This window comes from Cuculus canorus, chromosome Z, assembly GCF_017976375.1.
Source record: "Cuculus canorus isolate bCucCan1 chromosome Z, bCucCan1.pri, whole genome shotgun sequence".
Taxonomy (NCBI): domain Eukaryota; kingdom Metazoa; phylum Chordata; class Aves; order Cuculiformes; family Cuculidae; genus Cuculus; species Cuculus canorus.
Window position 1 is genome coordinate 65,977,581 of NC_071441.1, and position 59,380 is coordinate 66,036,960.

Sequence of the window (59,380 nt, forward strand, 5' to 3'; positions counted from 1 at the left end):
CAGAGGTCCACATACCACAGTCTGCTTTTCCTTCAAGGCAACCACAGAAAGATTTATTTGTCTAAAGAAAGGGGAAGCAAGGATTTTAACTCATTACTGCTGCAACTGATCAGTCTACTGCTGACTTAAGTAGCTACCTACCAGGTGGTCTGAATCTCCCAAGCCAGGGAGCTCAGGGACTGTGGGATGCTGTTATTTAACTCTTCCTTTTCTCAGAAGTGATGGAGACCTCCCTCATCACAGGAGGTAACACCTTGAATAACTACAGCTGTTTCAGAAATGATCAGGCCCTAGCAGCTGTTAGAGATTTTAGTTATACAATCTCCCTAGTTTCCATACAGCTGAGCTGAAACAGCTTTACTTTGGTGGTTGCTCCAGACACTCCCAAGCCAAAGCTCACCCTCATTAGTTGGAATCTGTCTATACCCCCACTGTGTCCCTTACAGCACTCATCACAGCCTTTTGCTTACATTGAGATGTTTCAATTTCGATCACAGGCTCCAGAGAAACTGCGATTGTCCATAGGTTTTATTCTTCCACATCTCTGCCAGCTTGGAAAAAGTCACACAGAAAATAAAAAGAAAGCAAATGCTGATGTTGCAGATGTGCTTGGCAGTGCGAAGACTCTGTACCTCAGTCCAGCGGCTCTCCTCTCCCCCTCCATCTCACTTCTCCATCTTTTCTAGGCCATAATATTTTGCCCTCGTAAATGTCTACTCCATGCCTTATCCAGCAAAATTGACTTCACTTGTTTTTAGCAGCTTTGCCCTGAGCTATACAGTGGGACATTATTTATTATTCTGTAAAACATGTTGAAGATTTAAGAAGGTACACGGCTACACTTCTGCTCTGCTGCAGTGAACTTTGTTCCTCATCTCCATCAGGAGGTCAGAGATTTCTTGACTTGTGCACTATTTACAGGAAGGAAGGAGAGCAGAGGGGAGGGAAGGAAAGAGGAGGGGGTCTAGGGTGTAGACTCTACACAAAATGCGTGCAGAAGATGGCCTAGGGCAGCTTCTTATTTTCCAGTATTTCAGCTAGGTTCCTTGTTCAGTGTCTGCAGAAAGCATCTTGTGGTGTGTTAAACTGTGACAGCAAGTGGTGCTGGGGGACAACAAAACACATTTTTCTAATAATAAACACTGCTCATTCTGTTAAGTGACTATGGACCACACATAGCTTAGCCTGGATTTTCTCTGGGTCCAGCTGCCTGGAGCCCTATTTATCCTCCTTTGGAATTTCTACTCATTGTGCTGAGAGTTGAGACCTCTGTTTGGACTATGCTTTTACAAATACACAGAAACATTTGATACCATTTTATCACAAGTGAAAGATGGAAAAACTTACATCTCTTAGCAAAATCACTGAGCGAGGAAACCTAAAGATCTTTGTGATTATAGAGTTGGATACCACTCAATTAATTTTAGCCACCTAAAAGCCATGGCATCTCACCTAAGCTATTTGTCTGGTCTCCCTGTATAATCAGTGGAAGGAGATAAGCCTGTCTGGGAATGACTCATTCCATCTATTTTAGGGTGGGGTGAATCACCCCTTTGCAGCTGCCTTTCTCTATCTGTTGACTACAGAAGGAATCAAGCCAAATCCCTTAGACCAGAGATACCTAATCTGAAGAAGCTAGAGTTACAGCTAGAGTCACCCACTCTTGACAACGAGAAGCATAGTCAAAGAATCTTTTCTGCTGCCTAGATGTCATCCTATGTGCGGAAAGGATTACACAACAGTAAAAGCGATGCATCTTCATCGCATTTCCATGTGCTGCTAGGAAAGACACAGTGGTTTCTTTTATCTTATTGCATTTTTAACTTCTGTATCTTTCTTGGTTGCCAGAGACAGTTTTTAGCAGTTAAATAGGTTGACTGAATGCCGCAACGCCAGCTGATCCACTCCATGTCCTGCATTCTCCCAAAAGGACAGAGTGGACCCCCCAAGCCACACACAGGAGGAACTAAAAGCAGTTTCCTCAGCAACTTTGTCCTGAACCGCTGGATGACTGCACGAGCAGGAAGAACACAATATATGATAAAACATATAGCGTAACTATACATGCAATTAAGCTTCACAGTGCCTTTCCTATGACTTTGACCTGGAGCTGCCTCAGTTCTGCATTGCCTTTTGTGCACAACAGCTCACTTTGACCTTCCTTGCAGCAGCTGCACACCGATGCATTCCCAACATAAATACTAGTCTGAGCGAGATGTGAATCGGGCCCAGCTCCTCACACCATTGCTGCTACCTCCTGGTTCAGTAAGGGTAACCACAGGTTAAAATACCCTGTCTGGTTCAGCTTTCACCATGGCTGCCTGTCTGGCTGCACCTCCAAATGAGAAGGTCTGCGAAGGGGCATTGGATATATATTGGGGGACCAACAAAACTCTCCTGTGGCCACATGGCCTGGATTGGCCCTGTGGGAATGTCATATGAAAGTGCAGTAGGGCAGTGTGCAGCAAAAGCAAAAAAAAAATAAAGAAAAACTTTTTGGAGGGAGAGTGGTTGTTTTTTTAACAGGCTTGTAACATCACTCCATAATTGCTGTCTTTATGTCTGTGTGGGTGCTTGTATGGTTTTATTACTCTTATACTCCTGTCACTGTCTAAAATTGTTTAAGCAGTATGTAAATTACAACAAAAAAGTATCCACGTTAGCGTGTCCTAGAGGATGATTTTGTTACTCAGAAGTACCTGGTCTCAGGCCAAGGTCTTTTCCGCAGGATGCCAATGTGCTACGTGGCAAGAGTTTCTGTTTCAGAGTTTTCCACCCAGGCTTTTGAATCCTAGGCAATTGCCAAGCTGCCTGCCAGGCCGGTTAAGAGATCACTCAGGGTAGCAGTCCAGAGTCTGTTTAACTCACATTTTCCTACAGTAACATAAGGAGGATGTAGAATATCAGGTAGGGAGGAATATTTAAGCTTGTTTCAAAAAGGCAAAGCGAATTTCTCCTGTCCCACCTCCTACATCTGACTTCACCCTCAGCTCTTGTGCTGACAGCTCACTGTCACTTGGTGGCTGTTTTCATCTTCTATGCTCGTGCTGTAGTGTAAGCCTTGCTCATTCTCTGTCCAAGAATATTTGCTAATTGAGTATTTCTTTATCAGTCCAAGCTGATTTGTGGTCTCATGGCTTGCAGCTCCCTCTTTGGCCTCCTTTCCAGTATATCCAGAGTGGTGGCATCTTCCACACTGGTTCTGAGTGTGTGGAGTCCCTTTTCAGTTCCATTCTGTAGGCCACAGATACACAGTCACATCTCGACCAGCTGATGCAAATTCAAATTCTCTCCGGCCATTTGTTCTAATATTTCTTTTAAAAGAATGATGATATGAGGTCTGAGATACCTGGGCAAATTCTAGCTGGAAAATCTTGCTTAAAAGAACTTCCTTTAGTAATGACTACAGGAAATGTTATTCTTTCCTCTCTGTGCTACCAAAAATGAGAGCAATCTCACTGCTGTCATTGCATCCTTGGCTGAATTTCAGTAGGAGGATGCAGATATGACGAAAATCGTTCCACGACAGATTTATACAAAAGTGTCCTCAAATAACTAGTAGGAGGATCAGTCTAGGGAAATGCTGTTAGTAGCGATTCACATGTGGATGTTAGGTGTCAGCTCCCCAAAACTGCCTGCATGAGTCACCTTAGAGTACCCTGGTGTCTTGATACAATGAAAAATGGTATCTGCAAAAGAGTTGTCATGGAAACATAAAAATAGCTCTGCAAGGGATATTGAAGGGCCAACTAGTCTGTTCCCCTGTTACAAGATAAGATCAAATATATTTTAACCATTTCCGACAGATGTTCTCTAACCTATTCTTAGAAACCTCCCCAGTTTCCCAGGGCAACCTGCTCCATTACTTCAATTTTTCTGGAAAGATAATGGTTTCTAGACAGCTGATCATTCTTGTTGCACCCTTTTTCCTCTTGGTCTATATCTTTCTGAATAACATTTCCCCAAAACAGACACATGTTCTACAGGTGAAACTTTACCAGGACTGATTTGAAGTGAATTATTACTTTCTGCATCTTATTTATTACATCTCAAAGTGGTATTTACATTTTGCATCAGGGTAGCACTGCTGGCACATGGCAGGATGGTAATCTGCCAGAGCTCCCAGAAATCATGATCCCTCTCCAAAAGAGAATGAATGAATTGTGAATACATCATGTAGTGCTAATAGTGCATTACCAAGGGGATGTCCCTTTCCCACAGCTTTAAAAACCTCATGTAGCAGACTAATTTGGGTAGCCAGGGACACGGTGAAATTCAGATGGTCCTGTTTGGACTGAAATGGTTTTAGCTGGGACAAATGCCACACCCTTATGGACAAGTTCAGAGTTCGCTGCCAGAAGCCCTAGATGTGCATAGAGGAACAGGTCCACAGTGGTTTGTCCTGTGCAATCAGAGGTAAACCCTTCCCTCTAAGAAGCCAGCGTTTTGTGTCATGCGTTTACCACTGGGCAGTGCTATTGGCAAGTTTCGCATGCAAAGTAATCAACCAGGTTGTGCTAAGAAAGCTGAAGCACCCAGAGTTCTCAGGCTGTTTTGCTCTCTTTTGGGACTGTGTCTGCTAGCGGTGGCCCAGCTTCTCATGCTGTCTTAAGATTTTACTTCTGATTATTATTTGAAACAAAATAATTTGACAAAACTAATTGAAAACTTCTACTTAAACTGTTTTACCATTGAAAAATAGGAAGTTTTGCTCCATGCTTTTTCTTTGGGGGGGGGAGGTGTTTTTTAAAAATTTCTCTTCAATTCATGCACTGAAATTATTCAATTTGGTCATTGCATTTGAGTTTTCTTGGAAAAGGTGCAATTTGGTTTCTTTATACCACTGTAGTTTGTTGTACTTAGGCTTCTCGATTGAACTATATCTCCTCTGATTCCTGCAAAAGCTGTCTCCTCTTATAATGATGGATCATAATGGTATTCAGAGTTTGATAAGCCTCTGTTTAGGAAACACCTGAATTCCAGCTTTTGGATTTTAAGGTGAACATTTTTAAGTTTCAACTTCTCTGCTACTGAAAAGCTACCTTTTTAATCTAGGGAAAATTAGTTTATACTGTTCTGCTAAAAAAAAATGCTGGTGCCCTGAGCAGCTCCGGGTCTTACTATGGACTTGAGAAACGCATGTGGAATGCCGTGTGGCAATGGCATCTGACTCTTAGCAAGGAAACCCTCTAAAGTACACTGCTTGAGGACGTCCTCAGGCACTCGTTCCTGGAGGCACACTCCCTCTGCAGAGGATGGAGGCCTTTGGACCTACACCTGGTTGTGGGAATGAGTCCAGGAGAGAGCAAACCCCTCCATCCTCTACCAGGTGTTTCTACTGACCTGGACCCTATTTCTCAAGTGCAGTGGCACAACCGCCCTCCTCCTTCCCCCTGTCAGCTGTGCTATCCCTGCAGGTGCCTGCTGAGCTCACAGTTGCGCTGTAATTAATTGGCAGTACCATTCATCAGGCTCAAAGAGCTGCAGTGATGTCATATGGCAGAGGGGAAAGAGTGAAGAGGGACCAGAGGCAGGCTTGCTGCCAGCCTTTGTTAGGCACAAGTGAAGAGTTAAATCTCCCTGGCCTTTGCGTGGCAACGAGAGGTGTGTAACCAGTAATTTCAATCTACTTGCTGACAGATAAAAGAAAACTCTGCAAGGACATTGTTGTTTTAGTGCTTGAACAGGCATTTGACATCTGGTGAAGTGGTGTGTAAGTATGGGTAAGGTGGACACTTAACTAGATATCGTTCAAGGAAAAAACATGAAGGAAATGGCTGGGAAGGAGATGAAATCTGTAGTGAAAGCAGCTCACAGTGACCTGAGAGCATGTGTTCGCATCACAGCAAAGGGTATGGAAGGCCACTGCAAGCAGCCTCTGGCCAATTTGTTGTTTGCGTTAGGGCAGGAGAGGACTTCGTGCTGCAGGACTGTGCATCCAGGACACATCTACAAGGGCTGGGGCATGGGGCTCGCACAGGCTTTCCCTGCTGTTATTCATAAAGTCATGTTTCATACTCTCAAATACAACAGCAGGATCAGTGGGTACAATGAATCAGGGACAGCCTTTGCTGGGCCAAAGATGTGGCCATCCTGTTTCTGAGGGACAATAACTGAACATAAGCATTTCTGTGCTTATTTTTCTCAGGAGATCAACATTTCCTCCCTGAAGAAAATGGGAATCAAAAGAAACTTTGGAATTCTGAAGACACAGCAGCCAGTCTCTGAGTTACAATGGGCCACACAGACACTGCAGGTGTTTGAGGGACACATGCCGTGTCCTGTTTTGCAGCATCTCATCAAATATGCTGCAAAGGAGTAGCTACCTATTACCAGAAACTGTTGCATGTCTCCTTGGACAGCTGGATGTGTGTCCATTACATCCAGTCTGAGTCACAGGACTGAGCCAACAACCTGACAGGTGATCAGAGGAGAAAGGACAGTTCAAATATGTCCTGAGGAAAGAAAGTGGAAGACTTGGAGAGGTGAGAAACTTTACTGAGACTTACCTTTAAGATGGCAAAATGAGGGCACTCTTGCTGCTTATGTCAACACCTTCTTCCCTGTCTCTCCTGAGACTCTGTCCTGATCGGTCTTAGCATCACTTTTCCCATGCCAGCACATTCCCGTGATTTCCTTTCTAGTTTCTGCTATGCAGAAAAGTATCAGTGAAAATGTTTCCCCATTTCTAAAGACAGACAATTACGAGCATACACTTGATCTCTTTTCCATTTACTAGTAAGGACTGACATGTGCATAGTAAAGTTACTATTACCCAAATGAAAGGGGGACAATATGGTGTGCACTAGATTAGAAGCAACTTTTCCTAATCTAGCAATATGACTCAGTTATTTTAATACCTGCATACCTACACAATATAAAGGAACAATGCTCATCACCTTCTTCCTTACAGCTGGTACAGCCAAAACTTTTGAACTGTCTGCGTAAAGTTGTGTCCCCAAGCCCACTGTTCAGCCATCTGAATAAGCTGTCTGATTTTCAGACATTCTGAGGCTTTTACAATTCCCACGTGACTCTGCTAACAGAAAATCTTGGCCTCCGAGCCTTGCTGTTAAATTAAGCAGCGCCAGGTCTGGCTGTGATTATTAGAGCTGAGAAAACCCTCCATTTGTGTTTCACCACATGCCAGGCAGAGCTGGCTGGTGTCCCAAGCAGACCTATGCTAGGTTGCCTTTGCAAGCAGATTTGCACAGCTGTGCTCAAAACAACCTCCCAAAAACGTGGCCCCATGTATGAAAATGCTGTTAACTCCAGTACTGATGAAAAGCAGCTCTGAAATCAGTGTAGGTACCAGCAGTGGTAGTGGTGAAACAAGCAGCAGTGAAAAAGGCTGCTAGGATATGACCACTTGAGGAATTTGAGATGTTCTGAGAAATGGAATTGAATTTGCTGAGGCTTCAACTCATAAGATGAGAGAAAAAGTCTTGTTTCAACACATGTTTCTAGTTTGTGTACTAAACTGCTCTTGCTTCAATGTTTTTGAATATTCAAACGTTTTTAAATTGTGTTACATAATGAAAAACAAAGTACAAACACTCTCATTTTATCAAAATGAAATCTTTACAGGCTTGAGACAAGGTTTCTCTTCATAAAATAAATTCATAAGTTTTGTTCCAGCTTCAAATGAATCAACCAGGAAAATCCTTAAATCTTCCGCAGAACACAATTTTCTTCCTCCAGACATATGTCAGCAGCAGCTGCAGCTGGTGTGTCTGCCTGGATCAAAGGGATTGGGAAGGGGTGGTGAGACGGCATAGCATTCGTCCAGCATGTGATAGTGAGGGCAAGGGTTAGTGCCTGGAATCATGATGTCATCGTATGAATTATAGAAAATCGTTGGAGTCAGGGGAGACTTTTGTGTCCCTTCCCTGGTTTGGAGAATATTTGTTTTTCAAACTGACTGTGGAAAAATTTAAGTACAAGTTACAGTTAGTCAAACCTTTCGTTTCAATGGGATTTTTGTATTAGTCAGGAATAAAGGGTTTAAAAGTTAGATGGCTATTTCTGCGTATCTGCTCTACTTGTATACAGGTATGTGACTCTGTTAGTCACTGAATGTGATGCTCGCCACAACAATGAGTTTCGGGACAATACTGTTCTTCTTGGGCTCTGTTTTTTAAAGGAATGTTACACTGTCAAGGTTAATTCAGAGTCATGCAGAGTTTTCCACCTCTCAAGTGGCTTAGCTTGAACTTGGCCAGTGAGTTCATGTGAGTTTGAGCTTGCTTTGCCCTCCTCCCTCAGCTTTAGTTCTTTAATGATGTCTTTTTATTGATCCATTGCCTGTGAGTGCAGAGATAACCTCTGCTTTTCCTTGTAGCTCAAATAATCTGTGAGCACAATATAGCCTGTATGATTCAGCTTTCTGATTATCAGAGCTCCCTGAGTCTGGAAAAGAAGCTTTCCATGTCCATGATGATCCAGATAATGAATGGGAGAAGCAGTTCACAAATCACAAATTACAGACCTGGTGCATGAAAGGGAACCAAAATTGGTGTTGGTTTACCTTAACATGCTGGGCTATAGTCTATGGCAGCTCAGGAGTATATAAAGAGACATTTGGCAATGCCAAGAGCTGGGGTGGGGACCTCAAAAATAGTGTGGATAGAGAGAGGGGGCAGGCAGTCAGGTCAGCTCTCCCAGACTTGTCATAAACCCATTAGTGAGTCAGATCCCTCACCCCTACTGAAGTCGTTAAAGCTTTCATATCTCTCTGGCAATCAGACACATAATGCAAATGTGGGTGTCAACCGCCGGTGTGGCAAAACATACTTCTTGAATAGGCATTGTGAACCACATGGGGGGAATCACAGGCACTGATTTTTGTGGAGCAACTTAAAAAGTTTTTGCTTCAGGACCCATGTTGTGATTTGGTTTATGTGTGGAACTGCTCAATCCTTTGCAGCGTCTTTTATTAGGAAAATATAATTTTGAACAAACTGCAGCCATTTTTGATAGCAAAACTCTGTAGGTGAAATACTGCTTTGGGAGTGGTGTCTTTGAAAGGTGAAGGGAATGCTATCACTGTCTAGAGTTATCTAATGGGAGGGTGTGACTAAGCCAGGTAACTCACTTCAAAGGTGTAAGGTGGTAGGACAAGAGGCAACAGACACAACATGAAGCATTAGATAAATGGAAAACTTTTTTTATTGTGTGAGTGAACAAATAATGAAGCAGGGGCCAAAGATGTAGGTAATCTCCAAACGGAGATTTTCAACACATGGCCAGAAAAGTGCCCAAGCAACACGATCTCACCTGCTTGGAGCAGGGTGTTGCTCTGGACAACCTCCACTTTGGAATCCCTTTCAAAATGATCATTTTTAATGATTCTATGAATGTAAGCATCCAAAACACCCAAAGAAAGGCAGAATCCTGAGGAATAAGTCTCTAAACTGAAGTTACAGGTGACATCTAACATTTTCCGCTAAGAAGAATAACAGAAGTCCTTCCCCCCGACCCTTGCTCACTTCACTGCTCCCAAATGTGTCTTGCTGTCTCCCTCAGGTTTGTTTTGGCCCTTGTTGGTCCTTCTGTGGACACGTGCTGACGTCCAGCCTGGCAGAGCGCTATGAGGAGCGGTGCAGCCAAGCCAGGTCTGGCAGAGAAAGGGTGGTCACAGCATTTGAAGCAGGAGGGAACGTCTCTCTCTCCTTTCAGCCATGATGTCCTTTGTTTAGCTCAAGCCGATACACATAACTGCACCTGGTGAAGTGTGCACACTGTGGACTCTTCGGAAAGGAAAGAACACAGCACTTCCAATGACAGCAGCAAACATACAGTGATGCAACTTCATGTTTATTGGATGATTATCCCTAAGAAACTCACAGCAAATATTAGGAGCTCTTGTGCTCCTGATATAGGCACTAGAATGTGTTTTACTCACTTTTCCAGAGCTGAATCCGAAAAGCGTTGCAGGAATCTTGTCCATCCTAGACCTGTGATTGCCATCTAGTGGGCTCTTCTCTTCATGCAAGTCGGTAGTTCTGGAGCATCTTGCTGGAAATAGCTATACCCAGTGTCCTTTCCCGTGCTTGCTGGATGGTAGAACCTGTCTCATCTCCTCTCTGCAGTGTATCCCTCCTTGCTCTGCCCTGCCAGCTTTTGCAGGTGGAGCAGTTGCACTGAGTCCCATTGCACAGCCCAGGAGGATGCACACTCACCCCCTGTACCAGGATGCATGATGAAGGTATCCTCTCATTGTGTGCCCCAAGACACTGCATTTATTCCCTGCCACATGACACTTTGCAGAGAGAGCGGGTTTGGGAGGTCTATTGCTCACACAAGGAGAGCCAGGGTGTTTTCCGAGCAGTGCGTGTCAGATACACTCACCACCCAGTGCACAAGACTGCTTTGCAATCTCCCGCTTTCGTGCTTAGCAAAATGCCTGCATGGATGGTCATCTCCAGAGACAGAGGCCACATTTGTCTGGCAGCAGCAGGATGATGTGAGCTCTAACAGTCTCTGCTAAACTTGGCTACCTGAGAGGCTGCAGCTTTTCCATGTGTTGCCTTCCTACAGTAATTAGTTATGCATTCAGCCTGAACCAGAGCTCTGTGCTGCAGATAGAGATAAGAATCACACGTTAGGTATGGACTTGGGCTTCCCATCATGTGCTGGGGGAGGGAAAAGCCCACCTGTGCATGGATGGACACAGGGACTGGGTTCTTGTGTCACCGTGTAAACCCCTTCTGTGGTGTGCCTGCGGCGTGGCCCAAGTATGAAACTGCTTCATTTCAGTCTGAGCCGTATAATCAATTGTGTCCAATTCTCCTCCTGTGGCTTCAGTGCTGAGGTCTTCCCTTTAGGGGAGGTCTCAGGGGTAAGAAGCTGCTGAGGGAAGCTGTGGAGGGGCATAGGACCCAGAGGGTTGAGCAGCCCTCCCGATGCTCGAGAGTAGGGCATGAGCCACACTGAAACACCAGCCATGGTTCATCCCGAGGGCTCTGCCACCCATCTCCTCACTCTGAGACATCACTAGAGGGAGATGGAGCACTGTCTTGTGGCACTGCCCAGGGAATCTCCTTAAACCCCATTTTCCATGCATTTTCTTTCTGCGTGAGATTATTGCTGGAAATACGACATGGCAGAATACACCAGACTCAATGGACCCTTGGCATTTTCTGCTGGAATGCTGAGTGGCTGTCCTTGCCAACATGAGGGCACGGAGCCCTGTAAGTGCAGCGGGCACCACCATGAGTGCACCATGTCCGAAAGGCAGCCAAGAGGAGTGCCTGTGTTAGGATCTACACTGAATGTATAAGAAGACATGAGAAAGAAGACTCAGCCTGGGAGGGCCTGGACTACATTTAGGGAAAAGCAACAATAGGTCTCACCCAGCAGAGGTATAAGTGACATCTGAGGGGACACAAGGAGCTGAGAATGGCTGAATAGCAGAAAAACGGCAGTGTTTGTTTCTCTCTGCTCTTACTGAGCAATGTTAATACAAATGCAGCCAGGAATGATCACTTCTTAAACAGCCTAGACTTCGGGTTAGAGCAGCGGGTGGCTGGGAGCTGAGTGAAGTCAGAGGAAGGACAGCTGGTCCATCCAGTCCTGGCCAGTCACATCAGATCAAAAGGGACCATCAGGCAGCACTGGGACTCACCTTGCAGAACTTTATCTGAAAGTTAAGCATCTAGAAGAAGCTGTCTCATCTACCAGTCCAAACAATAGAGAAAGATACACACTGGCAGCTTTGCCTAAGGTGTTGAACTGCTACAACTCTTGTGTCATTTCACTGCCAGAGGTTCCCAGGAGAGAATCCATTGCATATGCCTGACGTTTTTGTCTGCAGCTTTGTAAATTTGCTGAGGTTGTGTTACAAATACATTTTTTACAGGATACTTCCAAGATAAATGTGGTAGTATTGGAAATTTTGCCCTGGATGTTTTCTATCTGATGATATAAAGGCATTTGGGAAAGGTCAACTTTGTGTCTTCTCTATTCCACTTCTCATGTCTCCTTTATTTTTGCATTATATTTACCTCCTCCTCCTGCCTTTTCTCAGGACAGATGTGCAGATACAACTGAAATTATGTCTCTCAGACATTTTCTTTGTCATGTGGATTGTATTACCGATTAAAAACTTAAGCACACTGGAGTGCTCACATTCTGAAATATGTACACCATACTATATGAGAAGATTATAGCAAACAGCATGAAATGTAGCTATCATGCTGTTCTCAGCAGTCATTTTTCTCTGGTACATTATACTTTTAAATTTATGTACTTGCTGGTGTAATGCTATCTTATGTATAAAATTGTTACAATTTTTATTTGAGATGTTCTTGTGTTTCCTTCAAACTTTGTCTTAGAGGAAATAAGAAATGCCAGTCCTAAGACTGGAAGCAGGAGATGCTTGGGAGCTGGGGGATTTACCATAGAATCATTAAGGTTGGAAAATACCTCCCATATCATCAGTTCAACCGTCAGACCAACACCACCATGCCTACTGAACCATGTCCCTAAGTGTCATGTCTACATGCTTTCTGAACACCTCTAGGGATGGAGACTCCACTGCTTCCCTGGGCAGCCTGTTCCAGTGCTCCACCATCCTTTTGGTGAAGAAATTTTTTCCAATATCCGATCTAAACGTCCCTTGGTGCAACTTGAGGCCGTTCCCTCTTGTCCTATCACTTGTTACTTTCACAGAAGACACCAGCTCCCACCTCTCTACAGCCTCCTGTAAAGTAGCTGTACAGAGCGATAAAGTCTCCCCTCAGCCTCCTCTTCTCTGGAGCTGGACAGCCTCAGTTCCCTCAGCTGCTCCTCATAACACTTGTTCTCCAGCCCCTTCACCAGCTTTGTTGCCCTTCTCTAGAGACACTCCAGCCCCTCAATGTCTTTCTTGTGGTGAGGGTTTCAAAACTTCGCACAGTTTTTGACATGTGACCTCATCAATGCTGAGTACAGAGCGTGATCACCTCCCCAGTCCTGCTGGCCAGACCATTTCTGGTACAAGCCAGGATGCTTTTGACCTTCTTGGGCACCTGGGCACACTGCTGGCTCATGTTCACCTGTGCCTCCGTCAGCAGCCCCAGCTCCTTTAACGCCAGGAGTCTTCCCAGCCACACTTTCCCAAGTCTGTAGGGTTGTGTGGTCTTGTTGTGACCCAAGTGCAGGACCCAATACTTGGCCTTATCGAACCTCATGTATCTGGCCTTGGCCCACTGATTCAGCTTGTCCAGATCCCTCTTTAGAGGCTTCCTTCCCTCAAGCGGATCGAAATTCCCACCGAGTTTGGTGTCATTTGCAAACTTACAGAGGGAGCACTCAATCCCCTCATGTGGGTCTTTGATAAAGGTATTAAACAAGAATGTCCCCAACACTGAGCCCTGTCCAACACTGCTTGTGACCTCCTGCCAACTGGATTTAACTCCATTCACCACAACTCTCTGGGCTCAGCCATCCAGGCATTTTTTTTACTCAGCACTGGTTAATGAACTGGTTTTTATCAGCAGAAAAATAAATTCTTCTTTTTCTATTTGATTTATTCAGTTGTCAAACAACAACAACAACTGCAATGCCATACTGCCATTGCTTATAAAATAATTTGAGACCTATGGACAGAAAGTATATTTATAAATGGATTTATGATTAGAAAGAAATAATTTGCACTATATCAGCTATGAATGTGCAAATAAAAGGTTCACAAAATGCATGCAGTCCTCCTCATGTTGCCATCACAGTCCTGGGTGAAAAAGTGCCTTTCTGCAGAGTAGCAGTAGTAGACAAAAAGGAGTACTGGTATCTGGGAAACAGCTGTCACTGACCCAAAGACAGCACCAACCAGCCATGCTCCAGACAAGCTGGCAGCGTGAGTGAGTGACCATCCTTTAGCTACAGGGCTTTTTAACCTGGTTAGAGAAGCCCTGTGCCCTTCTCTGTGAGTGTCACTTCTGCCCCTTCGGGTCCACCAAGCTTTTCACAACTTCTTCCTTCTGCAGGGCTTGGCTGCCTGCCCTGCCCAGCTGCGTGAGCTCTCAACACAGCTGAAGAGATAGCTGAATCGTATAGTCATGATTCTCCTCCTAATGGAAACATGGGCCCAAGTATCACTAATCATCCTAATTGCAGGCAGTAATGTGACAGACTCAAGCAAAAGTAGAAATAAATGCCTGTTTCCCAAGAGGAAACTCCGTGGAGATGAGAAGATATGAGACACATCTGGTCTCAAATACCCAGGATCGATACATATGGTATGGATAGCAGCAGCTAGTGTGTGCACTCCCATCATGTCCAAGGCATCAGCTTGCCACCAGCCTATTTATACCTGTCACAGCATAATTTCAACCTCTGGGAGTGATCTCTACACAGCATGCAAATGAAAACAGGGGGACTATGGCTGGAAGTCATATGCTTCTCTCCAAACCTGCCTACCTTCAGCAATATCTGGCTGAGCAGCTTCAAATACTTGCCAGAGGACATGGAGCATGGCTGGACAAATTGCAGTTACATGACAGAGCTGCAAGTGTGTTTTCTTGTGTTAGAACAAGCCCCGCGCTCTTCTCCAGATGCCTCCTCTGAAGCGTGACACTGTCAGATGCTGGGCAATGCTAGGGCTTGCTGGCTGAGATCCTTGGGAGCCTCCCTGCTGCATTTGCAACAATGAGTCACCCATATGGCTCCTTCTGATCCCCAGCTGCCCAGGTCATGCTGCCCAAAATCCAGGGGATGTCTGCTTCATCCCTGCTGACACTCTCAGTGCTCCCTATTGGGATGAACATTAGCCCTTTCCACAGGAGTCAGCTAAACGTGGCCTGCTTGGCCTTTCTTCTATTGTGTGTGGTGTCTGCTTTGCCCCTTTGCCCCACCACACAGTGTTTCAGGTGTTTTGATGAACCACAGCATCTTCTGCTCGTTTCTCCCACCAGAAATCTAAGTCATGCCTGACCCTGGCAGCCATCATGGCATACCCGACACTAACATTGGCATCCTGTCAATTGCAAGATTAACCCATGGTTTAATAACCTGAAAGGTAAGATAGCTACATGCATTGAGCGTAAACTGGGCCTACCATGAAAAGTGGTGTCTTCTGTTAGCAGTTAACTTGTACGGAGAACATCATGTGCCCCACTCTTGCATGGATTTGCTCCTATTATTTTCAACACATATGCCCATCTTGGTTCTATGTCTCCTAATTAGGGAGGCTTTATGATTCACCCTCACTGCATGTAGTAGACCTCTGTGAACAAGTTTTAAAATACCAAGATTCCAGGGCACAAAAGCTCTTTTATAGTCTTCATTCACAATTACGCTTGTGCTGCATTCTTGCCATTTTAAAATGACCTTTGTCTTGAACAGTGCACCTTGTGATGCACTTATTGAATACAGGAAAAGGTTTCTAAACTACCATAACTCATTATTGATAGTACAATAGTTGTAAGTTTTATCTATAGATCTCTGATCTACAGAGTTGTTATTTCATAGGGCCTTTGCCATAGCAAGGGAGAAAGACTGCATAGTATTATTCAATGTTGTGTAAGAAAAGCACGCTCTTTTACAATGTTTTCATGTCATAAGCCTGTTCCAAGTACCAACTGGGATATCCAGAAGAGACTGATGTCTCCAAATGCTCCATCAGCACTCTGTTTCAGTGTGGCAGCTACAACCTCCCTACTCCCCAGATGTGTTTCTTATGCCATCTGAAACACGCGTATTTATACAGAGCCTGGCATGACTCCAAGGAATCTGTTGTGATTTATTGAATGAATATCGCTCATTCAGAAATTGTACACATAGTTACCTATGTAAAGGACCCTTCTGCTACATGAACCTCCTTGAGACATCTCCTTCTCCAGTCCTTCCCAGCCTCTCCTTCTGTTTCCTTGTGTATTCTAATGCACATTGGCATTTCTGGCTGTGCGCCTCCACATTCCCACATGACTTTTTGGGAACAGTGGGTCACAACATCTGCTGAGCCATTCACCCCTTATTGTGTGTTTGTGCAGTGCTGGAAAAGCATATCTTCATTTACAAAGAAAAGCCTATTTATTTTTCTAGGCTCTTTATAGCACATGGGTAAGTGATGTTGAGGTCAGACAAATTCCTCTTGAATTTGCAAAGTGGCTGCTTTAATTTAAGCAAGAACAACCTTGTCTACCATCATAGTTCTTTTCATAACAGACTTGTAATCCTTGTATAAATTATACCTAATTTTATATACTATACTAATTATTTAACTGATACTCTAGGAGTAGGTTTCACTAATCCAGCCCATGTAAAGCTCTGACTAAACCAGTCCCATGTCCTTTCCTCTAAAAGCTCACTCTTTCCATGCAAACCCACTCACGGTGTTCCTCTGCTCCCCCAGAACACTTTAAAAACACAGAGCTCAGCTGTGTGAAATAGTTGTTCTGGTTTTATTTATGCCACAGAACTGAAGGCCAGCGCGGCAGGACCCAGGCTGGGCTCTGGTGTTGCCCTCCGCGATAGCCACAGTTTCAGCAATATGGGGCTCCCCAATGATTTTCCCAGACTGGGGACTGTGAGGAGGCAAGAAAACCTTCCTCTTCTTGAATGCAAGCAAAGAGAGCAGCAGGGTCCCCTTCATTCATTGCAAAGGTGGAAAAACATATGAGAGAAATAATTATTTTGTGTTTCAGGATTCCTTCCACTTTCGGATTACGTTGTGAGTCTCCATGGGTGACAGACGACATGCATCCAAGTAACAACTGCAGAGCATCACGGCGGCTGTGTCAGCCAAGCCTGGGCTGAGGAAGATGTGTAGTGGGAACCTGAGAGACAGAGGAGAGGGCTAGGATTTGTAGGAGAGGCTTTCAGTGAAGAAATTAATCTTGTCTTTTTTTCAAAACAAGAACTTAGCCTCTTCTCTGTTTGTAAGGGCAGCACCAGCAGGAGCAGTAGGACTACATTTTAGAAGGTAACAGCATTTAGGCTTGCAATTAGTAACAATAACCAAGGATTTTTACAGTTGTGCAAGCTCACTGCCCCGCTGTGCTCTTATATTCAGGTGTGTGCCTGTGTGGCTATGCCAATCTGCTCAGACATATCCCAGAGTTATTAGTGCATCCCTATCAGGAAGACACATCTGTTCTTGCTTATATTGAGCTCGTGTTTTCCAGGTTCTTTTCACAGCTGTGATGGGTTATTTTCTCAAAACAGAAGCTCAGAGATGAGCGTGGAGATAACAACTTCATCTAAAAAGCTGGGCTACATGCAAAAGACTAAAGTGTTTGTCCATACAGATATATAGAATACACATCGATTCTGCTCTCAGCTAGCCTAAACTATGTGAATTCCAGTCCCTGTCTCTATTTCACTGCCAGAGTACTGTGTGTTGCACTTCATCATTCTTGACCACAGCACTGAGATGTTCAGCGCACTCTTTCAAGGAGCTGCTATGTGGGCTTGTAGCTCCTTCTGAGCTTGTCTCTGTTGTTTACACAGCTGCTGAGAGCTACTGTATTGATGGCTGGTGGAAATGGGTCTTGGAGGGGCCTGAAGGCCAGTTTGATCTAGCAGGATAGGTGTAGCCACAGTGCTAGGAGGGGAAGAGGCATTTTTTCACTAGCCATTCTTCAAAACTATGCAAACTTCTGAAGACTTTTGTTTCATCAAACCCTTTGACACTGATTTTCTGCTGTGACTGTGTGTGAAAAGCGCAGTGGAGGTGCCTTTGTATCACAGTATCATAGTATCTTAAGGGTTGGAAGGGACCTTAAAGATCATCTAGTTCCAACCACCCTGCCATGGGCAGGGACATCCCACTAAATCAGGCTGCCCCACGCCCCATCCAACCTGGCCTTGAACACCTCCAGGGATGGGGCATCCACAACCTCCTTGGGCAACCTGTGCCAGTGCCTCACCACTCTCACAGTGAAGAAATTCTTCCTAATGTCCAGTCTAAATCTACCCCTCTCCAGTTTATACCTGTTCCCCCTAGTCCTATCACCACAAGCCTTTATGAATAGCCCCTCTCCAGCTTTCCTGTAGCCCCTTCAGGTACTGGAAGGTCACTATAAGATCCCCTCAGAGCCTTCTCTTCTTCAGCCTGAACAAGCCCAACTCTCTCAGCCTGTCCTTGCAGGGAAGGTGCTCCAGCCTTCTGATCATCTTTGTACCCTCCTCTGGACCCGTTTCAACAGTTCCATCTCCTTCTTATGTTGAGGATTCCAGAACTGTTCACAGTATTCCAGATGAGGTCTAACAAGAGAGGGATAGAGGGGCAAAATCACTTCCCTCACCCTGCTGGCCATGCTTCTTTTGATGCAGCCCAGGATACAGTGGCCTTCTGGGCTGCCAGCGTACGTTGTTGGCTTATGTCGAGCTTGTCATGGACCAAGTCCTTCTCTGCAGGGCTGCTCTCAAGCATGTCATCCATCATCATGTACTGAAACCAGGGATTGCCCCGACCCAGGTGCAGGACCTTACACTTGGCCTTGTTGAACTTCATGAGGTTCTCAGAGGCTCACTTCTCCAGTCTGTCCAGGTCCTTCTGGAGGACATCCCGTCCTTCCAGTGTGACAACTACACTACTGATCTTGGTGTCATCTGCAAACTTGCTGAGGGTGCACTCAATCTCGCTGTCAATATCATTGATAAAGATATTGAACAGCACTGGTCCCAGTACGGACCCCTGAGGGACACCACTTGTCACGGATCTCCATCTGGACTTTGAGCCATTGACCACTACTATTTCAATAGGACCACCCAACCAATTTTTTATCCACTGTACCTTCCACCCATCAAATCCCTATCTCTCCAATTTAGAGAGAAGGATATTGTGGGGGATCATGTCAAAGGCTTTACAGCAGATAGATCACATCCATTGGTTTACCCGTGTCCACTGCTGCGATTACCCCACCACAGAAAGCCACCAAGCTGGTCAGACAGGACTTGCCCTGGTGAAACCATGCTGGCTGCCATTAATCGCCTCCCTGTCCTCCATCATGACAAGGTGAAGAACAGTTCTTGTTAAGGATTAATCTTCCCCTCAGGAGTATGGATAAAGGACTACTGTAGCACAAAAAAAGGACAGACCCATAGCAGATATGAACTTGCAGACAGCTCCGCTTTCAGCCAAACACTGCTCCGAGTTCCTTCCTATGCTACTTCAAGCACTGCGGTGCCATCAATTTGAGTACTACTCCTTTTTGCTTGTTTGTTTGCATGAAGGCCTTTGACTTTGATATCAAACTGTACGTCTTGTTACACCAGAACATTGTACTACCATGTGAGAAAAAAGTAGCCAGTGGCTTAGACTCCACACTAGAGGAAAAAAATGGGACATGAAACTCAATAATATGTTTTCCCCTTAAGACTCCATTTCTATTGCTTTGTAGAATAATTTTTATATTTCTTTTCAGGATATAGAGAATAAGTTATCCTTGGATATACATGTTGTAACGCATGCATCCAACTGCAAGAACTGAAAAGGATTATGCTTTAACTAGCATGACAAATATCTCTCCATCAGCGACCATCCTAGATATTTTCAGAGATACAAGTTTTTGGAGAATGTGCTTGAGATTGCAGCATTTGGGCAGAACAACTGGAGGTGTCCTTGTCATGAGGAACAACGTTGGCTCAGGTTAACTTGCAGCTTTGGTTGGTCTCCGTGGGACTCCTTGAATCCAGGTTATGGTTTCCCTTGATGTCAGTTATACTGACATGGAGATGAACAGTGCCAAGGAACAGGAGAGTAAGGGGTATTGGCTCATATAGTAAAGAAAAAGACTTGGAAACATGCAGATAGTGCTATTAAGTGCTCTGACAGCTACAAGCAATCAAACAACTTGCCACCTACCTTTGTTTCTTTGCCTTGAATGTTATTTAAAAAAAGAGATTTCTTCTGTGGGATCTGACAACATTTCCCACAGGGCTGGGGAAAGAGGGAAGTAAATGGTGAGGAAAAGGCTGGTGTGAGTATCACCAGCCAACCTGCAGTGTCCAGAGAAAGAAACCAAAGAGACAAGGCTTGAAGCTTCCCTGGCACTACTCTTTCTCCCAGTCTTCAATCCTGGGTCAGAAGATCTCGAGTACCCAGTGGCAGGCCTCTGAGATCCCATGCTTGCTAGAAAGCCCTGGCTGTGTTCAAGCTGGGTGCAGCTGTTGGAACCAGTCTACTGCTGCTCTTCATGTTTCTGTGTTCAGACCAAAACAAGGTCAAGTTCAGCTGTTACCAGGCTTAGGAAAAAACAGTAGGTTTCTTTGCAGTTATGCAAGTGTCGTGTGGCACCTGGGCCTAAAGCTGAAAGGCACCTGTGCTGCTCCCAAGCAGCAATGTAATCTCTGCTTTATTCAGCTTGTAAGATTCAGGCTTGGTGGCCTTGCAGGTGAGAAATTAGTCTGATTTTTAACACTATCCTGTTGCACCCAGTACTCCTATATGGGGCTTCTTGTGCTCCTTCCTGGTCTGGTGCCTTCTTCCATGGGTCATACTCATTTGAATTTGTTCTTTAGGAAATGTTATCTGCCACAGCAGAACATCTTCAGCTGTAGCTGATGCCACACCACTGGACACTGGAGTATTTCTTTTTAATGTTTTTTAACTTTCTCTGAGCATTTTCCTTTCTTTTATCTGACCATGAACCTCAGAAATGACAAAACCACTGATGTATGTATCTACTTTCTGCACTTTCCCAGATCTCACAGAAGAAGCACCAGAGCTCCTCTGTTACGCATTTTTGACTGAAGTTCAGCAATATCCTAACTTTCTAGTTGCTATTTCTTTCTCCAAGAGCAGGTGCTGCCCTGATCTAGGTGGGGATAATTCAGGAGGGTGTTACTCAGCTGTATCTATGCCTTGTCTGCTGTAGTGGCCAGCGTTAGTGAGGGGAAGCCCCAAATGCATCTCTCTTTGCAGCAGAGTGTAATTCACGTGCCAAGAGGTCTGATAAGGGAAGGAGAGCACAGTCAGAGGGGTTTCACCATTGAGTTTAATGCAAGTGGGTAGAAAATGTATCCACCTCCAGCTCCTTGTGGGAAGCTTTGCACAACAAGTGCTATGGGCGTTTTAAATGTTTATCACCAATTTCAAACAGTTCCCACATGTTCTGTCGGCACAGGAAGAAATTCTCAAATAGTTCCATGGAAGTTTATAAGGTAATTGAAGTTAAAAACTTTTGTGAAGCACTTCTGATTTTAGAGAAAAATGTCAGCATAAAAAGTGCAAATTAAGCAACCTACTGTAGCTCTGAAAAACAGACAATGAACAAATCAAATTTTAGTTTCACCATGCTCTTCAGCTCAGTCTATTTCTGCCTTTTTAAACCTCTGCTTCTAATATCTTCCCACTTTTAAAGTGGGATGACAAAAGAAAAACATTTCAAAAAAGCAGAAAGCAATCTACTTTTTTTCCTCCTTTTCTTCACATTTTAAAGCTTGAAGTGAAAGCTAGGACTTGATGGGAAACAAATGTCACTTATGTTTTGATATGTTATGTAAAGAAACCAAACACTTTAGTGTGGGGAAGGAGAGGGGAAGAAGTAACATTTTCCATTAAGCACCCTTAATATGCCTCGACTGTAACACCAATGTCCAATTTTCCAAACACAGCTTTGAAGTAAAGGAGAACAGCAGCTGCCAGTCTTCTGTGACTCTTTCAGCACCCTCATTTGATTGCTCTGGGAGGTGTAATTTGTTTTCCTCACCTCATTTTCAAAATTCAGACAAGGGAAATTACTGGTGCTTCATCTGTGCAAGGTAATAGGCAAGGGCTGCAGTGGGATGTGGGACAGTTCCCAGTAGCTCTCCTCTGATCTACACAGGAATCTGCAAGCCCATGGCCATTTGTGAGAAATTAGGCTGGGCACTGGGGAGCAAAGGACTGATGCATCTCTTTTGCCCTGAGAGACCTTCTGAGTGCTGCTGCTCTGCCCTGCAGACATGTGCTTAGCAATAACATTAGCAATAACATTACACCACTGCTTGCAGAAAACCTGAAGATTATAACTGCCAAATGTTTTAACTGAGACTGAAAGACCCTCTTTACAGCAGAACTGTTGAAGTAGAAGTTCCTGTATCCCAGGTTTGGGTGTGTAAGTGTGCAAAGCTTGCCCAGCTCACCTTGGCTCTGGCTGTTGACACTGTTGAGAGTCCCCAAGGAAGTTCTCACACTTGAGAGAGAGTTGCAAAACCTCTTAAAGAATAGCATTTGCCTCCTAAGCTATGGACAAAGACCTCCAGCTCTGAGGAGGAATTGTGAAATGATGAATAGCACAAGTGTAACAGCCCAAGGGCTCCCTGTTCAGATTTCTGTCATGGCTTGCCCACGACTGGTGCTTAGCCCAGACGATCTTTCATACATTGGCTCTCACTGCACTGAGGAAAGTGGAGAGAAATTTTCCACTCTTCCTATCAAGGTTCAGCTGCAGCAATGTGACAGCCCTACTGCAAGACAGCTTCCAGCTGGCAGCAGGGCTTTCAACACAGTGTCATTCAACCTTTCTGGAAGCAAGGGTCAGGACAGCATTCTGGAGAAATGCAGCATCTCAACAGACAAAATAATAATGGGTGGTGCTACTTGGATAAGATGCATCCTGAGAAATGTACTTGAGCTGACATTTAAGAATCAGACTAAACCTAGAAAGTATTTTCCATCCCTAGTGGTTATAATTTTATGAGGGTCATTTCTACACTTCATAAGTGCCGGAAAAATGTGAGATCAGTACTGGTTTTACAAGATTTTTTTTAAAAATCCTCATCGATTGGGTATTGTTTTTGTAAAATGAAAGAGCAGCTGTGATTCAGCCTTACATATCCAGGAGATCAGGTTAAATTATTCCAGTCTAAGCCCACCTTGAAAAGCAGCGCTTTCTTCCTCATTTAATTTCTATTGCATATGGTTCATTTCCCCTAATCATCATCTTAGCAGAGAAAAAGCTGCTGTGATTGACAGCATGGGGAGCAACAGATGGTGCTGTTTCTGTTCAAGTGAGATCTAGAGAAATAATCCTGTTCAGTGGCATTACTCTGACTTTATGTCTTCAAAGTCACTTTTTTTTATGATGCGCTCTGTCAATACATTCTAAGTGAAGCACTCAGGTACATATCGATTTTAAGTTAAAAATAAATACCAAAAAACAGCATATAATTTCTAGGCTTGTGTTCTTTACCAGTCTTTCTCGTAAGTTTTAAAGCTGGCTTCTCACACAGTTGTCAGGATGTTGCAGTACAGAGCAACATATTCATGCTGCAAAATTCCCTTGTGGTTCCAAGGATTAGTGGTACTATTCACTATGCAACTACCATGTAACTCATATGGGAAGCTAAAATGCATAGCGAGTTTCACAAGAGCAAAATAAGTTAGTTGCTTGAGCATGTAGCTGGAGTAATTATAGATATTACTTTGAAATGGATTGCTTTAAGTGAGAATACTGTGCCTGGGTAATTTAGATAAAAAGTGCTCAGCAAGCTCCTACTTTGCATTTCCCAGAAAATGGATTTTCTACACTTCAATTTTTTCTGCACAGTCAAAACACAGCAGGGCTGGCAAGCAAAGCCACAGTAATATTGATACGCAGGAAATCTCCCATACGAAGGACTATTTCAAGCTATTCACCTGTGCTTTTTATCATCTAGACTAATTATCGCTCTGCGTTTTCTAAACTTGCTCTTTCCCTCTCAGAAGCACATCTGACTGACATGGTTGCTCACATATCTCCACCTCTTTTTTTGGCCAAATGCAGTTTCTGAAGGACTTTCACAAGCAGTTCTGAGATGTGGCTTAGTGCCAAGTTCCCAAATTCTCCCTGACCCATGGGGCCAGTGGCAGCTTCTTCAGCCCCCCCAAGCATCCTACCTGCTGTGCACAGAGTTAGGGCTCCTGATGTAGCCCCAGATCAGGAAATCAGCACCAACTCTTTACCAAGTTAAGGTAGATGAAAACACTGGTTTAAGGACTTTAATAAATTGTAACCAGAATTGGAATTTGGGTACTACCCCAGAGTGGCGGGGATTTGCTTAGCATTTTGAAGGCTTCAGTTGTTATTTTCACCAGGTACATTTTTCAGAAGTGATTCTTTAAAAGCACTGAGAAAAACACTGAGTAAATCACTTCTTGGTGCTAATTGTATTGATCAGTAATTAAAGTGAGTTCTTCCCTGCCCACCCAAATGGGTGAAGTCATTGGATGTACTCTGGTGTGCGATGTTATTTCCTGGGGAAAGGGTGTAGATGTCAGAGCAGAAATAAATTTTTCCTTTTCAAGGGGAAGCTTTATTTGGCTGCAGGAGCTGAAGCAATTGAAAGCAAAAGACCCAACGCTGTGAGCTCTGGCACAACTATCACTTCACTATGCTGCAGGTATCATTCCACCAAGGTCCTGTGCTCTTGTGGGGTTCTACTATCTCAAAAGCCATTTGCATTGCTTTGGTCACAGATGAGGGCTCTGCTGTCTTCAAGTGTGTGAGATAAAGTACTTTAATCATATAGCTATAAATGAGTTAATAAAATTTTGACACAAAACTCAGTGTTCAGGTCTGTGAGCTTGCATTAATCATGAGCATTTGGCTTGTGACAATAAAAGCAGGCAAGTAAGTTTTACCATGATTTTTCCAGCCCTATTTCACATCAAGGCTCAGACAAATGTGTAAACAGGTAATGATATGTAAACTTTTCAAGTTTCACAAAGCTTCAAACGGAATGGCCATGGCCTATATCAGAGAGCAATGGAGATAGTCATGCAAAACCTACGCCTGCCTGGATGCAGAATCATAGAATTATAGAATGGTTCGGATTGGAAGGGAACATGAAGGTCATTTAGCCCAACAACCCTGTAGTAAGCAAGGATATCTTCAACTGCACCAGGTTGCTCCAGCTCCTTCTAACCTGACCTTGAATGTTTTTTGGGACAGGGCATCCAACACCTCTCTGGGCAACCTGTGCCAGTGTTTCACCGTCCTCATTGTGAAAAAATTCTTCCTAATATGTAGTGTAAACTTCTTCTCATTTAGTTTAAAACCATTAATCCTGTCCTATTGCTACAGTCCCTGATAAAAGGTTTTTCCTCATCTTTCTTATAAGACCCCTTTAAGTATTGGAAGGCCACAATAAAGCCTCCTCAGAGTCTTTTCTTCTCCAAGGTGAACAACCCCAGCTCTCTCAGCCTGTCTTCAAATGGGAGGCATTCAGTCCTGTGATCATTTTTGTAGATGTAGATGCTGTTCTTCACTTTGATATATGAAGAAGAGATAAAAACCAAATCCGTGAGAGCCATGGCACAAATCGTGAGCAAGACATGCTACCTACAGCTTCCAACATGGATTGCTGGAGGAAGGTATTAAAGATAAGTATGGATGGATGTGGGGCTAGATGAATGACAAGAACTGCCCTTGCTACATTTACAGGGCACTGCATAAGGAGATCTGATGAACAAAATATTAGTTAGAGGTTTTATGTAAGCTTTCTTAATCTGGATGCCAGTTTTCTGCCCTTCAGGTTGAAATGAGGGTTATTCAGTAGGTAAATGTATTGCTCCCCTGATCTAATTCCTTTGAACATATACAGTCTGATGTTTGGAAGCCAGTCCAGAGTATCAGGTGCCTCATACAGAAGCGACATTCTCTTCTCATACTATCAAAATTGGGTTTGTCTCTAAATTCAATCCATTTGATCCCTCCTCCAGCATTATTACTAATTTCACTGCAATGAAAGAGCCATACAGTGCTGTAGCGTTTGCTCCAGTCCTCTTCTTTCAAATTAGCAAGGAAAGACACTCAGAAAAACATGGAAATGAAAAGGGGGACAGCTCATCCATACCCACCCCTGTAATGCAATGTGGAGATGGCACAAAGAGAGCAGCTGCCCAGCAGCTGCCTGTTGTGCTTGCCAGCAGCCCGCTCCAGTTTGCACAGGTGGCTGACTGCTCCCTGGCGACATCCTCCTGCAGATCCTATTGCCGTGTCTGACGCCAGCTTTAGTTCCAGTTTTTCCTCAATTAAAAGCGATACGTGGCACCAGGCATGATCTCTCTTCTTTGTCAGCAAGGTGCAGGCACGCTACGTGCTCCACGCATGGAGACAAGCTGAGCTGCCTCCTCTCTTTATTGATCGAGCTTACATATATATGAGTATTTTACATATATATGAGTATTTTACTAAGTCTGGCCTCAGCTAACATGTTTCTTTCCCTTTTCTTTTTCCCCTCCTTCTGCTGCCCCAGTCCACTGCAGTGTGTCCACACTGAGCAGTGCTGGGGAGTACTGATCCTGTGGCAGCTCCTGCTGCTCTGCTTACTGCTAGCGTAGCATCCTTGCTTTGATAGTGAAGTAAGATCAGACCACTAGAAACTGTGCTCCTCCCGAGGTTTCCTCTCCCCAGAAGCAAACATTTCCCCTCTGTGGTGCCCATTATATCAGGACTCCATGTCAGACCACAGGTTTCTGCAGGGTGTGAACATCAGTTTGGACGCAGAAATGAATCTGCAGCAAAACCTCAGATCAAGCCTGACAGAAAAGTGTTTTACAAATGGAATTTGGGCATGCAATGGGCAGTCTCTGGCTGATATTGCGTGTACTAAGGACTCAGTTAAAGTTTGCTACTAGGAAGGAGACAGATGGGGTCCTTTTCCTCTATGGTTGCTGTGCTGCATGGGGCTGGGACAGTTGTGCAAACCCAGTTGATGGAAGACTTGCAAGACCGGCGAAGTATTTGTGGCCAGCTAGACATAAAACTTTAACAGGTTGCTTCAGACACTCTCTGATCCAGCCACAGACACTGCTGTGGGAGGTAAATCTGCATTTCTGAGTTGCACAAGCACTTCTCTCTTGCTGAGCTGGGCAGACACCTTTAGCCTTTGTCTCTGCTTCTCACCCTTGCTCTGCCTGCATAACCTGACATGCTTCTGCTGGTGGGATTTGATTTTTCCTGTTTGTCAGGAAAGCATGTGCTCGCCCGTTACCTAGAACACAGGTAATCTGTGCAAGTAAGTTGTTTCAGGAGACGGGGGGGGGATGGAGCAAGGACCAGCAGCAGAAAATCCTGTCAGCTGCAGCACATGGTAACGATATCTTCTGACTTTCAGAAATTACTTGAAAGCGTTTAGATTTTTGTTTAAAAGGCACCCTGAGAAACACAATTTTTTTCTGAAGAAAAAAATTTAAATAATTATTTAAAAGCAGCACCTGTATCTAGTCTCCTGCATCAATTTTACCAGCAGACAGGTGAAAATAAGTCTCCAAGAAGAGCTGAAAGCTGCTGCCCTGGAGACAGAAGGTACAATGAAGATTCATCCGTACCCCAATCCCCCAAACTCCCTCCTGCCAGTAGAAAGGAGGGGGGCTGACCTTGGCTGGCTTCGTCCAAGCTCCTTGCTGCCCTGGAGGGGTTATGGTTAGCCAGATTCATTCCAGTCAGGCAGATTTCACTGGCTTTGCTGCTGCCACAGGAGATATATCACCTAAGGCTGCTTAGTGTGCAGAGTTCCTCTCTCACACCCCTGTGATGCTGCTGCCACCTTTCAGTTTGCACCCTGGAGGCTGCCTGCTTCACTCGTGCCTACAGCTGGCCACAGCAGCAAAATACACATGCTGATTGCATTTATAGCACTGCTTTTCCTACATATCATCCTTATAAGTCAGCCTAAAGGTGGAGGCTCAGGCTGGGCTTGCTGCCTTGAGTTTTGGGAGTGCCTCTGCCCAGAGATTTGCTAACAATCCTGTGGCTGAGTCATAGAAACACTCAGGTTTCTTTCCTACCAGAAGCTAAATTTGACATTACTGATGAAGTTAATAGAAATTACAGGTGCAGAGTGAAACTTGTTAAGCCAAAAGTGTCCCCTTGCAGAAGATCTTTTGGCCATAATTCAACGTCCCATCTGTTTTTCTTGTGAACTAATGAGGAACATTAAAATCACATCAGCAAATTTAATGTCTGCTTTAGCAGCTTCTGTGTCCTGAGGTTTCTGAGGCTTTTCCACAGATATGTTACAGAAATAAGGTCTCTCTATTTCCTTCCAAAGCCTGTGATGGCTAAATGAATCTGAGCTCTGTGAAAAAATTACACCTCCTATGAACCCATTCAGACTCCTGCACTTGTTATCTTTAAATTGCCAAAGGTGCCGAAATGATTGACTTCTCTGAAAAAAACAAAAATCAAAGCAATTTTTTTCTCCTAAACAGAAATACGAATGAGTCAACAAGAAACAAACTTAATTTATACACTTTAGGGGTAATTAGTTTAGGAAACAAGCCTTATCTCTGACAGTTTTCCCTTGGAAAGGCTTGTAGAAAGAAATCTTTTCTTTCCAGAAAGTGTATTAAAAATTAAAAGCAACATATCTTTCCATAACATGTTTCTAACAGAGTAAATATACATAGCAATGGTGTGGGTGGCCATAACACAGCAATTACAAGCTGATAGGGAAGCTGGTTTTGAAACAGAACATTCTGGCGTGAGATGATAGCAAAGATATCAGCTCACTGTCCATCCACTTATTAAATGAGTGCAATATATTTTATTATTTGGAGTCCATCTCACACAATAAAACTTTACAATGTGTACCTAAGCCTGTACGTTTAGTGGGGTCAATGTCACCCAAAACAGGCAAAGGGGCAGCTTTGACAGCCTTTCACCGCACTGCCTCTGAATATGTTGGGGGTGTGCGGCTTTGACTGTATTGTAGTGGATGCATTGCTTAGACAAGATCCTCAGCCACTCGTGAAACTTTTAGTCTTATGTTACAGAAAAATAAGCTTTTTGGCTATCCTGTTTGTTGACAAAATTCCTGCAGGATCCATACAGCGAAGAGCAAAGCAAGGGATCCTGATTCCTTGGTGGCAGGGTACAGAGCAATTAGTGGAGTAACTGGCACCGTGTGGATTATGTCACTGCAGACCTAAGCAACAGCTAACCTTTGTTAAAAGCAATGAGGCAGACTGAGAAAGAGGGATGGAAGCAGAGTTTATCAAATCATAGACTCATAATGATTCTAATGATTCCAGTTAAATTGTCCAGTTCAAGGGATTTCATAGCTTTCCCCACTTATGAAAGCTCAGCGAGAGTCAGAATTGCTCTGTGAAGGAATTATCCTTTATCCTACAACCCTAGAGTCATCTTGGATGGAAGCACCACCATATGTGGGTAGGCTCCCTCCAAAAAAAGGAGTTCTAAACTGTTTTGTGTTATCCTAGAGCATCAGCCTTATGAAGAAAGCGGCAAGACAACACTTCAGTGCTGCTAGCAGAGGGACTTTGAGGAAATCCTTCAGTTCTTGCAGGCTTAAATGTCAAAAACCTTTAGGTAGTATTGCTTTCCAACTTTTTTTTTTTTTTTTTCACAGTCTGCTGAACTGCAGTCTGTATTTTGTTTATGCTGTGACAGAACATTTTATTCATCTTGTCAGCATGCATGGTTGTGTTCATGGGAATTGACTCACATGATGCATCTTGCCACCAGGGCAGTGCAGGTGACACTGTCTTGCTGTGCCTAGCCTGCTCATGTAAGCAGGAGAAGGGACTTCCTCAGGGTTGAAGGACACTCTTCACATCACCCGGCTAACGCTATAATGATAACGTAGCTTGCAGAACCACCCTTGTTTACTCCTACCACCCTTGTCTCCTGAAGAGAGTATGGTGGTAGATTTGCCAGGTTACAACATCACTCCCTTGCTATGTGGTCATAAATAAGATATCCTGCTTGCTGAAAAAATTCCTGCAGGATCCATGCAATTGAAGAGCAAAACAAGGGATCCTGCTGTTCTTGGTGGATGAAGCTTAAGTCTTCAACTGCAGCAAGGAGCCCAGGAGCTGCCAAACTGCTCTTGCATCTTTGGTAAACTGGAAACTTCAAGTAACATGGACACTTTAAACAGCAGGAGAAATAGGAATGCCTGCTAGAGAACTGAGGTGTCCAGCCTGAAAATTTAGGTCTACCTTGCTTTTATTTTCATGTCACTCCTCTGAATCAGCCCAAGGGCCTTTATAAGCAGGTGAGCATTTGGTGATAAGTACGGTTGCCAACAAGTGGACAAACTCCCAGAAATCTTGCAAGAGCCATCCCTTCAGCCAGAAGGAGTCATCCGTGACAGTCTTGAGATTGAAGGCCTGAATGTTGTTGGTAACAAGTCCGTAAGTGTGTGGAGCATTGTAGGAACATTCATCCTTTACTGTGGAAGAACAAGGAATTCCTCAAGTGTATAAAGCCATATTATTTTGCATATGCTGTAAAAATACCATCATGGTGATATAATTTCCTTTTCAAACCATCTTTTTTTTTTTTTTTTTTCCCCACAAAAGTGAATATTTTTAAGCCAAATTAGGAAGACAAACATAGATTTTCCTTGTAGGAAGCTCATTCCTTTCTGTTTTAAATGGTGGTGGTTGGCTGGGCTTTTACCCAGCACGGGCTGCCAGCTCTGCAAGAGAGGTTACTCATCTCCAGCTCTTTCCCACTTATTATTATGGTATATATTTTAAAAAATATTTTTAGATCAAATAGGCAGGCAATGAATGAAAGTGAATGTTCCAAATGTCCCTCTCAGTTCTGCCCACCCCATCCATTTTGACGGGATGTCATCCAGAGGGACCTGGACAGGCTAGAGAAGTGGGCCTGTGCCAACTTCATGAGGTTCAACAAGGCCAACTACGACGTCCCACACCTGGGTTGAGGCAATTCTCAATTTCAGTACAGGGTGGGGGATGATGTGATTGAGAGCTGCCCTGCAGAGAAGGACCTGGAGAACATTGCACCTGCAGGCTTTATGTGCTAGGTTGGCTTGGGTTATTCTGATAAACGCAACACGTTCCTGTCTTTCTAGGTCTGGCTTCTTAGCTCCTTGCAAGCTGGCCAACTCTAGGTATGTATTATTAGTAGGAGATACAGGTGATTTAGCAAAATCAGTTTTCAATTGACACTCCTCTGACCACAGCGTTATTTATTTTATCTGTTTCATGACCTTCAGATCTCAACTGTGGCTACAGAGGCTTTTCAGTTTGTCCAGAACTTGGACACAGAGCGTTCACAAGGAAGCCCTTGGGCCTTTCTCCTAATGATCTCTGTAGAGCTCATCAGAAGGTTGTGACCCAAAACTGTAGCACTGCCTTTTTCCTAACAGCTGTGCTATTGATCAGTGATGTCTCAATACATACATAAAACAATGACTTAAATAATCTGATACGAACAGTCAAGAACTACCCCAGTAATGAATTCTTACCAGGTTAATAGATTACAGATCAACCACAGCTCATTTTCATCCAGCACCCAAGCAGGGTAGGGAGAACTCCTTGGAGAGTTTGACCATTTCTCTACACCATGTTTTTCATTTGCTGGCATGCTTTCCCGAAGACATAATGTCTTTGACACAACTCTGGAACCTGAGAAACTCTGTTAAATCTGGTCCCTTAAATATTATTTATGTTAGGTCAGGTCATGTAAATTATGGAATTCTGCTTACAGTCCCCAAAGAAATGTTTTACAGTTTATTCTTGACCTCTGCTGGATACAAGAGCATACTGAGAGTGCTTTGTCTTCATGTTTTTCATTGGCAGAATGAAAGAAAAGAGAAGAAGAATACCACTCAGGTATTGGTGGACCTGGAACTGTGTCCTGGCTTTCCACCCAAAACCAGCACACCTTATCTGAACTGCCCACATCTCCTGCATACGCAAAGCTTGAGCCAGGGATGCAGTCAGAGCAGGATTTTTCACAAGACGTTCTTTATTGCTTGTTGGGTGTCTAAAATAATGAGCAGTTGTTTCTGTGGTATTTTATCCGTTACACTTTTGGCCCTGGCCAGAACAGAGAAACTGCAGACAAGACTATATTTCAAGTAATAAATTAAAACATTTTGAAACTTGAGGAAAAAAAAGGTGAATTAAGATGAAGCCAAGGATTCAGCTTAGATCATGTTTAATCCAAACCAGGATATCCATCCCTCACAAAAATGTTGACCATGACTATTTTTTTGGCACAGTGTCTGTTCTCTCCCCACCCTGCTTTCTTGGAAGTCACTGAGCTCTGGCTCTTCAATTAGAGATGGATAATTGATGCTTTGCAGACTGGAAAAAGCTTATCACACTGCACTATTTGTTCCACCACCAAAGCCCTATCACCACTGTGAAATCTGTTTCTGCAAGTTTGAAATAGACTTGGATAAACCACCTGGCAATCCTGTCTGGGCCTCTCGACAGTCTGATCCTGGCATTTTGTCACGGACCCTTAAAAATGGCATTAAGGGAGTGAAGGGGTCTGTGTCTCCAGTGCATATTTTGGAACGAGGGTTTGTGCAGATGAGCTGGTGGATATTATCCTGTATTTTGGAGGATCACCCAGACTGCAGCACTCCTGACAGCCAGGAGCTCAGGCCCGAATTTCTGCCAATTCCTGATCCTTTTGTTTAGGGAATCTCTCGATTTAGGCATATGGAGTGTGGGAAAGATGGTTTTTAGGCTTTAAAAAGTAGAGGGATGAGGTAGCAGTGGCAGCCTAGGACCGCTGGAGCACATCACCACAGGATATCTCCTTTGGTAAACTGTGGGGGTCCAGCACCTCAGTCCTATCTCATATTATCTTAGAAAGAAAATGCCAGTTTCAAGCAAGGCAAGAGAATATCTTGATTTATGGACAAGTCAAAGTTAGGGAGGATCCATACCCTTCTGTTTCAGGTGAGGGCAGGAGTCATGCAATGGAGCTGGATCTGCCGCACTCTCATCCTACAACAGCTAGTGATATCTTCCTATAACTAGTGAGGAAAACACCGACAACACACAGCTCACTGCTGTGTACCTCTGGGAACCGGTGTAACTGCAAAATACACATGGCTTGGGTGTCATGTAACACACAGGCCAAAGCACTCACTGCTCCATCACCAACTGCAGAGCTATAGGTTACAGGAGAATAAAATGTTTAACCATGGAGATGTTGCACAGACTGTGAATGTAAGTCCTTTTTGTGTGCACGGCACTTGGAAAGTGCCATGAACCTGCCTTCTCCTTGGTGTCCCCTCTCTGGAGGTTTCCTTGAGTGGTGCGTTTGGGTGGTGCGTTTTGCCTGAATCCTTGTTATTGACAAGAACTTCTGCAGAAACCAGGAGCAGACGACAGGAGCCTTCAAAGAAAACACCTCAGTTGCTCCTGTGGGTTTGCAGTGGTCAGCACAGAGGTGGGAATGGCTTCAAAATGAACTGAGGTCTGAGGGCTCTATCTGTGACTGTTGCAGCCCCGAGTTAAAAGGCCACACAATGACAGGTGTCTTTCATGGGCTCTGGAGAGAGGAGGCTTTATCGCTGCATTGCTGTAGGCGCGGTAGAACTGCCAACCAGACTGAGGGAGTGGGTGGCCCAATATCAGCAGGGCTGGGAGTGCACCCAGGAAGTCATGAGCCCAGAGAGCTATAGTGGACCAAGAACTTGGTGATGGTTGAGGCATCATGGTGGTATGGTGCTGGGTGGCCTTCATTCCTTCAGCTATGTCCTGGCTCTCTCAGCACGGCTCAGTGGAAACTGCCTGTGAAACAGCAGATATGGATTATTTCGGTGTCTAGTGTGGAGGAGTCATCACTGCAAACAGGATTATTTCTAAGGGAAGGAACCTAAATGTTTAATTATGGATACAAGACTGCCTGAGCCAGAGCGGGTGTTTTTTATGAATTTTAATAACTTTTTATGTTGCTTCTTCCCCAATGTCAATATGAATAACATAGTAATAAGAGTCCCCTTTTTCACAGAGCAGGGTTTTCGCTTGCAGAAAAGGTGACAAGCAGGTTTCACCCAGCAGTTATTGCATTTTATCTGATAGCTTATTATCTGACATAAACAGATCCATGTCCTTCCCTGCATCTTAAACTGTTGATTACTACACAGAATCATATTCTGCTGCCAGAGTCTGATAGAGAAGAGGTAATTATGGCTGTGCTCGAGTTCACCTGGCAGTTGCTGGAAGGGTGACGCTGAGTATGCAAACACAAAGTGAAGACGTAGGAAGGAGTTCAGATTTTATTCTCTGTCAGCCCTCCTGCAGTGCACACTGGCCCTACAACTAAAAGCAAAACCATACCTTTTAGGTCAGTCCTTTTCTCATCTCCAGACCAGTAAGCTCTGTTATTGTCAGCACGAAGAATTTTCAGTGTTTTATTCCAGCACAAAGTTAATTCAAACTACTGCTATTTTGATGTCCTGTTATTTTAGATTCAGTTCACACTTTTTGGATAAATGTATTTGGCCATTTGGAGATCAAACACAGAGAATCAGTTCCTCCATTGCTCTTTACTTTGGAGTCCAAAATTTCTGCCTGTAGGCAATGATTTTGTGGCTCAGCTATTCCTTGCTAAAGGCACGGAGGAGAAGGATGAGAAGCAAAAATTTCTGCAGATAAGATTCTGTACAAAAGATTAGTAATAAAAGAGCAAAGTCTAAACTTTATCATTAATTTGGACAAAAAAATGTGTTTAGCATCAAACCACCAGAGCAGTGATGGGTAGGAGCCAGGTGGACTCTATTAGAAAGTGAGGAAGGGAATTTTTCCTCTTCCTAGTAGCTGCAAAGAAACATGCTTGTTTCAGCTTTTCCATGAAATGATAGACGGAGGCTTTGAAGCCCAAATCTCTTTGAGTTTACTCCTCCTCCCTTTGGGACATGGGTGCTGTGGATGCTTAATGCTGGAAACATTTGCCACAGGAAGCTCCTGGAACAGAATTTGGAAAGCCATGAAAGCCCCAATGGCAGCCGAAAACATCGATGCTCTCCCAGCACTTGCTGAATCAAATTATGAAGTGCCAACATAAATTGTTTGTTTCTGAGTCAATCACAATTTTACAGAGTCCAGGGTTTTCAAACTCCTTTCCTACCAAGATAATCCTCTCTCCCTTAAAAAGAAACCCCATTTTTGTGTCAGCAGTTTCCAAAATCTGTAACTGTATTTTCAGGAGCCTTGCTTCCCTCTCCAGTAAATTCCTTTCTGTCTCTCCTTGCTCAGTGAAATAACAGGAATACTTGCATTTTTTTTAAAAATCAAGATTTTCAGTAGTGATAAAGCATAGGCTATCAGTCTCTTCTGCAAGGCTATTCTGTTAATTAACATCTATGCACTGAAGAAAGGCTCAAGAGCTAATCTGTGAAGTGTTATTCAATGATACTGAACGCCTGGCTTGTGAATCCAAGATTTCACTGAAATTGAAATAAGATTCCTGCCATGAGAGCTTCAAAATGAGGAAGATGACTACAATGAAAGCATGATGCAAGGACACGTAGATCTGACTGGCAAGCCTGTGGGCTGCGATGACCAGGAGATGTCCCAATTCCTGGGACTATTGCTGAAAAAAATGGGATGCTGTAGGCAGCAGGTCATGTTTATCCTCAAGGGGAAACACCAAGACCACAGCAGCTAACTTCTCTGTTCCTAGACCACTCTTGGCCAGTGGAGATGGATTAAAATGGAAAACCTGCCCTTGACTGCTGTCAGTCCCAGTAGTCCCGAGCACTGCCCCTGGCTCAGCTGGCTCAGATCCAGTCCATGGGGGCTGGCACTGTCTCTTTGGGGGACTGGCACAACCCCACCCTCCTCTCTGTGGGATGTTAGATAGCAAATTAGCAAGGCAATTGGCTGGATACCAGCCAACGCTGACACCTTGTGCGCTTCTGCTACTCCAGGTGATCATTGCTCAACCTCCTCCACTGCATCCCCAGGCAGTGCCTCCTCCCACAACACGACTTGCCCTGCTGTCTCCCACAGAAAGGAGCTGAATATAAAACAGAGAGCAATTTCTCACCATTGTTCACACCTATCACTTGTCCATGCCTTCCAGCACCTACAAGGGTCTGAATAAACAGACTTCACAATGTGGATCTCTCTTCTGAGCTAGAAGAGCCATGGCCTCTTTCAAAATCCTTTCTGCTTGAGCTGTATTCTCCTTACTTGACATCAAAACCAGGGTTTCCTATGATTTTACAAGAATGAAGATGATTTAGTTTCTCCAGATGCTCCGTACCTCAGCCCCATGTCAGTAATACGCCCCCGAGTAAGGACACAAGGTGGCTGCCCCTTGCAGCTGCGATCAATGAAATTGAGGTATTTTAGCAGATATAACTTACTTCCCTTGTTTAGCAGTGCCAGTGGTGTTACAACTTACTGCCATAGCACGCTTGTATGCTCAGGGCTTTTTAGCTTGTTACATTATTGAATAACTTAGCACTTCATTTGATCGGTGTGTCTTGGCCTTCTGGTTAGTCACATCCTTGTTTGTTTCCAGGAGCTCTTTTGAAGTTCACTATCTGTTTGTCCCCTCAGAATGAAGCCTGGATGGTAATTGTGTGTAATTAACTTTAGAGACTACCTTCTGGAGGGGTGAAACCTCCATCACCATCCCAACTGGTTCCTGATACTCCCAGTTCCTTCACATCTCAATCTCAGACATGCAACCTTAGCCTCATGCTCTGTAAACACTCACTGTTACACTTTGCACCACAACCTTCATATCTTGTAATGCAGCGGAATGGCAAGAAAAGGAAAAAAAATACCCCAAATAAAAAAAAAAAAGGTGGATAATTTAGGGGCACAGATCACCCCAGAGGTCACAGAGTAGTCCCTGTCAAATGCTAATCAGGGCGGTCAGCCGTGAACACATTGAATATGAGTGAGTCCATTGCATTGTGGAGTGAGGGGTCATTCCCTGGGACTAATGCCTTCAGAAATGTTGTAGCGACGTACTGTTGAAGGTTTCTCACAGGTCAAGGTGCTGCTTGCTCTTGGGAAGATCGAGTACGCATATGTACTGTGGAAGCATCTGCAAAATTGCATTCTGCAGTTGTGGCTTTCTAGAGGATACTAATGGGTAGTTCAAAAAATATAATAAGGATATTACTATACATATATAATTTGATTCTTTTAGTCTGAAATAAGCCCCTGGTAAGTTTATATTTACTTGGTAGAGAATATATAAAATTTGGTTTGGCAGTTACATTTAGGAAAACAAACACTGGGAATGTAAGGGAAAAAATATTGCCTGGCTGATTAGGTTGAACTGATGCCGAGAAACACGGCTCTGTGAATCTGAATTCAACGCAGTTTTTTCAGAGCTACTTACACTGTGTCCTTCTACCGTTGGCCAACTAACAGAAATTCAATATTTCAATTTTAGTGAATGAAAAGCATAGTCAGAAACAGACATTGGGTCCGGATCATGTGCAAAAGCTCCTCTTGTGCTTTTGTTTCCTAATTGGTCTTGGAAGGATTTTTCGGACTAGGCTGACGCACTTGTGTGTGTGAATTTCCTGGCAAATAAGGAAGGTGACTGTGTCCAAAAGACATTTGAGAGTGTGAATTCACAGCCTTTCCATGTCTAATCAAGGAGCATAAACCATTAGCCACATGTTCTCCATTTCCATCACATTTTTCCACGCTTAAACAAAAACATGCCAAAGAAAAGGTGCTACATTTTTTAATGCCCCCAAATAGGAACCACGGGAGTCCATTAAATGCTGTGGTCATTTCCAGCATACAAATCAATTTTCCTTGTGGTAGTGAAGTGGTGAATAATGCCTGGTTTGTTTAAAGGAGCATGACTGATTTTGGATGAAGGATCCTGTCACTTTGGCATTTTTAGTTTTATTTATTGCATGCAACCGTATAAAACCTGGTACCGGTCTCAGTGCCAGGCTTACTAGTGGAAAAGCTGAAAAGACCACGTAACTCCTGGTGCAGCAAAGAGGTTCTTCTGCAAGGCATTTGCTGGACTCCTGCAAAATTATTTTGAATAACATGGCAGAGAAGGATTTCATCAGTTGGCAACTTCTGGCTTTATTTTTTCTTCCATTTTGCCTGTGTCAAGATGAATACATGGAGGTGAGCAGAAGATCTTATAAACCAGTGGCCAAAGTATTGCAAAGTCATCACCAGACTGGCCATACAGGTTCCAGAAGCAGGGAAATATTGAAACAGCGGAGTCAACTTATAGAGTGGACTGTTGATAATAGCACTTCTACAGACCATAAAGTCCTGAGACCAGAGGTAGATGATGTAGAACTGACTACCTCAGATAGAGTCCAGGTACTCTGAATTAATCTTCTAAAGATATCTTTAAAGTTAATGAGATTATATTTTTTTTGCTAAGATTATTAGTGATATATTTATGAAAATATTTTTATTAAAACTGTGTATTGGTCTGTATCCTGCTGGGTTGCTTTAAAGGATCTTTAAATGAGCTGGCAGAACCAGCAGTGGTTGGGGACACTGGTTTCAAAATACACAGCAGCCCTTTGTTTTGCTGGAAATGTGATACTGTGCAATCATATATTCTGATATAGAGTCTCTTAATTATTTCAAGGTATTACTTATGTAATATATTAAAGTTTTATATTCTGTTAACTCATTTGGATGTGAAGGAAAATTACAGAGTTTATAGAGGCATTTGGAAAGATTCAATTAGCAGAGAATAACTTTACTTGAAAATTATTTCTATAAACTATATTCTTTAGAGTTTGAAAGAAACATAATGAAAATGTGTTCAAAAATGCTATTTTAAGGAATAGCTTGAAAAAAATAGATACTAATATAATGAGTATATTTAATGATATATGTCAACTTCACAGTTTCAGAGGAAAAGAGACTTGGAATGAAACTCTAAATAATCTGTAGTATGTGTTTTAAACTGGGAAACTTTTCATGCCTTTTACATGGCATTTTAAGTATTATAATCAAGTAGCTCACAGTAAAGGGAAAATGATATAATTTTATTATACCCAAAATATAGGTGGCCAAATTTAAAAGGAGGAAAATTAAGAGATGAAGCTTTTTTTAGTACTAGGCAAAACAGAATTCCACTCAAATACAATTTTTATTGACTGATGTGTTTTAGAAACAAGAACATGTGTGTTTTGTTCCTATTGTTGATACAAATGTTTGAGTGCTGTATAGTTCACCTTTTACTACTGTTTTTTAAATCCCTTTCAAACCAAACTATTATATTTTGAATTCCAAAAATCATGGGCATGGAGACAAGTGTTAAATAATAATCTGCTTGATGATAAGCAGAGACAAGATTTGATTTTAATCCTATCCTAGGCTTGAAGAACAGAAACACATCCAAGGGAATAGGTTTAATACACCACTATATTCCCTGTTTTTAAATTTTGTAGTGCTTTGCACTTCATATTTATTGGGCAGGAATTATATGTTCTCAGTGCACTTGGCAAAATAGATATTTGACTGTAGGTATGTTAAACTGCACTTGCAGTACATAAACAGTGTAAGCCATCAAGTATATGGTCAAATGACCCAGCTACTGTGTGTTTATGTCTTTGCTGCAGAGAAAACTGTGCAGCTGCATACTGCAGGACATGTATTATTGGTAATTAAAGAAAATCCCCCTTTAACTCAACATTATTTTATATAATGCAGGATTTAATAAAAAAATACAACTTTTTTAGTGGTCAAACGCTCCCTCACAGAAAGTGTCACTGTATTTGGTGTGTATGTAGCTCTCATGGAATAGTTTAATGCAATGTGTTTGGAGTTGCCTTCTGGGGGAAAGGACTGTAACATTAAATCTGAGCCCGGTGAGTCTGAGTACAGCTGATGGCAGTCGTTTACCTGCCAGACCGTCTCCAAGAAGCAGTCTTTGCGGGAAAATGATGCAATTTTTGGCTTACTGAAATTAAATGAAGCACTAGCAGATGCATGAAACGGATAATCCATCACAAAGTGGCTGACGTAACAGATATTTTCCATCTCTTGACTCCAGAGGTTTCCAGGCAGAGGAGTAACAAAGTTGGCATGGAAATGTTATAACTCATGCCAAAACTCACTCTTCTCTTGAGATATCTGAAAGCTGTTTCACCCCTAAGTCCCTGCTTTCTGGTTATCCTAGCTCTGGCTGGAGAATTTCACCCTTCTGCTAATACATTTTAACAGTCCCATTTCCTGTTGCAGAGCAGAGACAGTGCCACTGGTCATTGCTGCATTGGGTACAAGGCAAATTTCCATGCCGCTGGTAACTTACATAGACTATAATGTGCATTTCCAAAGCCCAAGAACTCTTTGTGACTGGGGAGATCCATGCCAGATACGTTCTCCTGTTTCAGGTCGCTCTTTGAAAACTTTCAGGTACCCCTCAGCCTACTGGTGTTTTACCCTGGATTTTGGCAGTTTTGGTTTAATTCTTTACTAGAGAAGGTGTGTGAGGGGCCTTACTGCCCACAGAGATATGTTATTTTGCATTCAGATTCAGAACAGGAGAACAGGAGCCAAACCCAGTGGTTGTACTTTGCTAGTCTTCTGCATTGTCTTAGACAATGTAACAGAAACCCATAATATTAATCAGGAAGTCAAAAACGGCTGGATCTCCAGCGATGAGTCATTCACAGCTCTAAGTTAAGGGAATTTTATAGACCATCTGTTGCCTAGAACTGCTGCCTACATACTAAATCTTAGGAAATTCATTAAATAGCCTCAGAATTTTTCCAATTTTCTGTCTGTATTAGTTTATCAGTGTGGCAGACACATTTCACAAGCTCCTAAATCACAGTCATGTTCTGAGAGCAATGCTAAGGATTCATTGTGCCATGAAATCTATGTGCAAATGGCAAGTAGATTGTAATTAATCTCTTTGTTCCATTTGAGTGTAATTTTACTTTAGGAACAGATTTTTCCCCTAAATGAAGTTTTCCTCACGAAGTTCTGTTTTTAGAGATTAAAAGAATATCCTGTATATTCATTGTTCTTGGCAGTTGACTGTGGACATTTTTTCCTCCTAGTCAAAAGATCAGTAAAGATACTAAGTCGATACTACTTTATAGCTTCCATAAGTAGTTATTTTGAAGTCAGTGGAACTGTTCTTACACAACCACCCTGGAAGGATTTGCCTCATTTCACACATAATAACCTACTGAGCTTTTTGAGAGGTAATTCCAAATAGCATTTGGTTATGACCAGCACTAGTATCTCTTTTATGATGACATAGCTGGTTAGCTAATAATAACGTTCAGGATTTCAGTGTATTGGGTAGAAAACCAAATCTTGCTGGCACACAGCGAGTCTCGCATGCAGTCCAGTTCGCTGGATTCATGCCTTCCCTTACCCGTAATCCACAGTTCTAAGTCTTTGGATATTTCTAGGCTGATATGACTGAGTTGCTCTTGGCAGGTATGTATGTAGTTTGCCTTCTCTTTTAATATGAATATGAATAAGAACTGGAGATTCTAGACTCTGTGCAACAGCATTTCAGGTGGTGAAAAATGCTTGTGCAATTCCAGTCCTCTTATACTTTGAGCTCCCCTTCGAGCACTGGAAATGAGCTGGAAGCAGGGGTACTTCTCTCATATTAGGAAAGCTTTGAACAGTGTGTCTGGTGATTGTCAGTTATGTTCTTCTTAACAACTGGAAGAGATAAAACTGCAAGAGAGGTACAAAGATGTTCTTCAGGAACAGACAGTCCAATAGGCAGAACTCATTTTTGTTAGAAAATACAGACCTTATCCAGAACAAAGGTAATAAGCATGTTATTGACCAAACCCTCATAATTATGAAGTCTTTCTGCCCATTGGAAAGTCTTACTGTTTCCATAACTCTTTGAATATAAAGAATATTTGTTGGGCTGTCATGTCAGCCTTTATTCCTATAGTAGCTCCACTGTAGTGGTTCCAGAATGATAGGGCTTGTCTCTGCCCCACTGGAGTAGCTCCAATATTTTGGTGGCATGAAAAGTGTTTTCTGCATCCATAAACATAAACCACCAAGCCTCTTGAAAGTAATTCATTTTCAGGGTGTGCTTGGTATTTCTGCTTGGTATCACCAGGAGATAGCTTTAGTCTTTCAGATGAAGCCAGCTGATAACCTTGAGGGCAGGAAGAGAGCAGACCTGTATTTTCATTTGGCAGCTCCTATCCCACCAGAGGCTTGTTTGCTGTCATTGAATCAGTAGGTCTGCATTAGCAAGTAATTTGAGGATGATAAAGATGAGCAAAAAGAAAGGGAAGGAAGACAAGGCATAGAATGGTTAGAGAAAAGGAATAGTTGGATTCATGTAATTATATAAGAATCAAAGAACTGCAGATTTGCACCTCAGGGCAACAGCAGAGAATTGTAAGGAAAAAGAAACAAAAGGAGAAATAATAAGAAGGTAGAGAAATAGAAGTAAACACTAGACCTCTACCTTGGAACTGACCTATCAGAAGACTTGTGACCATTAAATCATCAAGGGAGCCTAGTTATGAAATCCAACCAGGATTGAATGAGACCCCATTAGTATAAATAGAATAATATGGGGGAGGGGGAAAGAACTGAAACAAAACTGTTATCAAACTATTATTACAGTTGCTGAGCTGCACACAATAAACTCATTAGTTTATTTACACTGCTATACTAGCTTCAGAGTATAAACAGGTTTTCACCTTACACCAGGTGTTGTGATTAGCTCAAATTTTTATCATGTATCTTGGCATTTAAATATGTTCTCCCAACTTTAGTAGCCTATAAAAATGAGAGCCTGGGGCCATGAAAAGGAATATGTTGTGCATATATATTTTAGCATCTCCTTCCAGTGGCCTAACACTGTTTTTTTTACATTTAATGGAGGATAGTTCATTGCTGAAGGTCGAAGGAAGTTCCTTGTGTCCTACCACTCGTTGTATATAGGCTTGTTAGTCAACAAAGGTCAGCTGAAATGTGGGATAAGTGAAAAGCAGGGTGGGAATCTAACTGAAATATTTATCTAACTTGCATTACTTGGCATTATTTTATTTTCAAAACCCCCATTATTTGACAGGACAAGTTGATTTTTTTTTTTAATATTCATATAGCTCTTAGAACACTTGAGGAGCTATTCCCTTAAATCTTTCAAAAATAATATCTTCAGGGACAACCTAATTATGGGAGATTTAAGACCAGATAAGAAGTGTTCTGCAAACATAGCAAATATATAAAGAGAGAATATATAACGAAGAACCTGTATATAGTTGATGTCCTCCATGAAAGAGCTATTTAGAGCTTGGTTTTGTGCACTTAGCCCCCACAGACTGGACCACAGAATCCAGACTGTAGTTCCTGCTGCCGTGGTGACTTTGGACTTCGACTTTACCAAGGGCCACCTGGACCTCCTGGACCCCCTGGGATGCCAGGTAAAGATGAATTTTAATTAATTTCTTGATCAGTCTAATTACAGGTTATAAATCACAGTCTGTTCTATGAAATGCCAAAGAGTGGTCCAAACAACGTTTTTTCACCACAGATTCAGGAAAAAGATTTTTTTATGATTTCTGGGGAGACTAAGATTTTCAAATAGATTCTAAAATGTTTTTCAGTGAAAACCCATTTGTTACTAGCACTTGTCTTTCATAAATTCATACTGAAAGTAATCTTACTACACTTCTAGGGCAAAGTGGTCTCTGTTCTTAAAGCAGCATGAAGCTTCCATTAAAGTTGGAAGAACTTGTTCCCTGGAGTCAATTATTGTGTTCACCTTTGAATATCCAGCTATGCTATTGTGTACTGTATTCAGGAGATTTTTTCAGCTTGCATACCGCTAGCCAATATTTTACTGAGACACTCATGCTTCTATTCTCTCACAGAAACGTCTTCTTTTCTTTCTTTATTCTTGTCTTCCAGAATGAATGTACTTTTTTTTCCCTCTCATTAAAAATGTATGCAGAAGAACAAGGTACTCAAAAAGGGCACATACTTCAATCTGATAATTAATATGGAAAAAAAAAGAGCCTAGAAAAGGGAAAAAGATAGTTGAATGTCAGTGTAAGTTTCTGACAGCAGTTACCTGCAGTGATTTCCAAATCACCATCCCTAAAACAGACATATAATGTAAATTAACGTGTCACTGACTGGCAGATTTATCTCATCTTCAAAAGCTTCCATTTTCTGTTATCACAATAAAATGCTATTTCATAATCCTCCTATCTCATAAATGTATTCACAGTAACAGACATGGCATATAAACATACACAAAAAATTAGTGATTTTTGGTAGAAAGAGTTAACAGCAGCACTTAAATCTGACTGTTATGAAGCTAAATATGAGCCAATGAAGTGTTTCAAGAACTATCTTCAGATGGCAAAATATTGAAACAAATTGTTACTTTGATATATTTAGGGTGTTAGGCAAAACAAGGTCATAGGTATACCTGGTATTAGCCTGCTGTAAGGATGCACCGATGCTTTATGAAAATACTATTGACCATTACAGAAGTAAGAGAAAACTAACAGAGAGGCCTCTTTTGCAGAAATATTGCATTACACATTAATAAATTGTTGGCTTCTTAGAAGCAGGACACAACTTTGTATTAGACCCACACCGTGAAGGCTGCAGCGGGCACATGGGGACACAGCCCAGGCTCAGCTTTGCCCTTTCCTCACACAAGGATGTGTTTCAGTCACACTTTCTTGTCACCATAGGATGCCACAAACGCGCAGCCGGCAGCAACCTTGTGCACCCTGGAATTTCTTACTCTCCTTCATCTGCTGCATTTCTTTGTGCCCTTAAGGGGAATGGCAACTGCTGCTTTCCCCTTGATTGATTCAAATGCTGTTTGCAGAATTCTGTTCTGAACTGGTAGAAAAGTATCTCTGGATTCACATGAAGGATCGTTCTTGTTATTTTTAGAAGTTACTGATTTCTCTATCCAAGCAAAAATTTGCTTAATTTCTTCCACTTCTTAGCTTCCTTCTTTGAAGTAAATTCTTTTTCTCAACACAAGAACTCTGAAGAATCACTTAATCATTGGATTTGATATCAAACAACATTCTTCTTTAAATTTGTAAACAGAGTGACTATTAAGAGGACAAGCAGTTTGGCAAAGTACTTAATCTCAATTCAGATAGAATTAGAACAGTGATAACACTAATCAATCCTCTGAGTAATTAACTAAAAGGTCAGGCTTTTACTTCAGGGGAGCATAAAAACTAGTCAGTGATCCTAGCCAACTTTAAAATTTTGCCAGTCACATAAATGTTTATTCAGTAAATCTCAGGAAGTAAGCAATACTGCAGACACAGGAACATGTTTTTATAATGATCCTTTTAACAAGAAGCATCTCAGAGAAGTTTTATTACAAAAGTCTTGTCTTTCTTCCAGTCTAGGAACATGCAATCAACCAACCCCTTCAAGCTAACAAGCCCCCTGACAATACAGGTCCTACTGGTTTTGGCACAGATAGGTCATTTAACCAGATTAAGCTCTCAGACATTCTTCATTTGTGTATAGATGTTTTAAAGACAGCAAAATGTTCTTCAACATTATTTTATCCTATCCCAACTAACTTAAAGTACCAGGAATAAGTTTTTATGCAAAAGGAAAAGCTACCTGGTATGTGTCAGTAGGCAGTAACTTTTGCTTTCCTCAAGCATCACATCCGCTAAGGTCTTGTCCTTGCATATCTCCCCAACAATGCAATGACCTGAGACAGAGACAGCTCTTACAGCAACACCAAGAGAGCATGAAGGTTACCTCCTAAGCACAGATGTATATCCTTCTGGAAACTTGCTCATCAAAACTTTCACCTTCAGCTCAGCCACACAGCTATTTCTTCTCCATTGCAGCTCAATCTAGGTTTTATGGTACTGAAAATTCCATAGAATAGTTTGGGTTGGTGGATAATCTAGTTGGTGGAAAAGGGTCCAGTCACAGTTACCTGTTAAAATGCATGATGTGAAATTATTTAAGTTAAACAAAAAACTCTGTTTCCTTTAAGGAAATCATGGAAACAATGGAAATAATGGAGCAACAGGCCAGGAAGGAGCCAAAGGTGAAAAAGGAGACAAAGGAGATATGGGACCAAGAGGAGAGCGTGGCCATCATGGACCCAAAGGCGAGAAGGGTTACCCTGGGATTCCCCCAGAGCTACAGGTACAAAATCTCTGGCTTGTTTTGGCCTTAGCATTTCTCAAGTTATTGATTCCCCCCCCCCCCCGAAAAACAGCACCTAACTATGGTAAGATACTTAAGAAGCAAATCTACCTGTAAATTAAAACAGTGAGAGACATATATAGCCCTTGTTATGATTCACTGTGTTCTCTGCCTGATTTTCCTGAAAAATAAAGACATCAGTGCTTAGTCTTTCTTTAGGGTAAGAATTCAGCTGAGAAGAAATACGTATGGATCCCTTTCAGGGCAGAAAAACAGTACCCGCATCATTAAAGGAGAATTGTAGGGACTATCATTTTTCTATCAAGCTGTATCGTATACATAACTGTGCCTCCTATGGCATGTGAAAAGACTAAAGGAGTCACTCAAGCCCATGCTTCTCAGGTCAATTAGGCTTTGTGAATTCTCAGACACATATGTACACAATTCCACGAAGTAGTGGGTCCAAACCTTTGAGTGCAGACAGAAGTCCTCTGATCTTGAAAACCACCCCTCAGTAGCTATCTGTGTTTTTAAATGTCTCCATACCTTAAATATGCGGAGAAGTATGTAGATTCTGACATGAATGAGCTACCCAAAAGCCAGGAGAGCATCAGAAAATGAGTTCAAGCCTGAGCTGATAAGGTCTGCTAAGGCAGAGAATATATTTTTTCGGGCTCAACACTGTGTTGACATAGTCCCATAGCTTTCAGATTAGAGCTCCTTCAGGTTCCATGACTTTGCCAGATGGTGGAGAGTTTAAGTACAAATATATATAATACATACGTATGTATGTATATATGTACACCTGCAGTACAGTGGAGGTGTGTTGTAGTCCTGTTCTTAAGCCAGCTGAAAGTAAATAGTACTTGGATAACTAGGACATCTAGTTGCTGTTGCAACGGGGATTTAAAACAGTTGTACACACTGTATACTGCAATATAGCAATACATGAGCAGTTCATCTGCTATAGCAGGAAGGCTTGACTGACTGTATAGTGTAACACAACAAAGGTGATAAAGGCAAGGCTTTGAGATGTATCCCTCCTGGTCTCCAGCTGGTACTGTGGAAAAGGCTTCTATAGGTCTTCCATAGCCCCATGTGGAGCTGCTGTGCTGCCATGAAGCTCTTCAGATAGCACTAAGTACATTTCCTTGCGCAAGTGTTTGGAGCGCGAACAGGCTCCGGAGAGCCTATGTGTGAGGGAAGAATCGATGCCCCCAGTATAATTACTGGGGACCTAGAAGTGCAACTCATCTTAATCTGACAGTTGCTGCTGCTTTTGGGGAAGTGGGGCTTCAGACACCACAGAGTACATAAACCTCCAGGAACTGTAAGGGAGTATTTGTTCTTGCTTCTTCTCAGATACACAGTTGATTGGAAGTATCTTAGTCTTGATCTGCTTCATACCCCTCAAACCAAGATCATCACAGAAGGGGCAAAACACACAAAAAGAAATTCCACTTCCAAACACTCTGACAGTGGGGAAACCTGAAGTTCTGATCTATTTACAGATCTACATCTTTTAAATGAAAGATAGAGTTTCCCCAAACCAGTCATTCAAGTATATTTTATATACTCAGAAAAGGCATGCAAAATTGAACAGTACAACAAGGCTTTCGATCTCTTGGCATAGTGTATGTTTGAATTCTCCTCCTTAGGTTGCATGAAGATAGGATAACTGCACAGAATAAAATTAACAATGAAAGTAGTTTCCAAAATTACTGGACTATTGTAATAAGGCAGAATTATTTTAGTATTCTCAAAGAATTAGTCAGAATTAACATTATAGCTGAATATCGTAAGAACATATTGGTTGTAATTACAGTCAATATAAATCCTTTTGCAAATACAAAATGAGTTATCAGTAAATTTTTCTTACATAAAGATAGTGGTAATAATTCAATTAAAAACTGAATAACAGGGATGAATAACAAAAGCTCATATTGCAATAAAAAAGGTCATATTGCAAGTAAAACTCCACCACTGTTTTTAACAGATGTATTTAAACATTATTTGCACAATATAGTATATAATTTCTTGTTAACATCACGTTTAAGAGTTCTAGAACGGGTGTAGGAAAACACTCCGAATGCAATACTGTTTTAAGTACAGGATTATTTCGACAGACTTGATGTATCCTGTCGATCTGCTACTTCAAAATGACAACTAGGGAGAAAGGACTTATTTTTCAACTCTTCTGATCAGCCCAAGAGAAGTAGCTTGGGGTCAAAGAGAATGTAAAATAGAATCTAGACAGAAAGTAATAAATTCCATCAGGCTGCTATTGCAGCTGCTTTGCTGTAACACATGATGAACTTGGATGTGATCCTGGCTGAGAAGCAAGAAGTGAAAAATTTGCCGTCATAGAAAATGCATCGACGCAGGGGTAAGGAAAATAAGCCCAAGCTTTCAGCTCACATCTGGAGCTCCTCAAATTTCTGAGGATGGCTGATGATTTCCATTGTTGGATCCAGACTTGCATTTGATTTTGCCTTTTTCAGTTTTGTTCTCATTTGGATCTAAAATCAAAAGAAGTTTGGAGTGTTGGTTTTGTTTTGGTTTGGTTTTTAAATACCAGTATAGCTGGAATCTCATGAAAATGCGATTTTTGTGAGAAGCAGTAACAACTGTAATTGAACATTTCTCATGTAAGAAGTAAGAGACAGAAATAAAACATCAAGTCACTATGTGACCTTCTGGCATCCAGGACCAGCAATTTTGCCTGCACCTGTTTACTGACAGTAGAATTGGGGGATCACATACTCACGTATGAGAGAACTACTTCCTTGCCCATGAAAGCTGGCAGAGACATTCCCCGGTGTCTTGCTGAGGGTGGTTTGAATAGTCTAAAATGGGAGGTTTTGCACTGCTTCCCATGAAATATTGTCCATGGCCAACACAACTTGCTGCAAGAAACGTAACATGAAGTCAAAGCACACTTTTCATTTTTTAGTTTCCTCTTTTTGGTTTCTACCACCCTCTGTTGCCATGACTGAGGCAACAGGGTAACTGGTAAGAGAGAAAAAACATTGACTGTTGAGTCCCAGCAACTGCACTTATAGGGGACCTCTAATAAAAATCCTGAATATATCTCTGAATATATTTAGCAAGAAACACTAATGTCAATGCATTTTACCAAGCATTATTTATTTCACACACTCAGTTAAAAGCAATATCCAGTCTAAAGGCACCAGGTTATATAAAAAAACCCAACTAATTAAATCACTTTTATTGGAAATGCCATCCTTTTCAATACCAATTTTATATTGCATCATTCTGGAGACAGTTAAAAGTAAATGAAATCCTAAATGAAGGTCCTGGATCTGCAAACACTTGGCCATATGCTTACTTTTTACAGTTATGAATAGTCCAATTGAATGTAAGAAGCCTAGTTCTCTTCCAGTTTAATTCAATGGGAGTTTTGTTACTGGAGTTTAATGACCTTGGAGCAAGCCCTAAAAGAACATCTTGGTCAGGAAAGTATACAGAGTGCAAATACAGGAAAAAACTCTGTAGCTGATTCCTATACACGTATGCATTTCATGAACGACTGCCTGAATAAGAACTGCATTTTTGCAGGTCGCATTCATGGCTTCCATGGCTACTCACTTCAGCAACCAGAACAGTGGGATTATCTTCAGTAGTGTTGAAACTAACGTCGGGAATTTTTTTGATGTCATGACTGGGAGATTTGGTGCTCCAGTGAATGGTGAGTGCTTGCAAAACAAAATAATGCAATTCTGGAGGCTACAGGGAGAAGTATGGTCAATAACAATGAGAAAATAATTAACTGCCTCTGCACAATGCACTAATGAGACTCGCTCTGCGTAGCCCTTGCCACCCACTTCTGGGAACAATGAAACTGGAAACTAAGCAAGCCAAGAGAAGCCTTGCCAGCCAGTAAGACTAGTGCTGGTGCAAAGGAAGAGGCATGGCCAGAGCTGGGGAGGGATTAGGACCATCGACTTTGAGACTTTTAGCCCTTCAGCCACTATGATAACCATGGCCTTGATGCTGCAGCAGCAGCAGGTTTACAGTTGCCTCCTCCACCTCCAGCTTCCAGTCACTCTCTTCATCCCCATGTTCCCTCATGCCAGTTCAGCTTCAAGCTGGCCAGCAACAGACGTGTGGCTGGAAGTGAGACATTACAGTTTTTCCTGTGTTACTTCTCAGCTGCATCAGTACCCATCTTACACAGCTGTGGTGCAGGAAGAACAATGGAAGACAGAGGAAGCAGGGCCATAACCAAAAACACATCTAAGCAAAGCCTGAAACCATGTTCTTTCACTTGGCCTTTTTCTGCCTGCTGTTAATTTACTCACTGCTATGGGAAATTAGATTAGATTAAATAAAAGTCAGGCCATGCAAGCTTGCTGTAGCACATCTGACTGACAGTTAGGAGTACAGATCCTCATGGCTGATTCCTTTTGAGGTTAATGAATATGATGATGCCAATAAACTTTGACTCACAAGGATTTAATGACTTTCATGCAAACTCCAAGCTCCCATTGTGGGGTCAATGGCACAGACTTAATGTTCAGGAATCAGAAGCTTGTCTGAAAAAAGATGAGGGTAAGGGTCTGTTGTGCAAGGAGAGGAGGCAGTCGCTATATTTGCATTGTTCAGTATGTGGTATCGTCAGGTGAGCAGCAGTGGGTGCTGCTAAAGTCCCTCATACACTGCCTGACTTGGGCAACATGCTGGTTGTCTGACAGTCTCATGTTCAAACTTAGAACAGGATGTGGCTCAGCCCCTGCCACAAGCAGAATAAAAATGAATCAGATTTTAGTACATTATAAGTAGAAGCAAAATACTCACTTATGACCAGAACATAATTTTGGCCTCAGCTGTTACATTTCCTAAGTGAGATGAACAAATCTGTAGCGTGACTACCTCTCTCTATGCAGCAAACACATTGTACTTCTTAATCTTTTCAGGGGTGTATTTCTTCACCTTCAATATGATGAAACATGAAGATGTGGAGGAAGTGTATGTGTACCTGATGCATAATGGTAATACAGTTTTCAGCTTATACAGGTAAGTGAAGAGACAGGCCATTTTAATGCAGAAGACATGTTTGCACAGATGTGATAACTTACTTGCATTTCAAGAAAAATGAAATTGTCATTTTTTGAAGAATTTCTGTGGGATAAAATAAGCAACAAAGATAAGCTATTCTATTTTCCCCTACTCAACTCGCAAATTTGGATGATATCTGCCACAGATCCTAAAATTCAGCCTTGATCACAAGCTCCTCAGTGCTCAGGGGAAAGGAATTAGCACGGCAAGTCAAGGTTGGAGTCCACTGTTAACATGCTATCATTCTGCTAAAACAGATTTTCACCCTTATTTCGCTCGTCAGAGAAAGGGCATAGTGGAGTGTTCAGCAACTAGTTACAGCCTTGCTAAAGGTTAAGGGAGAGCAATTTACTTTAAAGGTGGATAGTATTTAAACTGCAGTAGTAAGGATGATTAAGAAGCAAAGGTCCTTCATTTACTGTCTTTGTTATAGATAGCACATTTCAAATAAAAAGTTCTGGACTCTTTATATTAGCTGAAGGATCAAGAATAGGATCCACTTCTGGCTTATCAGCTTCTATAAGGACCAAGTCAAGCCTATAGCCAGATGGATATCAGAAAAAAATATGTGTTTGAAAAAAATATTATTTCTTTAATATTAGCTGGGTGTCTGATGTCTAAACCAAGCTTTTCTTCTGAGCCTGAATAAACAGACATAAAAGCTTAGATTGATCACACTGGATTTTAGGCACTTAGATGATAAGCAGTTTCATTTAAGCTGTCCAAGTTCTTCAATCACCTGTACCTGAAGCACCACCAAAGGATGCTTCAAGCCCAACAGATCTTTCCTGCAAAAGAAAAGCGGCTGACTTTTACCCCCTGAAGCACTCATGTCAGAAAAGGCAACAGATGGAAAAAAGGGAACCAGCGCTCACTGAAAGCCAGCAGGTTAGCCCACATTGAATCCATCTACATTCCAACAAAAGGCCTCAAGTCAGAGTGAGTCACCTGTCTCTGCCCATTGCCTGTGCCTGAGAGCACAGGGGCTCAGCGCACATGAGACTCCTGACCTACAGGCATTTAAAATCAGCAGGGATGAATCCAAGGGGAAGGGAGTATCACAAAAAAAAATGGAGTATTGTTATCAATTTCAGAGTTTTATTTTAGACAGCAAATTTGTTCCAGTGCCCTGGAAAGCTATATCATCATAGAATGTCCTGAGTTAGAAGGGACCCACAAGGACACCCGAGTCCAACTCCTGTCCCTACACAGGACAACTCCAACACCCACATCCTGTGCCTGAGAGTTCTGTCTCCTTCTGCAAGCTTTCTCTATAAAATATATGAAAGTTAAACTTCCAGAATTTCAGAAGGGAATGAAATGATGTGATTAGGTAAGGTGCTAATTTCGACTGGGAGATCAAACGCAGAAAAATGCCATATTTTCCTCAATAAAGCTAAAAAATGTTGGCAAGCTTTTCAGGAAAGCTTTGCTCATGACGATGATGTGCCTTCTTGGATTCTTTTCTTGTTGTTGTTGTTGTTTGATCATTGTTGGGAAACAAACCACTGACTTCTTAAAATGTTCATCCTTAGCTATGAATCAAAAGGGAAAGCGGACACTTCAGGAAACAGTGCAGTGCTAAAACTTGCTAAGGGAGATGAAGTTTGGCTGCGAATGGGAAATGGAGCTCTCCATGGGGACCATCAACGGTTCTCCACCTTTGCTGGGTTTCTTCTTTTTGAAACCAAGTAAAAAAAAAACAAAACCCAATAGATGTTCATCTGAGGAAACTTCTTTTTTGAAACTGGTGTTTGTCTCTGGACCGTGGAATAGAATTACAACGTTGAAAGACCAAGAAGGCTTGTTTTGATGCAATGCATTGCTATTTGTGTATTGGAGATGAGCTGAATACATTGGGTGGCTGACATACAGATTCCTAGAAGATATATTGTCTGCTGGCTTCTATCTAGTGAGTCATTATGTGTTGCTATTGTTCTCTTCTCCAAAGTGGCCTGAAAACAAAGGAAAAGGAGTTTAAATGATTTAGAGAGCAGTTTAAGCGATAAAGTCAATTTTGTATGCAAATATACTTTAGTTAATAATACATCAGGAATTGAACAATTGATTAAAGTTTTTCTTTTCATTTATTCAGTTCTTATTATACATTCATATAAGTTTGCATCATGGAAACAGGCCTAAGTAAACTATAAGTGGGGTCAGCTGAGACCAGATTTAAAGAAAGAAGTTTTTACTGGACTAGAATGAACTTTACAAATAGAAGAAAAAAAATGTGAAAATAAAGATGTCAAGGATTCAGGTTTATTGCATTTCCAACTCAAACCTCTGAAGATGTATCTGGTGACATTTTCAACACATTTTTAGTATGTATTTATGCTCACTCTCTCTCTCTTAAAAAAAAAGTGGTAGTAATTATTGCCTTAGTAGCAGCTTGAAGCTAAGTGTGCAGGGGATCAGACAAGGGAACTGTTTCTTCCTAGTCTTCAAATTGTTGAAATGTGATGTAACTGAATGCAAGGTATCAAAGCAGAGGCATATACGCTGCAGAATTGGGGATACACCAGCATCACAGAGAAATACATGCTTTGTGGTGTTTGGCACTCTTGTAGAAGGATGTACCTTTTAATATTGCATTTTTACTTAACAGTGAAGTTGTTCATAGAGTTTTCCTAGCTGCTTTCCAAGGACCAGTACTTCAGGAAAAGACACTGAGGCCTGGCAAAGCAGCAGCTAACTTAATTCAATATTTAACTGGTGAAAGCAAATGCTGTCTGGCTTAGAAGTTCTGCTCACAGTAAACCAGGTCATTCTTCAGCATTAATATTTGCTACTGGCTTTTCAAAATTTGGGTGCCTGAAATCCTGTATTGCTATTTTGTTTTCATTAGAATCAGCAGCAAAAATACTAAGGCAATACTGAAGTTTGAATGTATCTTCCGCCCAACCTGTCTCTCCGAACACAAGCAAATGAAAATATAAATTACTTTTTAACACACTACCTTTTAACCAGACATTACCTGCCAGTAATGTGTAAGAAGCAGGTGGGGTTAGGAAAACATTTATTTGAGATTCTTTTCTACTGGTTACAGATATCAGTATCACAACAATAGAGCAAACAAATCAAAATCTGCTCTATGAATTTATACATCCTTTTACACTGTTCCTAGTGTGTGCAAACCACATTTAATTGTGAAAAATGCATGTTGATACTTGATGATTATGACTTGTGATTTTTTTAGTTTTATGCATCAACCACTGAAAATATTAGCTTTAATGAACTGTTGTCTGATGAGTTTTATTGTTCCTTTAGGAACTTGGGTCAGGTTTGCATCACATAGGTTTTCAAAACCTGACACCATGTTATTCTAATAAGCATTCTAGTAAAATTCTGGCATGCCTTCAAACTAAAACTCACCCAAAAGGTAACTAGACAACGATATTCTTCTGGAATATGTGCACCAGTTGTATGAGATATAAAGCATCATGAGCTAATGTTGACCATAAGAAAAATCTTGAAAAAAAAATTTCTTGTTATGTTAGGAATGTTTGCTTACTCTGTAAAATATACATTTACCCAATAAAGATTCATAGTCATGAAACTATACTGGTTTGTTCATATCTATACTTACCGAGAATCTCACCACTTGGAGTCTACAGAGATATATTCTTGATATATAGCATTCATTTTGCTACTGAAAGGGAGAAAGCCAGCATTAAGAATCAAAATACATTTATTGTACATTTGTGTGTGTGTGTATATACTTATAGATATACATGAAATTTAAATCCCTAAGGTTTACTTTGGGGACTTAATTTTCCTTTACGGCATGGCATTATAATCCATTTTAATGTCAGAATAATTACTTAGAAACAATGATAGATATATCATTTTAAGTTCCTTCACATTATTTCTTGTAGTGGTCATGATATAGAAGAAAGACAGTTTTTCCATTCTCATTTTATGTTGTGTTCACAGGTTTTGCGCAACTTGGCTCACAAAGAGCAGAAAGTAACTAAGAAACAAAACAAAAGCTTCTGACAAACAGCAGTATGTTCTCAGTTCCAAGGTTATACCTAAGAGCTTTTTTAACCCAGGTTGAAACTTCCTAATTTTTGTTGGAAATCTCTATACTCTTTTCTTTGCAAAGTTATTGCATGCAATCTCTGCTGACTGAGTGTTCTAGTACTTCACAAATAAATTTTTAACTCACATATTAATTTCAAAGATTTTTCAAAATACAGCTGATATAAAATTTTGTGTGTTCCTGTTTCTCAAAATTATCCAGTTATATATTCAGTAAGTCATGCGGAATGTATGTTTTTTCTCAGAATTTTTTAAGATAATTAGTCACCTTTCCATTGCTGTAGATAACTGAAGGCCTTTTGCTTAGCAGATTTTCAAGACTATTGCAGAATTTTGTCCTCTGTTATAAAATAGGTGGCATCTTGTAATTTGTATGCGAATGAGTGAAAAACCTTGTGGAAACTCAAAACCTGCAATTTGAATATACTTAATGGTTTCTTTTCTTCACTAAGATGAATCTGTATCTCTCGCTCCCACCCCATGAGCTCTCAGATTTAACCAAAACTTGGAAAGAGCTGCACAGCCTTGCCTGCCATGAGACCTGTGGTTTGGTAGGTGATATCCTGCCTCTGTGGTAGAGGCTGGTATCCTAGTGAGAGAAAACACTGCCTTACTCAGAGACAAGTAGAGCTCGGCTCTGTGCGAAAAAACAGACTCTTGGTCCTCCCCTCTCCCTGGGCCGAGGGACTGCGGTACTTCCCCGTGACATCTTCGCAAGATAGCAGCTCTCATCTCCAGCCATGTTTGGAACATTAAGGGCTACAGTTTGCAAACCAGGGCTGTGAGCCACTTGAGAGATACTGGTTGGACACCATCGGTAGAGAATAAACCACAATATTTATGTGAAAAGAAACTCAACTGAAAGGAAAACATCTTAGCTCTGGGTCCCAGTTTCACTATGGATAACTAGAGAAAGGCAAAACCAGCTCAGTTTCATTAGAAATCCTTGAGGAAAAAAAAAAAATCTGTCCATGGCTTTAGTTTCAGAGGGTAGTCTGTGGCCTGAGGGTGACTGAGTGGATTCTGCGGAAGTAATTTAGACTGCCAACAGTCTGCAGCCACAGTCCCACTGAAAACCTTGTGAGGGCTTGAAATACAGTAACAGTTTTCTAAAGGAAAAATAAGGAAACACTCTTCACTCAGATCTTTCATTTTCCCATGAAATTTTGTATTGAGCTTCCTAAATTACGCTCCTCAGCTTTCTGAAGCAGTTAATAAAAGTTTTTTTCTTAAAACTATTTTTTTTTCCTACTTAGCTCACACTATTAAAATGAAGTTTTGTGCTCAGAACAGAAAAAAAAATCACACAAGGACAAAACATGCAGGAAGTCACTGAGTAGTGTGTGAAAAGGGCTACAGTTCTTAATTTTGGTGAATCAGTCCCAAATTTTCTTCATTTTGCAGTCAGTTCTGTTTCAGAAACCAAAGCAAATAAAACCTGTCAGTGATCAGTTTAGACTGGAAAATCTGAGGCAACAAAAAGAATTGTGCAAAGCAGTGCTTCAGGCTGGGTTTCATACTTGGATACCAACGAAGAAAGACACAAAGTCTAGAAACTATCTTCATAAATTAAAAGAACCCAATGTGCACTTCCTACATATGAACAGATCCCCTCTTGCATCAGAGCGACAGCTTCTCTAGTCTTTGGGCCAAACCACGCAGTCCTAGCAGGAGTTAAAGCACCTGCAGTGCCATGTTAATTTTCATTATCAAATAATTTCCTTGAGGGGATTATGCAGTACAGGAGCAGCAGCAGAGATCATCCCCTTGCTCTGTGGTTAAATTGACACTAAACTCCAAAACAGTGCCAGACTCTATTCCCCATCCCAGAGTTATCATGTGAATATGTTAATTGCAATCAAAATTTCTCAGTCTCCGTAGGAGGGTGTCTGCTTGCAAAACTGTCTGTTGGGATTGATCCCTGGCTTGCTCTAACTTTTAGTTAGTACTCAAGAAAAGTTTGGGAGACAGCCCCTTGTGATGTGCTAAACGCATTCACTTTTCTGTTCTGCTAATGTAGTTGTATAACCCATCCACTTTGGTTACACAATGCTACAATTCAGCAATTCACAGACATGGAAATTCTTGTTACTGTTTAATTCACCAGTGTGTAAATCACCCCTGAGCACTTTGCAGGCTGAACAAGGACTGGTAACCCTGCTGGCTTCCTGACACTGCAAATTTGTCCCAATGGGACTGACTGGCTAGGTTACTCTTTTCTCCCACTGGATTGATGTAATCAGCACAGACATTGGCATGAAGTTGTAAAGATGACAGTGGGAGAGCTCAATATTGTGCATCTGTGTTTGAAATGGGCAGGGCATTCTCCATGAACACATCCACAGAATAATAAAACCCATGTGAGCAAGATTTTATTAAACAAAGAGACTACTTGTATGAAAAATTGCACAAATGGAGTTCTATCCCTCTGCTTTTCTGAAAACAATCCAGCAGACATGACAAATTCCACAGAAAGCAGTGTTGTAAAAGAATCACACTGTTCCAACACCATGAATGGAAATAACCGCGTGAAGACAATCTTTGACATCTTAGCTCCTGTTTATGGTGAATGTGTCTCACAGTATGCTTTTCCCATCCTCTACTCACATGCTACTTCCTGGCCTCATCCAGCAGCAGTTATATATGACACTTGCTGAATATGGCATGGGCCGTGTACTGAACTGTGAGAGCAAGAGACAAATACAGAACAGCTTCATTTGGTAACTTCATCCAAATATACAGTTATTGAAGCAACATTACTACAAAAAAATAGAGCATACTAACATGTAAAAAAGAATTAAATTCACAGCAGCAATCTTCACGTTAGCTTTTCTTACTTTCTAAGAGCTTCATTTTTTCAATCTTAGCAGTTCTGAGAAACCAAAGCACTCCAGGCTTTTGCAGCATACTAGAGCTGATGAGCATCTAGGAAGTCCTTGGCAATTAAAGGCCAGAAGAAGGTAATTCAGAGTTTGTGTCATTCTGTCACGTGAAAAGTCCTGGTCTGCAGCTAAAAATGCTGGGTGGAATGGAATTTTAATCCAGTTCATCTTTTACACTAGAAAAGAGTAGAAGTGTTATTGTTGAGAATAAAATCTTTCAGATACTCTATCACTTCAGATGAATTCTTTCTTTCCTCCAAGACAATCTGCTTCTCAGATTAGTCCGTGTTTGCTTTTTTCTAATTATCAAAGGCACACAGAATAAAGAACACAAATTAGCTATGGCACAGCTAAGGTGCAAATAAATGGCTCATGGGAAAAGCGATGGAAACAGTTCATAAAAGCAAAGGCTTATCAGCCCATCGCAGTAGCAATGCAGGAGACATTGTCTTTAAGGCATGTGGTGGTCAACATTATCAAGCAGGAATGGCTTGCTGGAAATAAGTTGGGGGGGGGAGTGGCCTCGTGGTGTGCATGTGGTGCCAGCACAGAACGGAAGTACAGTATCCAGGCAGAGAAAATCTGGGTGTAACCCTGCTCCAGAGTTTCCAGTTGCTACAATAATGGTTAATAATAAACTCAGAGGAAAATATTTATTTTCTACTGACTAGGCAACATAAAGATTAGCTATACAAAGCTACTTGTCAGTCTCTTCATCTAAACCACAAAAGCACAGTAACAGCATAAGCTGTGACTCAAAGGAGATAAAGGATGAGTATTTTCAATCAGATACAAAGGTAAAAGTCCAAAGTACAGGAATCAGTCATAGGCATCAGTGATTTGTTCTCCTATTTTAACAGAGTATGAGCAGGCAAATTTCTGACGCTGTGAAAGTTAATGCCAAAGCCTGTTCACAGCAGTAAGGCCAGATCATCACCCCAGTCACTGACTGGACTAAACAACTAGCACTATCCACTGTGTGTCTATGGTGTTATTCGCATGTGATAAGCTAAAAAGCACCAGGAGAAATGAGAGAAGGCAACACCACAGAAATTGCCTGTTCCTATGCAACAGGAACTCCAAGACTTGAAGGTGAGAAGGGACAAATGAAACTGATAATCATTTAATGAAATGCAGTGTCCCAGTAACATGATGGTAACTGTGGAAACAAATCTTTATATGGAATAGCGTCTTTCAGGGAAATGGATAATAAGCAAAACAAACCAGCTTCATTTGAATGAAAAGGGATATATTTTTCTCTCCGTCATTTCTTGTGGGTGGCAGCACAGCATTGGGTACAATCAATGCAGACATTATAGCATAGGGCATCTTCCTGAGAAATAAAGGGTATTCTGGCAATAGACCTCCTATATTTGTTATCGCAGAGTTAGGACAAATTCTGCATTCATATTTGCAGCCTTTACACACTTTGTAGTCCAGCTAACATAAAGAAATAAATGCAGGAACCTATCAAGATGTCGCTACACAAGTGGTCATCTCTGCCCATCCAAGACAGGCTAGAGCTCTGGTAGCAGGAGCAACAGGATCAGACAGCCCCATGTAAAGGCACATCTGGTGAAAATAACCAGCAGTTTTTATTAGCTTATCCACTGAT

The 59,380-nt window shown here is 41.9% G+C and overlaps 1 protein-coding gene across 2 annotated transcripts; it reads left to right on the top strand.

Moving 5' to 3' along the window:
* Window positions 1-37,503: 37,503 nt before the first annotated feature.
* C1QTNF3 (C1q and TNF related 3) lies at window positions 37,504-54,369 on the top strand. Of its 2 annotated transcripts, none has more exons than XM_009566105.2 (6): window positions 37,504-37,960; window positions 42,915-43,026; window positions 45,606-45,760; window positions 49,340-49,469; window positions 50,698-50,797; window positions 52,375-54,369. In XM_009566105.2, exons 1-6 carry the CDS (start codon window positions 37,673-37,675, stop codon window positions 52,532-52,534), a joined length of 945 nt encoding a protein of 314 aa, XP_009564400.1. In that variant the 5' UTR covers window positions 37,504-37,672; the 3' UTR covers window positions 52,535-54,369. The 2 variants fall into 2 exon arrangements, with proteins under 2 accessions (XP_009564400.1, XP_009564401.1); XM_009566106.2 differs by having other exon boundaries at window positions 37,506-37,756.
* The last annotated feature ends 5,011 nt before the right edge of the window (window positions 54,370-59,380 follow it).

Excerpts from the sequence above, each read along its gene's own strand:
- C1QTNF3 (XM_009566105.2), top strand. The coding sequence starts at position 37,673 with ATGGCAGAGAAGGATTTCATCAGTTGGCAACTTCTGGCTTTATTTTTT. Across the intron at positions 45,761-49,339 it reads GGATTCCCCCAGAGCTACAG|GTCGCATTCATGGCTTCCAT; the intron begins GTACAAAATCTC and ends GCATTTTTGCAG. Across the intron at positions 49,470-50,697 it reads ATTTGGTGCTCCAGTGAATG|GGGTGTATTTCTTCACCTTC; the intron begins GTGAGTGCTTGC and ends TAATCTTTTCAG.